Source organism: Bolinopsis microptera, chromosome 2 (genome assembly GCF_026151205.1).
Source record: "Bolinopsis microptera isolate Bmic1 chromosome 2, MBARI_Bmic_1.0, whole genome shotgun sequence".
Classification (NCBI taxonomy): Eukaryota; Metazoa; Ctenophora; class Tentaculata; order Lobata; family Bolinopsidae; genus Bolinopsis; species Bolinopsis microptera.
In genome coordinates, this window is record NC_087073.1 from 6,833,351 (window position 1) to 6,893,537 (window position 60,187).

Here is a 60,187-nt window from a genome sequence, read left to right on the forward strand (position 1 = left end):
TTTCCATATTAAATAAGACTTTAGAGCAGCGTCCCCATTAAAGCTGTTTTGTCTGCACCGTCTGGGCTGCAGGTGTCAAACAAAGAAACAGAGACACGTGACAGTGCGATAGTAACCAATACCAACCAATCAGCACCACGTGCTGCGTAGCAACAGCCAATCAGTTTCCCGCATTGCTCCAGCATTGCAGCACCACCACTCCACCATGATAGTCAGCACGTGCTAAGGCTTTCAGCCAATAAAACTAATTCTGTGTGATCAGTTGACCAATAAGGAGCAAGCTAAATAAAGGCTCGGACGAGATAGTCCCTAGTAGGTTGTGAACATATGGTCACTGTGCAGCTCGCACCATGACTACAAGTATTCCTCCGCGTTTAATTCATACATCAGCCGCGAATTACGAAATAGTTAATTCAACCTGAAAGTTTACTGAGTTTTCTCCCTTTTTGGAATCGGGCCACAACTTATTTGTACTGTTGTTTTCCTTGGCGTTTTGCATTGCAGATAATGAATTTGAATAGCAGTCAGTTAAAATATCAGTCATCAATTTAGTTAAAATTGTAGTTAAAATTTCGACAACAAAGATAATGAAATTCTGTTAGCCTGCCATAATATGTAGCTCCAAGACTCCTCTCTCCCAATCCCACACCACCATCTGTTCCTTTAAATCCAATAATCCGATTGGATAAGCGAGGAAAATTGAGCTCTCTGATTGGCTAAATCCGATCATGTGACGTAGACAGGTGAGGAAGGTGTGATATTGGTTGTGACTTGTGTTGAAAGCTGCGCAGCATAGATCCGTTAGAACTGGAGTCAACATTGAACTGTGCTGTATCTGGCACTTGCTAGGCAGCTATTAGCTGCTTCATGTCTGTTTCATGTCTGTTTCATGGTTCATATTTCACTTGTTTCATCTCTCTTATATCGCACTTTTATAATTTATCACACTTTTATAATTTTCGCCTGACGAATTTGTTCATTTATCGAATCTCAACTTTTGCTCATGCTCATTTTTGCTCATGCTCAGCCCTCACGACCCACACCTGTCTTTGTTCTTCAGCTCCTACCACTCAGTAACGATAAAGAACAATAATAAAAACAAAAGCTCTTTGTTTGCTAAATAATAATGATACATTTCCTTACAAAGGGAAGTACACGGTGCCATGCTATGAGGTTCTCTTCTGACGTCACCATGGTCCTCAATATTTAACAGATATCTCGTTATACTTACTGCACGTTACTTCGTACCTCTTTTTCAGCCTATCGGTTTTTGTTTGAAGATATTTCTCGCTTCTTGGCTTTCGTCCATAATCCATTAACATGAACTTTTAACCGAAATTAACTGAGTGTCATTCTAGCTGTTAAACACAACAGCTCTAAGTTTGTCGTTGTTTGTTAGAAAACATAGTTTTCTAATTCGGCTTCGGTTCCTGGTAGTTAATGGCATGTTGTTAACTTGTAAAGGCTTCAATGTCGAGGTTTTACTGAAGCCTACAACTTGACAGGAATCCATGATCGGTCCTGTATATGTCATCTCAAATATCGCATCGGGGATTCCGCTTTTCTTGAATAAAGTCCAATCGTTTTCCCTTCTAAGGCATACATTTTAGAATCTTCAACTATTTTGTTACTTAATTTGTTTTATCAGTGAATTAGTCGATATATGTACCCAATTTTCTTAATCTAACCCGCTATCAATATCCTGACAGGTTTACTGCTATATCAGTATGGTTTTACAAGGCTGTGTCCGCATATTTCTCTTCCTGATCAACACGCTGACGGTCATATTTGGTTTCGCTATCACCGCTATTGGTATTTACTGCGTCTCCAAATCCAAGACAGAACCTTTCAATGACATGGAGACAGGCAGTCTGGTCGGATTCATAGTCTTCACCCTATTTATCGGAATCTTTGTCCTGACTCTGGGACTACTGGGACTGTTTGGCTCCATCACCCAGTCTCCCAGCATGATGATTGTGTACGGAGGTCTGATAGTGGTGGTCCTGATCCTGGAGTTGGCACTGCTGGTGGGGAGTCTGTGCAGTAAGAATAAGATTGTGGAGACAGCTCGGGAAGGGTTCCGGGACTATGTGACCAGGTACTACGAGGACGGGATAGATGACAACGTGAAGCAGGCTGTGGATGCGATACAGTTTAATTTGAAGTGCTGTGGGTACGGGGGACAGGATGATTTTAGACCTGATCACCCGCCCCCCGCATCCTGCTGTAGTGATGATACTGTCACAAGTTTCGATGAGTGCCCCACGGACGATAGGTTTGATGAAGGTTGCAAAATGAAATTCCCCAAATTCATTGGCGATGTTTTGAATTTGTTTGCTGTTGTGATCGGGTTTGCAGTTATTTTGGATGTCATCAGTATGATGGGAGCGTGTTATGTTAGGCAGAATTCTCCCAAATATAACCACATCGCTTAGAGATGGACAATTGTGACGCATAAACACGCTGATTGTGATTTGTGGGTGTTTGATAATTAGAAGTTCTAGGATCATTATTGTTGATCGATATTTGATTCAAGTTAAATGATGTGTATTAGATTTTATTCAAAATAGGTGATCGTGACAATCATATGCCATATTTGAGTATCTGTTTAGTATTCAATGAATTGAATTTGAATGTCCCTTAATGACAGGAGATTTATGACTTTATGATTACTATAAATGACGTAAAACTGACGTACTAGATTTTAATAATAGGGCAGCTTCGATGATGGAACCGCAAATATTTACCGTGCGAATAGCTGACGTAAAGATCGTGTCTACATAGTAGATCATAGTTTCACTTTTGGTCTTGGATTGGCTGTTTATAAAATATGAACATCACCGTTTCTTATTATGTGGAAGTTGAAATAAAATATTTTACTAACGTTACAGTATATAATACAATATTTGATTCGATTATATTAAACTTTGATAAACTTAAGAGTCGATTTATCAGTAATTTCGTATTGTTTGGGTGATGACTGTGTGAGTTAAAAGGAACATGTTTAATAATTATGATGAATAAATGGGATGATAGCCAGGTCTCGGAGTTACAGGTATCCACTGGCTTACACCTAAATCGTAATTCTAGACCAGTCCACTTGACAACTTTCTCTCTTTGTACAGATCTAGTAACCACGGGTTCCAACAGATCCACAGCATCATATTCGCGTAGGTTACTGACGTCTAATTAGCCTAATGTTTGTGAGCCTATATTCTGAGGTAAAGTAAAATTGTATGATTATAAAGTGACAACAACAACTCCGGGCATTTGCAATGATCCGACTGCTGACGTTTCTTATTTGTCAGGTCAGAATTTTGTTGGGATTTTTTCTTGTCAGAACAAACATCTTTGCAGATTGGACCTATTAATAACCTATTGTGAGTTACAGTTATTTGCTGTCGGCCGGTAAATATGATGACGCACGTATGAAATAAACATTGTTTAAGAGAATGTTTAATATGATTTTAATTATTTTAAACTCTCCGGACGTCACTGGACCATAAGTGTTGATCTCTAAACGAGCACAATTCGATGATCTATCCTTTTCTGTTGAACTCCTTTACGTTAAATTTGTCGTCTATTAATAAATATAATTTTCGTTATATAAATAATATGAGCAATACGACTTGAATGTCACTTAAATTAATACATTTATATTTATTTCTTGTTGCGTTATTAAACGAAGTCTGAACAGTTCCCGTTTTGTTTAAAATTATCATTGATCTAAGTTTTTTAAACGTTTATGAGGCATAATTGACGTACATTTTGGACGTAGAATGTGGCACAATGAAAGGGTATATTAGGTTTTAAAGATCATTTATTATACAGCTATATGAGCTATGATAGCTCCATATTTAAAAAATTAGTTTATCAATTTAGTAGGGACACTTTAGTGAACAGTTTAGCGGATAGTTGCTGATTGTAGTCTGTAGGATATAAATAAGCTTTATATTAAATATTCCTCGGTCATGCACAGAAAATGCTGGATTATTGAGCGGATCATTAGAATTGCTTGCTGCTAACTGTTAAGCTTTTAAGATGTAGAGAAGAGAAGAGAACGTATACTTGAAGTAACGTACAGGGCCCTGCTCTGATACTGCTCAGCTCACTTATAGCGCTTATATTTTATAATCGCTAGTTTCTTTTATTGGCGGTTTTATTTGACTTAACTTTTGTTGTTTCCATGATTTAACACAGCTTATATGCATAAGATTTTATTCGTTGATTGTGGCAATAAAACGTATAATAATGCTTGTTTATTAATAATTGTGTTTGATTACTATGATAGTGTCATAGCTTTAATCCATGTTTATTTGAAAATGAAATTACTAATTCTTAAATCATGATTTTTATTGTTTAAACAGTTTACTATTTTCGTCAATACAAGTTGTTGTCCATCGAATGAAGCAACTCACAAGTCATCAACTTTGCTAAATTTATAAGTTGCTGCAAGTTAATTGTTGTGACATGTGACCATGTAAAAGTTTGATATGGATAGTGGCACGTGGCACATTTATAAAGTGCTTACTGTTGATTAAATTACTTCACCACGTGTCAAACTTGTGTCACCTCCCGGAGACTAGGGTTCTATCAATGGAGCAACACAGTGGATCAACTTATTAATTATTAAATATTAAACTACTCCAACTCTCAAATATAATAAACATGCGGTATTTAGTTTAACTTCATAACTACAGGTAAAAGTATACAATAAAATTTAGTTTACCCTAAAACTAAAAGGTCTACTCTGCACATAAAATCTAAGATCCAGAATCCTGATGATATTCGAGAATAGTAGAATGACAGACCTAATTTATTCATAATAGGATAAAAATGACCTGGTAATTACCAGTACCACACAGAAACGTTCGCGCTAATTTATGAGGCTTCTCGCCTGAGAACGTTAGGCTTTGTTGTTACTAACTAGGTTATTACACAAGATCCGGCAGAGGAAGAGAAGGTGTCTCCCGTCACTAATTCTCACCACTTACAGTCACAATATGGTAGCTTTAAGTTTTATTTATTGAACAACGGGCCATGGTCGTAAACAGAGTTTGTACATTTATTTTGGCACGTAAAACGCTCACGATTAAAACTGCATGGTCGATTATAGTATATAGTTATACTCCAACTCACGAACTGCCGTTTGTTATGATTAAACTTTATAGTTCCAAAAAGTACTGTAAAATGTACAATGTTATTGTTAATTAATAATTATAATATTTCGTGTTGAAAGTTAGCTCTGACCCGATTGTTTTAAAAGAATCCGATCGACCTGTACAAACCTCTTGGGTCCTCTTTCATTTGAAAAATGTTAATTTAAAACTTTTAATAAAACAACTCACGTGCACGTTAAGTTATGGAGGGCAGTGTCGTCAAACAATTGTTTATCAGAAAAGCAAAAGTCATTCGATACTTGTTACATTTTCTATATGCTCTAGCCTCACTGTTTTTACAAAGCCGTTATAATGTTATGTCATATGAGTAATGACTAGTTTTAGTTACATTCTGTTTCCATAGGACTTGTGTGTTCTTTTCCTTGATTATGACCTTTCTAAACTTTATTTCCCATTTTATTTAATTTTAAATCGGCATTTGAATCTCGTAAATTTCAATTTGACGACATTTAATCCATAACTGACATTACATTTCCTTCCCACAATATTTCATATCCCTAAAATTTTATCTGACCATCATAATCTCAACAATTCAACATTCCTATCTGAACTGAAAATCTAACTCTGAGATTATTTGATTATTTCTCTCCTCACCCTTTCCAATTCCACGTGTCATAAGATTCACATTGAGTGATAATAACTCGTTTGTTTCCCTAAATAGCGTCTCAGCTTATAGCTTCTCGGTTCACGCTGATACTAAATTTCATTCCGACCGAGGTGATGATATTTCTAACTGACTGGCGGCCAGCTCAGATATCGGGTCTGATTCCAAATTAACTTGGAGATATCCGATTTCAGGACACGTGTAAATTTCAACAATGATGACAGGTATCCAAAATAACAAGGATAACTGGACGATCGGTATTTTGATCCTGTGCTCAAAAATATTTGTGAAATTGGATCATGTTTTCTTCATCAGTTAACGATGTGGTTTTATTATAAATGCAGTTTCTTGCAACTGATTTGATATCAATAACTGTAAATGTTTATCGTTCTCTGACATTATTTACTCTTTGACGCATTCGCAGCAGATTCATGGAGTAGTTCCAATCCTTTTTATTGTTTCTGAATGCTTCAGACCCCGGTTTAAATTCTAATCTCTCAGCTGTTGCCTGATGCTGTTGTCTAAACTATTACTGCTGCTCTTAATTATGCCCACTTTTACGTCATCATGGTAAATCTCAGCTGGTAAGGATAATCCTTACCAGCTGAGTAATAATATGAGTATCCTCATTCTTCAGTCGACCGACCCTGCCCCCTCCCAAGACTTCAGCCACCGCACATGTTCTAACTCTATCTCTCCATCAATAGGTGGTGCTTGCCAAAGAGACTGCGTGCTTGCTGACTTGACCGGCATTGCTTATCAACAACATACATTACACAGGGACTATTATATATACGTTTCTCGGATAACTTCTCGCTCTTTCTCGCTCATAAAGAGCCTTTCTTTTCTGCAGCTATTGTACTTACTTACTTATAAAGGAGTTAAAATATTTCTTAAGTCCGGGGCTAACGATCTTGAGGTGGGCCGGCCCCTTGACAAGTATGAAACTGCCCCCAACGCCCTTAACGCACGTGACATGTGCATAACGAGTACTATAAAGTGCATGCTGAGAGGTGGAAAACATTGTATGTCTTTTAAAAGATCGTGTGATGCTTGTCATATAACATGGGAAACGGTTGGTTCTGTTCTGTATCGAGATATGTTGTGAGCTGAATGTTCTTTTGCAAAGTACCGGTTCAGTAATCAGTTAAACTGTTTGTAATTGTAGTACGCTGGAAACTGTAGCTTGTTTTGCTTTCCAAACTTCTAGTGCTGCAGTGGTAGTGGAGAAGTATGAGCAGTAATACAATGGTATATTGTTAGTGTTACAAAGGTTCTTAGATCACCTCCGACTTCATGATAATTATCATTGAGTCATATTTGCTGTGCGTTTTAACTCATCTGTTCATCTCTAATATGCTATCAATTTACAGTTCATAATTCAAAATCTTAGAGATCAGAAAGGGAGCTGGGGAGCACCTGTTAATGTTATTATTTTCTTTATTAGTCCACTCTTTTTCTCCAGTATCTCCAGTGCTCTTATTCTTAGTGGTTAGTAAGAATCTTCTGTAACTCAGTAAGCATAAGTCATGATTCTTCTCGCGTTCTAAGGTGGCGTTTCTCTTGTTTCTAATATCCAGGGTGTTCATGAAATTTTGGTACGGTAGGTTAATTTATGAAGGAGCAATTAATTTGCGCTCATCTTCTTTAGATTTGCATATCGGCTTCGATTTGTTTTTGGAATTTCATAGTTAAATAACGCGGGTCATTACTATACTATTGCCATTGTTTCTATTCAAATTCAACTACTGAATGTGTTATTTATTGACATGGACAATGTCCATGTCAATAAATTTAAATAACACGAGCAAAATAGCAATTAACCAAGCTTTTGCTAATATTCAAGCTTTTGTAGCTTAATCATAATTAACAAATTATTGATGATTCATTTGTCAGCTTGGGATGAATAAATTTGATTGTTGAAACCACGCAACAATCAACAATGTTCATTTCATCGGACTGTCAGTTGTTACTAATAAGCCCTACAAGTTATACTTATAGGGCTTAATAATAACAACTAACAGTAACAGGTTGCATGTCCATCGGATCGTACATCTGCATGGAGTTCTTACATGTTTTCTTGTGAAAATCGTATGCTAAAGGATCTAGAATACTAAATTTTATAATGTCAAATATGTTGTCAAATTCTTTATTCAAAAATTCAAGATCAGCCTATTAAAAGTTAACGAAAACGCCTTCTTATCATCGTTTTTAGTTACCTACCGCACGGAAGAACAGGTTAAGAATTAAAAAACCTACCTGCACAAGTTACAGAGGTTAATACCAGCCCCTTCTACTTGGATACCAACCAGTTAGAGCTACAGATAACCAGGGTCAACGTGTTGTCAGCTCCAGCTCAAGTTGGTTACTAACAGCACGGTGTTAGTGAGAGCACGTTGTTACTAAGTTAAAGTATGCAGAACCAATAATACTAATAGTCAGATACCCTCCCCAGAATTTTACCGAGCTGATGACAGCTGTTGACAGGTATTCCCTTACTCGCTAGGGAGTCCGAGTAGGAAAATAACATTTACAAAGTGCAGGGCTCGGTCGATTATAACTATATTTCAAAAAGCTCCTGTTATGAGCTTAATTGTGTGTCCTCAAGCTCACTGCGCGGCGAGTTATAGTTTACCTGGTGTAAGTCAGCTGAACTTTGGGTGAATTTCTGTTCCCTAGTAGTAATTGGATTCGAGAATATTTGACAGTTTAAAGCGCAAGTTGCCGCCCGGACGTGCTCCCTTTTTAGCTCCTTAATACAATATACTTCTTTCTGATCTTGGATCTTGCAGATCACTTACAAAAGTAAGTGAACGTTTTCTTTCGCATTCCAGGAGGACAATGTCCTTAATTTCATTGCATATGTCAAGTTAAAAGGATACCTTCAGCACGCCTAAGGCAGCTAGGAATAAGATGTTCAGGTTGCAGGCGGTCGTGTGATTCTACATTAAGCTACAGTACCCAACCCTGCAGTTACTGTTAGGGAACATCAGAACCACACTTTGACATGATCAAGGTACACATTATGTTAGGATTGTCACTAGTCACTTTCGCATTCGGTATATTTGTGCAGCAGCAGGTGTCTATTATACAAATTGCAGCAAAACCAACCTTTTGTTTGCAAAACATATTCCTAAATTGTACCAATGCCATGCACTCCTTTATTATAGCCGGCCAGACCTCAATACTCTATTGTTGCTAACATTAGTATACTGATAACTTGCCTGTAGTTTAAAGTGAACACTGAATTGTACGATAAGTTTAGCACGACATCCTGGTGTAAGAACCACAAATACCCAATCCTGGTCATTGGTTCTCATGCTCATATCTGCTATTGTTCCAATATTCCTTTGTCATTTCAGCCCTGAAGAATAGACATGGAGGAGCTACAAATAGCCACTTGAAGTGATGCTAGTCCACTGGTGATATTTTCAGACACTTCTTATGTAACGGGCACTAATTTCATTGTTTTGCCTTCCAATATTCAGTGCAGTTACAGTTATCCGGCTATAACATTCCATTGGAACCTTCATACACACTTATACAGTACACAGGGTCAGGATACATATCACATATCCCATAATTTATCATATCTAACCAAAATCGAATCAACCATAGCCGAAATAGTGCAGGGTTTAGGTATCGTACGTGATGGTCGATGGACCATGGTATATGTTTGCTTTGACTCTTATAATTTCCGAGGACTGTACGTATACACCCTGGCCAGATAAGTTGCTGTAATCATGAGTTGGATGAAGCATACTGGTAGTTATAGTAGTCACGTGACTCAGCTCACGTCACATGTGGGACAGTATCTCTGTCACATGTGGGACAATATCTCTGTCACATGTGGGACAGTATCTCTGTCACATGTGGGACAATATCTCTGTCACATGTGGGACAGTATCTCTGTCACATGTGGGACAATATCTCTGTCACATGTGGGACAATATCTCTGTCACATGTGGGACAATATCTCTGTCACATGTGGGACAGTATCTCTGTCACATGTGGGACAGTATCTCTGTCACATGTGGGACAGTATCTCTGTCACATGTGGGACAATATCTCTGTCACATGTGGGACAGTATCTCTGTCACATGTGGGACAGTATCTCGGTCACATGTGGGACAGTATCTCTGTCACATGTGGGACAGTATCTCGGTCACATGTGGGACAGTATCTCTGTCACATGTGGGACAGTATCTCTGACACATGTGGGACAGTATCTCTGTCACATGTGGGACAATATCTCTGTCACATGTGGGACAATATCTCTGTCACATGTGGGACAATATCTCTGTCACATGTGGGACAATATCTCTGTCACATGTGGGACAATATCTCTGTCACATGTGGGACAATATCTCTGTCACATGTGGGACAATATCTCTGTCACATGTGGGACAATATCTCTGTCACATGTGGGACAATATCTCTGTCACATGTGGGACAATATCTCTGTCACATGTGGGACAATATCTCTGTCACATGTGGGACAGTCAGTATATCGGTCACATGTGGGACAATATCCCGGTCAAAGCTGAAAGTAAAAGTAGCTACAGACTAAAGCAGTCACTGCAAGTTGCACTTACACAATATCATGTAGTTCCGAGTTCGAATACATAATTTTAAGAATATAATGTAGTTCGACTGCAGCCTTGCCTACTTCTACTTTTGTTTTGTATTGGTCATGAGTAAATTTGTAACCTGTAAATGACATAAAAGCAACACTATTTTCAGTTCTGTTATTTTTTTACATTGTTTAAAGTTATTTTTATTGTGATCTAGTTTCAATTACGATAACCAACAATTTTCCTAGTTTTACAGCCATCCCTATTCCCTACATCTTTAACTTTATTTATTATGTATATATCAGATCGGAAAAATTCTCGACATTATCAGTATCAATATCTGCACATATCACGTAGAGTCCGATAAGGTACATAATAAATGTAATAATTGTATAATAATTATATAAAGTTGCAAATGCACCAAGGAGTGACTGAGCATATTACCATAATGGTCTTACTCTAGCTTACTGTTAGTTCACTTGTCCGATGTAATTGCTGTGGCCCGGCCGGCACCCCATCACTTCTGTGCCACAGCTCACAGCTCACAGGAGTGACACGGCAGTGAGCAGCGACATCAGCCAAGTAATCTATAAATTAGCATAATATTTTGGCAAATTGCCAAACACGCACATTCACCATAATATAAGAAACTAAATACTTTTTACGGCAGTCGGCAGATCCAGATGGAATTGCTTAGCTACGATTTTGTGTAATTCTGGACGTGTTTTAGTTTTATTATTTATAGTTATCTCTTTTTCAATAACGAGAGAGTTACTGTTATAGTGTTAATTTTCCAGGCCAAAGGAACGGAAACATTGCACATTTCCATGAATACGTAGTGTATTTTTTAATGTTTATTTTGGGTTACAATTACATTGGATCGTCCAAAAGCGAAAGTGCATATCGCTTCCTCTCGCATGTTATAGTTGTTGCAGTATTAATAAATTAGTGGTTGTCCGGCTTATTTTCTCGTGTTTGAGTTGCTCAGGGTACCCTGTGATCACGATACATCGAAATGGTTATTGGTTTCAAACATCTGTATTACTACTACTAGTAGTAGTTACTACATCTGTATATATTAATTCAACCAGCTATAGTTTGCGCTCATTTTCTTCGTTGATTGATTAAAATTATGTAACAACCAGTCCAGATATCAAAAATTTTACACAATTCTCAAAATTTCAAATATTGTGCTGCAACAATCAACATCCTGATATGAGTGATAACTATGGAGAATGTTTCTGCCAGAACTGGTTTGGAAATTGGCTCCCAAATGTTTTGTTGAGCCTTGATCTAAAATCTTATCACCCTTATCAATAGTGCAAAGACAATTAAATACGATTCTATATTGACTCTGAAAATTTCATACAAAATATTAAGGAATGGAAAAGTAATTACGAATTGAACGAATTTTGTTATAGATATTTAAGACCGTTTCAATGTTTCGTGAACACCCTGATCTGTACTTGTAGTACCTGTATAGTACAGTGTACAGTGTACTTGTAGTACTAGCAAATTACTTTTCGAGTAATCTATACAATTCGTGGATCACGCCGGTCAGGTCACAAGTTAACCTCTAAGGAAATATACGCTAGATTTTTTAATAGCGATAGATTTGTTTAATAGCGATGCCGATACTGATAATAAGCACTTGTCTTAATCGAAAATATTAATTTGATATCTTCTTATAGCATGTTACAGGTGGCTTGAATTTATTAATATTGACGATAGAACATTTTAATCAAGACGATAGATGATTCTTTTTTTTCTAAATATACAACTATATTTCTAGCTCAAGAAATTCAGAAATCCGAGATGAAAGATACAAAAAGTATGATCTATCCCAGTTCAATGGTAAGATTGATATTTTCTAATATTTGCTTTGTTTATTCTAACAATCGTTATGAAGTTCTTTATTATTTCCCGCACTTGCTAATGCTTAATAACAAAAACAACAAAATCACATGATCGTACTGACCCCCATATTCCGACAGCTGTGTTTTGCACCAAAAGAAGCGAAGAGGAAAAAGAAAGCAGGTCCAGCCCATCTGCAGTGTATTAACGTGAGGTATGATGGTTACGGGCCCGACAGAACTCACGTGCCTCTCCAGAGGATATCCTGGATAAAATCCTTCCCTAGATACATGCCTAGCCAGGTACGTAAGAAACGTGTTTAACAGTAGTAGATCATTCAAAACATTCTCCTCAGCTCAGACACCCAGGACTCTTTAAAATAATTAATTTCTAACGACTGCTACCCCCTCAGTACACATCAGAAGACGTCTTATCAAAGCCTCAGTGGGCTGATCCCCCGATGGACTCCCCTAAAGTACGTGTCCCAGCTTATAACCAATTAGATGGCCCTGTGGATAGGAGGTCTCACCATGGAAACTATAAACTAGACGAGGGTGTACCTAGAAACCCTAGAGGAAGAACCGGCATGATAGGTAAACTCTTATTTTATAGCTCTGCGAAAAGTGAATCTATCGTTATAAATATAATGACACAATATTATCTGTTGATTTGATGAAGGCGCGTATTCTATTTCTATATTCCAACCTGACACCATCACTCTACAGGTAGAGGAGTGTTAGGAAGATGGGGACCAAACCACACAGCCACCCCAATAATCACCAGATGGGCCCGGGACAAGACTGGTGCCCTGAGAGAAGTGGAGGGGAAGAGGGTTCTGGAGACAGTTGCCGTCAGATCACGGACTGGCTGGGCTCTGCCTTGTGAACTTGTAGTTCCTGAAGACAAGTCAGTGTTTTCTCTGTAAATATTCCAATAAATATATCGAGTAATTCCCTTTCTAAAGACACCTAGTCTGGTTTTCTCTCACTAATGATCTTACACAATTAAAGGATGAGCACATATTATGGACCGAAAGTGCTCACTTTCGGTTAAGACTGCAGATTTGCAGTATTTCTCGGTTATAATTATATCACAGTAGAGTCACTAATACCAGAGAAGATGAATAGGAAAATAATGTACAGATAATTCTTAGTTTACCAAATAATACAGATTAGGGCGGACCACTTAAACTTTTGGTATTTCAGATTGGGTTTCGGTACAAGGAGAGCGTTTTTAACGGAACTTGTCCGGAACAAGACAAGAACAGCTGCTGAGGATGCTAGCAAGTCACTGTCACAGTTGTTTGCGGAGGGAACTGTCATTTACAGGGTCAGTACACTTTCAATGCAGTTTTAGAGATAATTAGTGGATTATGGCACATGATTATATTGTGGTATTTAATAACTTAACAATATAATCAATGATAATGTTACGTGATTATACAAGAGAAATGTAAATATAAGACTATACATAGCATTTCCCACAAATAATTAACGCTTTCACCACAGGGTTATGTTGACGACGCCAAAAACACGGACAATGCCTGGCTAGAGACAGTTTCAGTCAACTTCCACGACAACTCCGGAACAAAGTTCGGCTCCTTCAGACTGGCGGAGGACTTCACCTGGGTGGAAGCTCACTTCTCTCTGAATGTGTTCGCTCAACACAAAGAATGGTTGAGGGAGGTTGTGGAGTTACACCGGGCTCACTGGTGAGATACCACTTCTGGCTCACTGCCAAGAGATGTATAGCACTAGATAATATCTAGTATATACATCTTGGCAGTGAGCCAAGTAATAGTATCTAGTATATACCCCTTCTAACTGTGATGAAACGAACTGCGGAGATACCGATACTCGACAACATTCCTGTTGTGTTGCTAGTAAAAGTGTGATCATTACTACACGAGGTTAACTCTCAAGTCTGAGCAGCAATTTTGCTTTTGACTGCAGGGACTAGAAATTATGACTTAATCTATTTCTGGGGCGGAGTTTAAGGACGAGTGTTAACTGCCGGATCACTATGGAACTCAAAAGAATAGCTGCATTGCCCACTTTTGCCTGAGCATTCGATGTAAATGAAAAATGTCATGTGCCATTTAGGCTGAAGGATGTTATTATTTTGTTGGCAGAGAGAAAGCACCGAACAATGCGAGTAATCAGCGTTCAGCCGGTTCAGCGATGGATAATTTACATCCTGAGCATTCCACAAATCATAGCAGCTCATAACTTATTTGACGAACTGAGTAGCAATTAGAGTCCAAAAGAAGCCCTCATAGATATCAAGTTAAACTTAATGTAGTACTGAATATGAACTGGACACTAACTGTACATGTCAGATACCCATTCATTTGACGAACCCAGTAGCGATCTATATCATGTATACTTCATGGTAATAAACATGCAAACACCTTAACAGTTAACATGCTAAACATTATTTATTATGTTTCATTTAAAGTTATATTAGGTTTAACTAGTTTTTGATTTCGATAATATGTTGTTTGTTAATAAATACTGTTTATTTTCTATTCTACAAAGTTTTGATACGAACTAAATGATAAATAATACAGGAAATTCAAAAGCTTGCAATCGAAAGTTGTTGTTTTTCTTTTAATCATGGATCAAAGTAAAACGTAAATAATTTAGATGCTACTATGATAAACCGACAGTTTATCCGCAGAATTACCAGGAGTGTATAACATAAAACTTCATCACATACATGATCACAAAATAAAAATCACCCGGTAAATCAAATTTCACTGGACGTGTCACATATTATCATTCACTCTCTTGCATGGAGTAGATTTAATGAATGAAAAATATTTAAAAAAATCAAATAACAACCTAGACCATCAAATAAAGTTTGTTAAAACATCTGCTATTTCAATCAGTGACAAACTTATCATCAAAGATCCCTGAGATGACAGAATAAATATAAAACTGATCTCAGCGAGGAGGTGGGGGTCTCATGTGACCAGTGATCTTGGTTGCCATAGCGATCATCTGTTGGATGTTACCTTGAATAGGTTTAGCTCCTGGTATCATTGGAGGGGTAGAGGCGCTAGATCGGGGTAAAGGTGGTCTGGCTGGTTGATAAGGTTGCGGTGGGCCACCTAGTCGAGGCGGGGGCGGGCCACCCATTCGAGGTGGGGGAGGGCCACCCATTCGAGGTGGGGGAGGGCCACCCATTCGAGGTGGGGGAGGGCCACCCATTCGAGGTGGGGGAGGGCCACCCATTCGAGGTGGAGGAGGGCCGCCTAGTCGAGGCGGGGGAGGGCCACTCATTCGAGGAGGAGGGCCGCCTAGTCGAGACGGCGGGCCACCCATTCGAGGTGGGGCTGGAGGTGAACCTCGGGGTCGGGATGGAGAAGGGCCCCCAAACCGAGATGGAGGTGGACCTCTAGGTCGAGGTTGTCTGATAGGAAGTCTGTGTTCTGAAACTGCCATTAGAGGCTCTCTCCGGACAGGAGGTCTGTTTGACAAGTTCTCAGCAGCTATCCTCTGAGAGGAGATGAGACTAGCAATGGATGCCTGATGTGAGGTCCCTGTATTAGAACAAGGTGTTTGTTGAGGTCTGTGGTGAGCGGCCCCCCCATGTTGGGCGGGTGGTCTGAGGTGAGGTATCCCCGGGGGCAAGCTTGGTCGAGCAGCAGCATGTTGAACTGCATTTTCCTGAGCCAAGGCGGCCGATACGTTCTGAAATTATAATTTATATCATTTTAAAGGTATCCAATCACCTTGAGAGGCTACTATATTACAGCAATTTTTTGTATCATAAATTTAAAAATCATTAAAATATCTACAACTAATAAATCTCTCCTTAACCTTGACATCGATATAAACTTTGTTTGGGTCGTTGAAGTTGGCGTTGTACTTGGCGTTCTGACCAGGGGTGGTGGTCTTGAAGAGGATGGACATGACAGTTGATGTGGGAGCTTCCTCTGGACACGTCTGATTGTACTTGTCCGCTTCTATCGCTAAAATCTGCGAAGTTGTTACAAAATAATTAGACTTGCAGTCAAAATTATGCTGCCGAAATGATACAGCCGGTGGCTCTCCGTTCCCTTATATAGCCCTTCAGCATAATCTTTATCAATTATACTTTATCTATCGTGATATATGCCAGAACGAAGTGAACATCTGATAGTCCTCAGGTAAATTGTGATTGCGAGTGGTCTGCATTATTCAACAAAAAACAACAAACCGCACCTTTTTTAAAGCCCATAGAGCAGCTCTTCCTTTAGATTCCTTCTTGCTTGGTGCCACGGAAGGAGGAATGAACTGACCCCAGGCTGTTTTAGCAGTTATCTGGTGGACTCCAGTGGAGGGGTGGTCTATGTACTCCGGACAAGGTCTCCCTATGTGCTGGTGTATCTCCCCTAGTCCAGATACTGCATGCTTACCTGTCACGTGGTGGGCTCAGTTATGTGCGTTGTAAAGATACTTCTTATGCTTTACTTTGAACCACTTAAAGATTGGAGATACTTTATACGTAGTTCATGACTGATCTTGTTAGAGAGAAACAGAAAGAGAAAGGGGTATCGAGACTTACCATTCACAATCTTGAGCACCCAGTTACAGCCCACAACATTCGCTCCTCTTTCTGCTGCTGGGTTTTTCTTTATAACCTCTTGTCCCGTCATCAATCCTGGGAAACGTAAAATTACTACGACGTATTTTAGAGTAGTCTTACTTAAATGAGAAATAAGATATGTCAAACAAATTCGATGAAAGTTACGATATTTAACTTTATTTATAATAAATATAATATGCTAATATAATACCAGTCAAACAGTGTGTCAGTGTCAAAGGAACACATTTCTGCCGCCAATATAAAATACTTACTGTCCTCGGCATTGCAATTGGGAAGCTTCTTTACACCTCATCGACTTGGAGCACGAACAGCTGGCCACAACTGATACCTTTTGATAACTGATATCATTCGTCATAATTTTCGACAAAATTTGGCACAAAAAACCAAATTTTGTCGAAAATTCGGAATGTAAAAATTGTGTTTCGATGGAAGATCATGATAATATGATACCAACTTATTAGGGGTGAGTTATCAGAAGGTATGAGTTACGGTCAGTGTTTAACTTACAATGAAGGGAGTCGGGATTCATGTTGCTTACATGAGGAGTCTATGTTATACCTACTAAAATTAACCAAATAACCAATTTAGAATTAGCAGCTGAGATTGGACACTTTTTATTGCAATCTTAGCTGCTAATCGTAATTCCTTCTTTAAATTTTATATGTTTTTAGCCCTTATGGAAGATGTACTTTCCCCATTTGCATCCTAACCGTAGATCGATAATCGATATGTATTGGATAATCTAAAATTCTTTAAGTATAGTCGAACTGTGAATATGTCTGTAATAAGGGTTTGAGCAACCCTTTAGCTTTGCAGTTTGCATACAATCGAAATTGGTAAACTCTATACAGGCGTTTCAATTATCATTGAATTTGTCAGTGCTCGGAAAGGGCCTAATCGAAGTGACCGGTTTTAAAACCTTTTTTTTACTGACTAATCTAAAACGCCAATCTTTAAAAACTCAGGAAAAAATATTGTACTGTAGTAATGGGGGTGGGTGGGCGAGGCTGAAGCTGAGCCGCCAACATCAGGTACCTGAACAAGTTAAAGAAGTTAAGGTTGATTGACCTCAGCATTGTTGGAGCCAAATAAACTTGCTGCACCAACAAATTGAGATCAATCAACATCAACCTTTTGGAAAATGTAAAACATTCAAAGGGAGATAATATAATTACAGAAACCTTTGCGGTCGGTTTTCACAGCCAGTTGAAGAGGGTTCACATCACCGGTACCCTCTTTTCCCAGACCCTGTCCCGAACTCCAGCCCATCTTCATCATCATCGCAATCCCCGGACTCTCTGTTAACGGAGCAAGGTTCATGAACATGTCCTGGAATTTGAAGTATTTCTAACTTACCCGGAATTTGGTCGAACTGTTAAGTTTCGATTGTACCAAAATTTAGATTTTAAACGAATTCTTCAGAGATTTGCAATAGCTATTTTTTCGATGAAAATGAAGTATAAGATTTTTAGTTATAAACCTTTCTAGCCCAGGTGAGAGGGTGATGAAGTATAAGTTATAAACCTTTCTAGCCCAAGTGAGAGGGTGATGAAGTATAAGTTATAAACCTTTCTAGCCCAGGTGAGAGGGTGATGAAGTTTAAGTTATTAAGTTATAAACCTTTCTAGCCCAGGTGAGAGGGTGATGAAGTTTAAGTTATTAAGTTACAAACCTTTCTATCCCAGGTGAGAGGGTGATGAAGTTTAAGTTATTAAGTTATAAACCTTTCTAGCCCAGGTGAGAGGGTGATGAAGTATAAGTTATTAACCTTTCTAGCCCAGGTGAGAGGGTGATGAAGTATAAGTTATAAACCTTTCTAGCCCAGGTGAGAGGGTGATGAAGTTTAAGTTATTAAGTTATAAACCTTTCTATCCCAGGTGAGAGGGTGATGAAGTTTAAGTTATTAAGTTATAAACCTTTCTAGCCCAGGTGAGAGGGTGATGAAGTATAAGTTATTAAGTTATAAACCTTTCTATCCCAGGTGAGAGGGTGATGAAGTTTAAGTTATTAACCTTTCTAGCCCAGGTGAGAGGGTGATGAAGTTTAAGTTATTAAGTTATAAACCTTTCTATCCCAGGTGAGAGGGTGATGAAGTTTAAGTTATTAAGTTATAAACCTTTCTATCCCAGGTGAGAGGGTGATGAAGTTTAAGTTATTAAGTTATAAACCTTTCTATCCCAGGTGAGAGGGTGATGAAGTATAAGTTATAAACCTTTCTAGCCCAGGTGAGAGGGTGATGAAGTTTAAGTTATTAAGTTATAAACCTTTCTATCCCAGGTGAGAGGGTGATGAAGTTTAAGTTATTAAGTTATAAACCTTTCTATCCCAGGTGAGAGGGTGATGAAGTTTAAGTTATTAAGTTATAAACCTTTCTAGCCCAGGTGAGAGGGTGATGAAGTTTAAGTTATTAAGTTATAAACCTTTCTAGCCCAGGTGAGAGGGTGATGAAGTTTAAGTTATTAAGTTATAAACCTTTCTAGCCCAGGTGAGAGGGTGATGGCTGTCAAGCAGCTCTTTTGGTAGAGGTGTGGTCAGTGGGGCGCCAGTGTAACGTCCTCCAGCATTTCGGACAGTAGAAGACTGCCACTGATTCATCTGATCGTGAGAAAATGAAAGGGTAAATAATTTTCTGAAGTTCTTTTAGAAAATCAGGACCAAATCTAAATGAGTTTTTCTCCTATCTGTCCAATATATGGCCCATTTTTTATAAGATCGGCTTGTGCATGGTGCAAAAGACCCTGCCCAGTTTAAATTATATCATTGTGTTTGGAGCGATAAAGACATACGGTATTTAATAGTTTGACAGCATGTTTGAAAATTATTTTTGAGTAGCATTATGGCTCATCAGATTCCTTAATGCAGGAAACATTTTGACTTACTAATATCTGAGCTTCGTGCAATATCTTTTTCGCAGCTAAGTCATGTGGGTCTTTAAGCAGGAGTTTGTTCGCTTCAATTCTCATTTGCATTATTTCTGACAGCGATGGCTGAGGAGATGATCTATTGTTACAAATACAAACTTATCATGAAATAAATATAAATTTGGTATGATCCCATGAAAGTGTGCTCCAGCTCCATATAATAGCTTCTCGGTCATTTAATAAGAAAATGTTAACAATATCTAAAGAAGAAATTCTTTATATCTCCCTTACCGGAGGTTTCAGTTCACCCTCCTCCTTTTCCTCCTCCGCCTTCCCTTTCTCCTTAGGACCCTCAATTGCCAACACAGAGGCTGCTGCTTTCTCGGACTCCTCAGTCTTGTGGTCGGACCCACAAGAGACGGGGAACAACTGTTGAGCTAGAACGGGGGGTAACCTCACCCTATCCAATGTAGGAGCCGCTAGAGAGGGGGTTGCTGATGGGTACAGGGTAACTAAAGCTTTGTCCATCTCAGGTCCCTCTATGGCGAGGTAAGAGCTGGAGGAAGGGAGTCCGCGAGGAGGACGTTCCACGCTGGAGGAGCTGGATCTGTGTCGGGATCTGCTCCGGGACCGTCTGCGTTTCCTCCGGTCTACAGGCCTGGACACTGGCAAGTCAGGACCATCCTGTATTGACTTACATTTCCTCACGTAGTCATCTTTATCTGAAATAAGTACGGTTAACCGACGGGATGATTTATTTGAATCAATTGGAAGTTTGTTCAGCTATCATTTAAAGTTGTTGGTATTCTAACAATTTAGGATTTTATCAAGGAACGTTAAAGGAGAAAATAATAGTTACCTCTTGAATCCGATCTCGATCTCGATTTGGACTTGCTTTCCCACAATTTTTTGCGGTGTCTACGTGATCTTCCTCGACTCCGAGAACGACTTCGTCTTCTTCGTCGATTATGGGATCGGTGTCCACTATCCCGATTCCTACTTCGGGATCTCCTTTTACTTTTGTTCCGGGACCGACTGTTGGAGCGAGAACTTTTACGTGGCCTTGAGGACCTCTTTGGGCTCTTAGACTTGCTGCGTTTTGACTTTTTCGGACTTTTGCTTTTAGATTTCGATTTGATGCGTTTCAATGGCTTGGGACTTTTGGACTTGGACTTGATTTTTTTTGCCAGTTTTGGGGACTTTGACCGAGATTTACTGTTGGTTTTCTTTTCTCTGTATTGACGATCCTTTTTGCTGCTCGGTGATTTAGATCTAGACTTGTTCTTTTTCTTTTTCTTTTTCTTCAACTTGTCTTTTAACTTTTCGATAGAATTTTCTCGTTCTTCAACCTAACAATTGAATGGGTTACAAATATACAGGGTCGTCTTTTAACATTTTTCTAAACTTGCCCCGTTGAGTTTTGCTATAATTTTTATCGGTATCACTATTTAGTGATAAATATCATGATTTTGAACACTGGAACGTGATTTTACCACTTAATACCCTCCTCAATAATGAAGCTCACATCCCCTACATAATATTACAACCCTTGTGTTCGGACTGCTTTTTAACAATTATAAACAGAAGTCACAATATCATGAATCACACTCAAACCCCGTCTAAAATCTATAGATTTGAAAACAAATCCACACGAACAGCTAACCTCCTTTGCATCCTCCTTCAGTTTCCTCCTCTTGTAAATAATTTTCGCGAGTTCGATAGCAGGAAGAGCCTCATTGAGGGGAGCCCCCTTTGAGCCCTCTTGTGTGGCTACATGAAGTCTGTAGCTCCTGTGATTGAATTGTGAAATAAAAATGGGAATTTTGATCAGCACGTGGTGGTGGAGTTAACCAAGAATCATTCTAAAATATTCGAAACACGCAGTTGTAAACTGTACAGTATGCCTGTACAGATTACCTATGTAGCAAATCTATAAACCCATTTATTCAGCTTACAGAACCAATTCCGCCTGTTGCAACAGTGGAGGCAGTAACGAATGACTCTGTAAAAACTTACTTTAAATCTTCCTCGGTTATGAGATTTGTTTCGATGTAGTCGCCGTTATCCTCGAATATCACCTCACTTTCGGACGATCCTCCCGCATCTGAGTCATTGCTGGGCATGCTAGAAGTTACCTTCTAAGCCTCTTTTTAGACCATCATCAGTATATCAGTTCTTGATACATGTCTTAAACTATAGAAAAGTGTTTAGAACTTTATTATGAATGAATAGTATTAAGAATAGTTTCACGGCGTGATATCCTTAGTTGGCTGTGCGCTTAACTTAATGTTCAAGTTTGCTTGCTAAATCTTATGAATAAGATTTACAAAACGGTAAAACTTAAAAGCAAAGTTATCGAGTTTGGAGAAGCAACGATAGAAGGAGCCCGTATTCCCCGTAACCAATGATATATACCTACCACGGAGGAATGATTCGGTATTTTCTTTAAATTTTCTCTCAAACAGTTTTAAGTTAAAGTCTTAACACGCATTAGTCGCTGTTGATGGAAGCAAGCCAGATAATTGTAATCAATAAACGATGTGATATATATATATATATATTATATATCATGTATATAATATTAACGATGATGTGATATATAATAGTGGAGTACACGATATGCATGCAGCGCAGTGTTGTGTGCGCCGCGCGCCGCGCCGGGTCACGCGCAGCCTTTATGCTGCTGGCTTTCCTTTCACTATATCAATGTCGCTGCGTTTTCCAGTATCTGTATAATTTCACTGTGACAACTTATCGAATGTTGCCACATATCAAAATTTAGTGCATACTGCATGCCACACCTGATTTCCAAGAACGAAAATCATGCCTAAGGTATTTTCAAAGCTCTGAAATTCATGGTAAATGGTGTTACAGTAGATGGACCAAAGCTGACTTTAAAACTAGCAACAAAAGGTCGATTAGTTGCATCTTATCTGTTATCACTGCCCAGGTAGCAGATTCTATTAATATAGACAGGACACTGGTGTTCGTCATAATATTAGAAAATTGGAAACTTACTGAACCATTCTGTCGAGGTGTTTCGCTGTAAAAAATCCCAAAACATGTCATGGGTAAATATTTCTACCCACAATGTGTCCTGTGGGTACTCTCGAATGAACATTGCACATGCCTATGGAAAAATACTGTTAAAATTCAGACTATCGTAGTATGTAAATAGATAGACTGATTTTAAATTGCCAACAAAATCATAAAACACAGATATAATACCAAGTTACTGATTAGTTATAATCCCACTAAATGTAGCAGCCTAGCCTGTCAATACCAATTTGGAGACACATTTTGTTTCATGCAATATTAGCTCATAATATTTACAGAGGATTTGATGAGGATTTCATTCTTCAATGAGGCTTACATCGTACTCATGTCGTATTTCTGAGTCTGAAACTATGTAAGGAAATAGCAACTCGCTTAGCATTCCCAAATTAGATCAAATGATAGAAATATAACGAGAAAATTAGAAAAACACATTTGAAAGTCAATCAGCATTACTTGAGCTGTGTGTAAACAAATACATTCAGTCGAATAAAAACAAACCGGTACACGTGAGAAAAACTCAATTTAATGAAACAACTACTACTTAATCGTCACGCTCACTCTTCGCACTTTAAGTACACAACATGTGTCATCATATATAGAAATTTATCAAATAAAAATTGCGAATTAAAAAGTTAATGAAGTTAAAATTCAGAGCTGCTGTGCTCTTGACTTGATGTTCAATAAATATGATTGCAACGAGCTCATAGTTCACAATTTAATCGCAACAAATACCATGTTCCAACGAAGGACTATCTGCGTATTTTATATTCTGACGATATCTTATATATCTCGTATCTCAGTACAGGGTTAAATGTTATGCATGTAAAACCATGCTCTGACTTCGCTAAACCTCAACATGTGCACTGAGCCGCTCGATTACTTTCCTATACTCCAGTTCCACGTCTCGGTACGACTTCTCAAGGAACTCGTGCTGGTTGTCCACTGATTTAGATTGCAGGACTGCCTCATACTCCTGAACAGAAATATGTAAAACATGTAAAGTTTTAACATAATATCAGGTTTTGAGATTACCTTTACTTACACGTAATTAAGTTATTCAAGAAACAAGATAATGAACACGACAAATCAGCTATCTCGCTAACCTGGGGCTGCAGGAATTTTTCCAACTTCTGAAGAGACTTCTTTTCTTTTTGGAATGGAATATTAAGTCTCCTCTTCACTTCTAATCTGTATTTTTTGTATTCCTCAGCTTTAGATACATCTGTAGCTCGTAGTCTCAATAACTCGTAGATTTTCCTAACTTGAACCGCTGTTATCTTGTACTTTACACCTGCTTCTGCCACCATTTCCTGAAAATAAGGGAAAAAATAAAGAAAGGAAAAAAATTTTCAGAAAGGAATTGCCACCTCTTAAGATAAAACACCAAATGAATTTGATGGAAAGTAAATGGTATTACGTTGAACAGAGGACAGCTCACCTCTGAAAAGCCATCTTTAAGCTTGTCTGGCTGAAAAGAGGGCAGTGAACTGCACTTTAGAGCATCCACAAAATTCCTAAGCCGAGTAAAATTCTCAGAGGGATCCTCAACAGTGATATCACAGACGAGCGGGTCCGCACAAGAGTGTTCGTACATGGCAGTAAGAAGCTTGGCACCATGCCCACACTTCTGATACGGCGGCAGAACTAGAACTTGACTTATCCGGGGTCTCTTTTTGTTTGGGTAGCAGTAGTAGTTGTAGCAGGAGAGGAACCCTATACTTTTGTACCTGAAATAGTAATTAGTAGGGGACCGGGAGGGTATGAGATGAGGGGGGGGGGGGGCCGGGGGGGGGGGGGGTAAGTAATAAGTATGTGGATACTAGGATTAAATAATATGAAATAGTAGGGGGAGGGTCTAAAGTAGAAGGGTAACTGTGTTGAAACTAGGATTACATAACATGAAATAGTAGGGGGAGGGTCTAAGGTAGAAGGGTAACTGTGTTGAAACTAGGATTACATAATATGAAATAGTAGAGGGAGGGTCTAAGGTAGAAGGGTAACTGTGTTGAAACTAGGATTACATAATATGAAATAGTAGAGGGAGGGTCTAAAGTAGAAGGGTAACTGTGTTGAAACTAGGATTACATAACATGAAATAGTAGAGGGAGGGTCTAAAGTAGAAGGGTAACTGTGTTGAAACTAGGATTACATAATATGAAATATTAGGGGGAGGGTCTAAAGTAGAAGGGTAACTGTGTTGAAACTAGGATTACATAATATGAAATATTAGGGGGAGGGTCTAAAGTAGAAGGGTAACTGTGTTGAAACTAGGATTACATAATATGAAATAGTAGAGGGAGGGTCTAAAGTAGAAGGGTAACTGTGTTGAAACTAGGATTACATAATATGAAATAGTAGGGGGAGGGTCTAAGGTAGAAGGGTAACTGTGTTGAAACTAGGATTACATAATATGAAATAGTAGGGGGAGGGTCTAAAGTAGAAGGGTAACTGTGTTGAAACTAGGATTAAATAATATGAAATAGTAGGGGGAGGGTCTAAAGTAGAAGGGTAACTGTGTTGAAACTAGGATTAAATAATATGAAATAGTAGGGGAGGGTCTAAAGTAGAAGAGACATTCAGACCAATTCAAAAGTTTCAAAATAAAACAAATGATGATTGATATCAATGTTAATATTTTAAAATTAAATTAATTATTTCAGTTTATCCTACATGAATTGAGATTTCTTAATTAGATCACTCCGCAGTAGGGCAGCACAATGAACATTGAACATGAAAGATTCTTTTTACTGAATATTTCAGGATATTCAACATGAAATGTTGGGATTTTGACTCATTCTCACTGCATAATTTGAATATGTAATATGAGTCATTCCGACTGTCGCGTCGTGACACTGAATGTCTTTTGTAAGTATTTTTTCTTTATATCGCAAATACGTCATAAGGTTGTGGAATTTCTATATATTTCTTTTTATTCCTTCTTTTTTATTCATTTTTATTTCCAAGTCATTGTTGAAGTAATAAAAAGTAATTCTATTCTATTTTCAGCTGTTGTACTTGACGACAAATCTGTCACAACTGCAACCGATCAAAATTTGGTGTGCACGATCAGTGGATTATCACAGAACTCCCCTGTTACTTGGATTGGACCTGACAACAACGAGATATCAGACTCTGAGACCAACAACTATGTTGTTGATCAAGGCACATACCGACAGTCGGGCAATTCAATATTATAACTTTATAAATGTACTTTAATTTAATTTTGTGACGTCCAGTTTTTATCTGACCACGACAGTAACCATGGTAACCATATTTCTTGTTTCCTACCCTAATTATTATTAACTTAACAACACTGTACCACACTACCACAGTTATGGCTTCAAGTTCTAAACCGAAAGGAAAACAAAAAGAAACCCCAGGTGACTTTATAATTCTATATTAGGCAACGCTTAAGATTTTAGTTAACATCAAAGTCATACATCCAAAAGTTTTCAGTTGTTTCCTGTCACCTACCCTAATTATTATTAACTTAACATGTTTGTAGGAGGACAGAAGTGTCGTGCGCCTCGCTGCAAAACATGCCCCCTTTCATTTACGGAGTCGAAGATCAAGGTCAACGGCATGAATCTGAAGCTGGACCAAACGTTAACATGTAAGGACGATAATGTTATTTATGTTGCCCAGTGCCAGCTATGTCACAAAAGAAAGAAGGGAGAAAACCCAAATTGCGGCAACTACGCTTATTTCGGAAAGACAGAAACACCATTCCACATCCGTGTTAATGGCCACCGTAGTCACTTTAATGACAAAAGTTATAATGATTCTACATTATCTCATCACTGGTATAAAAAGCACAACAAAACTGTTACAGAAATTGAAATGTTCAAATTTGGGATCGTGGAGAAAACAACACCGAAGTCATTAAGCAGTCGAGAAAGTTTCTTTTGTAAACAATTTAAATCAGAGAGCTGTTTGTTAAATAGAATCAAACCCCCAAGTGGCTAAAATATAAAAAGTGGCTAAGAATCTGTTTTGGTCGGAAAAAGTGGCAATACATGTTTCGGCCATATGTTTGGTTTAAATTTTGCGTTTCGGCTGAGTTTTTAAGGACTCACACGTTTGTAGCCTTGGGTCCGCTTTTTGAGTACGTTTAACTGACCAAGTTTTGAGTATCTAGATTTATCCCGAGGTTATATTTTAGTTTTTACGGCACTAACTTAATTTCACAAAATTATTGAGACAACCTTTTTCTATTCTATTCGTGAACATTTTAAGAAAAAACAGTTCTGAATGTTGTATAAAACACACTTCTGATACAACCAAATTGTATATAGAGACACACTTCTCTCCTTTTCTGTTCCTGATATCTATATCGGGACAATGGACACACTTCTCGTTCAGTTTTAGTTAGTCTAGACTTCTGTTATAGTTAGTGTTTATCGTCACTTCTTAAACAAGAATTTTTAGCGTTATCAATTTTCAGTAATATGGGATTAGTAATATGGGATTAGTAATATGGGATTAGACCGATTAGTGTATTATTGTACCCAAGAAAGGGTGCAACATTAAATTACTTTGAAAATTTTACAGAAAAAACAACAAAAAAAACAAAAAAACAAAAAAACAAAAATATAAGATAGACTTGAGCCATTAGCTCACTTGATTTTTAACATTCCTATTAAATCTTGTTTTTGGTTAAATAATTATGGTGCATTATTTGACACTGTTAATTTTACTATTAGTATTAACTACATATTTTTGAAAAAAAGCCTATTTTTTATTACAAGTTTAAAAGATTAAATTACCTTGTTTCACCGCACGAAGTTACCCTCTCGAACAAAGTATAAAGGTTCCAGTTGTGGTCCTCATCATCAATATAACTAGCGGCGTCAATGTACCATATAATGAAGGTCTGCAGTCTGCTGTGATAATCCTGGAACTTTGGATTTGCGAATGTGGCGTGGAATATCTCGAACGTTTTTTCGTCCTGCAAAATAGACTCGGGTTATTTTTGCCTTATTTTACCTTCAAATATGAAGCTAAAAGATTACAAGTGACAAAGGTAATAACACAACTTAAACGTTTAGCTGTAACTTGATCTGAACTATTTAAAATATTATATATTTGAATATTCAAAATATTCAAAATATTCGAAATATTTAAAATCTGAACCTGTTTATAGGATGTTATGAGGTCACCAGGAGGCCTGAAACTCTTATCTTTGTTCATGTCCATGATAAACTCATTGTAGTTAGTGGTGAATCCAGCGGGGGTCTGTTCGCTTATCAAGTGAAGCACGTTGTCGGGCTCCACCGTGCTATTCACTGGTACCTGATACAGACACATTAAGTAGGATATTAAACTGGTACCTGATACAGACACATTAAGCTATTAAGTAGGATATTAAACAAGTCTGCAGCTGTGATTATAGAATAATCGCTTTATTCTCTTCCTTTTTGATAGGGTGAAAGTAATGGAAAATAGTTGAGTTAAACTTGTGATAAGTGGGCTAACAAATAGTTGATGTTAGCATTCCTTTAAATCTCAGTTCTATGATTTCTAACAACCCAAACAAGCTATAAACATAACGGCCACTATCACCACATAAATACAAAAGAACAATTACCGTTTCCGAGTGTTGAACCTTGACATACTGTTTGAGGGACCCAACAGTGTAGTAGATGTTGATCTTCAGACCCTTGTAACCGAATATCACTTCCTGGTCTCCAAATACCTACATCATGGTGTTGATATTATTAATAAATAGATAATAAATTAAAACATTTAGTACGCTAATGATAAGATAGTACTAATACTATATTAGATTGAAATTAGCTACTTTCGTTAATTGAGTCATTATTTAATACAAATTACACAGTTAAGTGATAAAACTAAATGGCAGTGAAAAGTGTGACTACACTACACAGCTCAGTATTACGTTGTAAAACATGATATTAAAACTCCGGTTTGAAATAAAGGTGAACCCACAAGTTTTATGGTCAAGAACCTAGTGTAATATAAACTCTGGTTTGGAAGTGAATCTGTGAAAGAGAAACTACACATACTATATCACCTGATGTGTGAACTCTAGCTTAAAAGTGAAAGAGAAACTGCACGTGCTATAATTACCTGATGGATGAACTCTGGTTTAAGTGAAAGAGACACTACACGTGCTATACATTACCTGATGGATGAACTCTGGTTTGAAGTGAAAGAGAAACTGCACGTGCTATAATTACCTGATGTGTGAACTCTGGTTTGAAGTGAAAGAGACACTACACGTGCTATACATTACCTGATGGATGAACTCTGGTTTGAAGTGAAAGAGAAACTGCACGTGCTATAATTACCTGATGGATGAACTCTGGTTTGAAGTGAAAGAGACACTACACGTGCTATACATTACCTGATGTGTGAACTCTGGTTTGAAGTGAAAGAGAAACTGCACGTGCTATAATTACCTGATGTGTGAACTCTGGTTTGAAGTGAAAGAGACTACACGTACGTCGTACCGTGCTATAATTACCTGATGTGTGAACTCTGGTTTGAAGTGAAAGAGACACTACACGTGCTATACATTACCTGATGTGTGAACTCTGGTTTGAAAGTGGCTGCCGTATCGTCAGGAGCCTGTACGTCAGCCTCGCACTCACAGAACTTGAAGAATATAACGTCCTCAGCTTCACACACGAACTTCTCTCTGTTACCGCGCTCTATCGGAGCACATAACCCATCTAGTACATTCATTCCTGCAGTAGTTCACATTAAATATTATCTACTGCACGTTAATTAATCACGCGTTTTGTGTTTTCAGTAGAATTACTTTTTAAGTCTATACAAAATTAAAGTTACGAAAAATGTGAGGTATCTCACATCATCAAAAATGGTCAGTAATCAGTATTTATCTTATGAACACAATCCTAAAACTGGTCGAATTGTTGTTTTAATTGTTGTGTATATACAGTGATTAAAATGGAGACAAATGAAGCTCAGCAAGTTGGGACAATTTCCAATGAAAATAGAAAAATAATTTAAAACTTAGTATCAGTAACTAGCAATATATCATATTATATCCATTCCAAACAATGTTAGGAGCTCTAGATCACCTAGAACTTGCATAAAACAATTGAGTTAAAGACTGTGTTAAAGCAATCTAAACATATTTTAATAATACGAGAGCTTAATCCGGGAGAAATGCCTACTTTACAGTTTTATACTTTAGCAAATTCAATCGTCATGTACGGAGGATTTCTATAATCGCTTTAGCTTTTTAGATACAATTTTTTTGTTAAAACAACGTATTTTTATGTCACAAACACACATCATAATTTACACTGAACAAAATTGGAGTATTTTCATCTCATGGCACAATATCAGAATATATGAATTTAAAATATCCAACAATTTAAAATATCCAACGATGCAAGTGCTAGTACTTTTAAATTTATAACTTCATCATTTAATTATAAATAGTTATCAATGAAAAGTACTGACCAATAAGCGTAAATTCTAAATTTCTAAATACCGAGTTGCCTAGTAGAAAAGATGTTTCTAATCTCAATCGTTGTGATAGTGCCAGCACAAACTCACATTAAAAATCATGCCAAAATCCTCAAATCGCATTAAAAATTGCAATTCGGAAATGTCGATCATAAATTCATAATTCATAACACAAAAATTACCCATCAAAAGAATAAAGCAATATACCATACCCATAACCTAAACATTCAGAACTGAAATCATTGGGAATCATTAAACAACTACCTTGTGCCGATATCATGGAATATATCATCGCTATCACCGACAAACTCCAAGTAACCGACAGAATCGATGAAGTGCGACAGTTCAGCGCCCACAATTCCATGCCTCTTGGGGTTAGACCCACAGTTCATGAGTCCATGTTTGGTGAGTTGTTCCTCAAAGTGCTTCCTAAACAAACAGAACACCCCCCTAAACACCAGCTGTATTTCAGAAGGCTGGAGCAGCGAAGCCAGGGCCTCGTGGAGTTTAATGGTTTGCCTGGTTACCACGGTGATGGCTGGGGATGGGGTCGGTGGTTTGGGTTGCCAGTTCCGTAAACTTCCAAGATACACATCACCCATGATGTTGATAAGTTTGCTGAAGATCTGGTTCATGTGATCCTGGATATCAGTTTCTAAATTATTGATCTGATCCAGGAGGAGGTGCTGAGTTTTAGGGAGGTGCACTATAAAGATGCTCCTGACCCAGGGTAGTAATAGCAGGACTACTGATAATGACTGGGAGGCGATCCCTAAATGTTTTGCTGTGATTGTTTTCAGTCCAATGTTCTTGATAGCTCCTGCTTTTAAAACCAAATGACATGTTCCCTCGTTAAAATGTTTCAAATTTTCCACTGTTTTCGTAAGAATGTCTTTAGACATAACAGGAATATCAACTACACACTGGCAGTACTCCACAACAATCTTAATAACAAGGAGGAGGGTGCTGGTGACGATGTATTGTTTGCCACTGAACAGCAGTGAGGTGGTGGGAGGGTTGTTGGTGTGGCTGGTGGGTCTGGCTACCACCTCGCTAGGCGAGCAGTTCTTCACAATGTTGTCCACCATCCTCTGGAAATCTGCCGGAACGTCAGCAGCAACCCAGCGCTCAGTTTCTAGCAGGAGTTTTATGTTTGTGAGGCGCTCCTGGTGGAACTGTTTGACCAGTTCTCTGCTTTGTCCGACCAGGGAGGCTCGGATCGGGTGGGAGGACCTGTTAGTAAGCTTCTCACAGGTCACTGCAAACGACTCCACTAGCCTGGATAGCTTTATGTGGTTATTTTGGTCTAATCTCTCGTGTACCGCGTTGTTTCTCTGTTGTCGTAGAGTTAGAATCTTGATACATTGTGATTGTGCTATCTCACATGAGGTTACCACAACGTCGTTACTTTCTGCCATCATCTAGTAAAATCAGAATCAGATAACAGGGAACACACTTCAGGATCTTTCTGAGAATTGAGAGTAGCTTTTGCATGATCCGAGAAACTTTCAAGCAATTCCTCTGGTACAGGCTTATTGGCAGCTGAAGTTATCACACATTTAATCAACTTGTTTGTGATACCCATTTTTGTTAAAAGTTTAGTGATTCCCTCGAACACCTTCTCTATTAACCTGACAGCTGTGACTGGTGGTAATGATCGGATCTGCTCGTCCAACTTCAGATCACCATCAAAGTTAACATCGTACAGCTGTTCAGCTATGATTTGTTTGATCTTTGCTTTCATCATCGTGTTGGATTCAGATTTGTATGTCTGTAGAAAGTTGAGGTTTTTCTTCCTTAACAACCCAAAAAGTACACATATGATTCTATCGGTATCGTCCTCTATCTCGGAAAACGTCTTGTCATCGATAGTAAGAGTGGACAGGGTGAACTTAACAAAATCAGCCTCAATCATGTTGTAGATCATTCTCTCCATTTCACAGAGCTGCACATCTAAATGTCTGAAGCTTTTAATACCGTTTAGATCATCATGGAGGACCTCCTGAGTTGTGGTGATGAGATCTAGAGCTCCAACAAAGTCAGATTGGCTCAGTAGGAGTTGGATTGTTGGTTGTGCTTGTTTCACAGTTGACATAAGGACAAGCTTCTCGTGGCATTGCTTGTAACGATCTCGGAGCCGATGAAGATGCAAAATCTGCAGGGACTTCTTGTTCAGACCAGTATCCACTGCTGATAGTTGACCTCTCAAATTCTGGATGTCGCTCCTGATGAACTTTGCATCTTCACTCAGTCGTTCTTGGCTATGGATTGTCTCAAAAAACTTGTGCGACTTGATATCAACTTGTTCGCCCAGTTTCATTTCTACCTTGTCGAGGCTGTGAGACAATTTTTCTTGCAGCAACTTTGTTGATCTTTGAGGTAGACCAGCATTTCCCACGAATGTTTTCCTGTCTTTCTGAACTTGAATTTGACCTTCAAATTGAGACTGTGGCAGAACATATTCAAAAGTATCTGGGTCGGAAAGACGGAAGTCGGTTTTCAGAAAGATCGGATCTATATCAACATTCTCACCGGACTTTTTTCTAGCTCGAGCAATCGCAGCCATTTCTTTTTCCTTAGCCCTGACATTTTTGTAAGGGCCAAGCAGGTACTTCAAATATGGAATAAAATGCTCAGGACGAATATCACCGGGAAGATGCTTGCTAGGCACCACAGGAGTAGGCACAAAATACGAACCCCACGTTCTGGTAAACAAATCAGCATCGTAATTCTTAGATCTCCTGGTTGGGTCATTTAGAATGGAAGTCATGTTGGACTGGTGACGCTCACGTTGCAGTTCAGGAACTGGTGACTCGGGCCGGGAGTTCTCAGCACGCAAACTTTCAGCTCGTGAACTCTCAGCGATACTACTGGTATAAAGAGAGCTGTCCAGAGAAGAGACTGATTGTCTACCATTGTCTACATACAGTCCACTGTCCACACTGTGTACCTTCCTTAGATCACTCAGGTTCCTAGTGGGGGAGGTAACTGGGGTACTTGATACACTGTCAACAGATAACCTGTGGTTCGAGGAGATGCTCGTAAGTGTTGGGGTTGTTTTCTGTACTGTCAGGCTCTCCACAGAGCTGGAGTCAGATTGAAACATTGGTACATTTCTAGGCAAGCTGCTCACCGAACCAAATGGGTTGAGAGAGTTCAAGGAGCCGAGGTTCTGGGAGCTGGCAGATTTTGAAGAAGATCCAAAGGGGTTGTGTGAACTGCTGGAAGTAGTGGAGCCGAAAGGGTTTTGTCCACCACCAGAAGCAGCTCTGTAGTGTCCTCTAGCAGGGAGTCTGGGAGAGGAGGGGGTCGAGGAGGAGGAGGAGTTGAAGGGGTTCCTCGAGTCTCCCTCTGAGGACTCGTCGAAAGGGTTGTTAGATGTCACATTTAGCTTGTTTTTCTGATTTGCAGTGGAGTAGTGGTGGGAAGTGTAGGAGAGTCTGTTGCTCATTGACAACACCTCATCCCGACACCTGGTGTCCTTGTTGTTTTTACATTCCTGAGATTGCACGTGGTTAATAAGTCAGGAAGTTAATTAATGGACAGCAAATCCATACTGGAAATTCAAGTTGGAATGTTCAAAGCAGTTGATTGTGCGGAGATTCAAGTTACGTATGTAAAGATGTAAAACAGCTTATAATAATGATTTTCTGTAACTCGTAATGAGAATCAATGTACAATCTAAGCGGACACAATGAAGACACACTCATATATTGTGGAAATGAACAACATTCAGTCAGATGTGGTTTACCTCGATTGTCAGAAAAATTACACCAAGATCTCAATTTTCAGGTCAGCTTTGCTACCTTATTAACGACACGCAGTGAGGTTATAGTAAACCGAGCTAAATAATATATAAGTTACTACTTATTAAAAGCAATGGTATGCAGCTGTAAAAATAAAGTTTACAATATCCTTCTAAATAAAATGAACTCAATTAGCTTAAATAAAATATCGATGAAATTAGGTCAACACTTGCTAAAAATTCTGTAGACCTAGACCATCATCTATAAATTAAAACAAAAATACATTATTTTAAAGTGAGTCAGTTTAATTTAACTTTAAAAACGATATAGTTTAACAAGTCGATACGAATTGTGACATTTGAATAAAAATATTTAGCGGTGATTAAGATTACTACAGTTGTGAAAATAGAGAATTTCATGAAAGTGATGATCTATGTAAATAATTAAATTTAACTATCCTATTGTTAACTAAATCTAACACTTAATTCAGAGCTGTAAATCAAAATGTATCCTGGGTCACATGATAATTTGAATGAATTATAACAGTCCGCTGGTTATCCTAGATTAAAAAACTGTTGACCTACACAAAACAGGTCAACAACTTCTCCTGTAACTGAGCAACTGAGACAGGTAAAGAGAATCGAGGAGTAAGTTTCACTTCCGAGCGAGGGGTTATTTTCACTTCCGAGGGGTAAGTTTCACTTCTCCCAGCACGTCGTCAAAAGGTGTACAAGTCCTTCCATAACATACAAGGGTGACCTAGATGATCAGATGATGGTGACTAATCGTAGAGATTGGTAGTTGAGTGAGAGCTACTGGTGGGGCGGCATCTACTTGCCGGGACAGAGGTTGTTGGGGAAGAGAAGATAGTTTCCTTCTCTGTACTGGTGCTCTTTGTTCTCACAATACTCGTACCTGTCCAGGTGGTGCGTTAACTCTGCTAACAGAATCAGAAGCTAGATGTTAAGCATAGTAGTCAGATAGAAATATGTATATCAGGAGGAATAACTTCAGACAGGGCCACTAAAAGCCCAAAATTAAAATATAAATCATAGGGGGCAACTCACCTCCATCCCATGTAAGCTTTACACTTAATACAGGACAAATATCTGACAATATTAGTGTCATCCTCAACCGCAGCCATTATTCGTTCAGACACGTGACTTTCCTTGACATTAAAGCCGGCACTAAAGAGGAAGCCTTGACCATCCACAAGGGTCTTACACCGGTCAATAAAGTCCTTCTTTGCAGCTATGGGCGTTTTGCACTCCTTGCAGCAGTAGATGTGGTTACCGCCGGGATGGACTATAAAGAGCTTGCCCATTTTTGCTGAGAACTTTGACCCCCTAGATTGAGAAGTGCATGGTTAATGTTAGTTTCGGTAAGTTGGATTGATTTTATTAGGGCCGGGTGCATTCGTTATAACGTAATTTCTGACGAAGAAGGGGTTTCTGAATTATGACCCTTTAGGCCTTTATTATTAGATTAATTGTTCGTGAAAATTTTTACGGAAGGGTATAAATTGTCAAGAAGTGATATCGTAATTATAATCCCCGTAAATATTTACGTGAACGGCCCTTTATTTTAAAATCCAAATATACATCGAATCGGAATGTTAACACTGATGTTTTCTCGTAAATTTGATTAATTTTATTTTATTCTTGAATTTAGTCACGATGTTGCAATGTAATTAATTAGTAATGGAACACGAGGTCAAAACATTTAAACGCAGGAGTTTGTTTTGGTAGAATAAATCTGTTTATCAAAATCTATAAAAACTATAAAACTATTTACAATAAAAGAATTGGTAAGAAAATATTTAGGTTTAGTATTATATACAATACGTTCCACATGCTTACATATTGTAATATTATATTAAAGACATAATATGTTTTAGGAATTAACATATTACATTTAAATTAACTTCACATGCTATTACCAGCTATAAATTACAAATTCGCGACATAAAAATGCTTAAAAATCTAATTTTAAGTAAATTATTGTAAGTATTTAGCAAAATTACACACGAAAATATTTTTAAGGTTTATAAATTCGTTAAAGCTACTTGGATTACCAAACAATTTAAAGAAACACGATAATATTGATGAATTTAGCCAAATCACCTACTCAACTCATCTACTCAACTTATCTGAATAATAAATTAGAATAAAAACCTGTTTTATAAATCGTTAGATTGAAATTAATGTATAAAAGAAATTCAAGCTCAAATTATTAAGTCCCTCCTTAATTTCAACAGTCCGTTACGATTACCGTAACCTATATCTCAAGTCAAGCTTTCTTTGCAGAGCTAACACTTGACGATTTCCTTTGTTATTCTGCCTAAAGAGAGAATCTCATTCATGGTTTCCTTGCACGGATAGGAGTAGAGCTCACAGTCTTCCTTGAAGAACTGGTTGTACAGAGCCTGAAGATCATGTCTGGGGATGGTCTGGTAGTACCTGTGGAGACACTCATCTGTCTTACCGTGCACATTGAGAGACATCCTGAAATCCAGGTTTAGATAAGACCGCTCTATCACACTAAACAGGTAGCCACTCTCTTCGTTCAACTTCTCCAACCGGAGAATGTTATAATCGATGGAACACGGCGCACAGCTCTGATAGTACGGCATTATGTGGGGATCCATCCCTCCGTTCACAGCCCATTTGACAAACTCTCTAAAAGTAGGACCAGGTGGGTTTAAATAAGGGTTGTTATGTACGTCTTCTGGTAGGAGATTCATTTGTTGGTGATCTTGTATCACTTTCCTAGCAGCCATTAGCAAGGCTTCCTTCTCAACATCAGTTACCTGGTGGCTGACACTCCTGTACTTCTTTACTATCTCCTCTCCTTGTCTCTTCCTGTAGAAAGGATACCACACACCCAATTCCCACTTGTCTCTGTACGCACTTAGGAATCTAGCTAGGGGATTTCTTACCGTCATAAAGGGTAATCCCAGCTCTTCCTTCATTACCTTGTTATAGTGAAACTCATCAGGCTCCGCTGAGAGGTATCGTGTAGTGGGGTTGTTCTTTCTCATTGTTGATATGTCACAATCCTCATAGATGTGGTGGTTGAAGTTTGCTTTGCAGAAGAGGTCCAACCAGTTGGAACTTCCTGCTTTGAAAGTCGGACACCACAACAACCCGATGGACGGAACATCAAACAGTTCCTGCGGTTTGGTAACCGTTGCTGCTTGATTTTCCGGAACATCACAAATCCTCCTGACGTTGTCAGATCTCTTTTCAAACCTCAGTTGTATAACGTGCTCGACATGGTTAGCTGCAGTAGCAGTAGGAATGACAGTAGCAGTGGGTTCCTCTGTTGACGCCTCAACAGCATTACCTGCCATTAGGTCGGAGGGAAACCTGATGTTTCCGTTAAATATGGCCATGTTGACAACAATCAGAGCGGCTAGGGCAAGTATCTTTAGTGCTACCATGATTTGGTGTCTTGTGATGCAAGACATCGTAGTGGGTGGCCCTGTCTACATAAGAAATCCTTAAACCTGAATAGAGAATAATCATGATATTATCATCTTACGCTTGAATTGATAAAGTTATAACTTCTGATGAAATTTCAATCACGATACTTTCCCCAGTAAGGTTATCATCACAATGAGCATTTAAATCAATTATCCTTCGAGAGTCAAGAAATTACCAAATTACATAAACTTTTAAAGTAAAACCATAACTATTTTTGTGAAACTGAAACATCATAAAATTTGACAAAGAACTGTAAGTGAACAACAAACAAATTCAAAGTAAAATCTACTCTAAATGAAAATACATAGATCTTCAACAATCCCACTTAGCAATATCATACAACTTAAATAATCTCAATGTGTTACTGATATTATGCATTAGTAACTTTTAACATGCATAGCTGTATGAAATGCTTTTAAGACTATTACTTCTTGGCAGAAATAACTCATAACTGCAACGTAAACTAAGATACACTATGTACATTATAAATCTTTCTTTTCAAACTACAATTCAAAGGATACTTATATCTGTTTTTAAGTTGTTCTAATTGTTCAAACATGACCAAAAAGTTGCGGTAAAATCGTCAAAACCAGCAAGTCAATTATGATTATAGATACTTTTTCAAACATTTTACTTTGATAACATACTGAATAATGTACATGTCTTATTCAAAACCCCAGAAATATAAACTTAGATGGTTAATTCGGTCCTTGGTAAGCGTCGTATCCAAAGACCTGGTCATATTCGACGATGAGCGCACGCTCCAAAATGAACTTCCCTTCTTTATATCTCTGTGTGTCTTCGTCCGCGTATTCATAAGTCCACCCTAACTTCGTCTGAAACATAGTGGTGTGAAAAGTAATAGAAACTAGTGTGTGTTTGGAGCAATAATTTAATCGAACTATGAGCAGTGCAGGATTAGTCGTTCAGTATGAAACATGTCCGGTCGGGTGTAGTCCCGGGGAGCACAGCGAATTTAATCTTTGGTTGTTTTGCAATAGTAGATTGTCTTCTTTAAATCTTGTCTTCTTATCTTGTCTAAGGTAGTCGGTTCCGTAATGTCGCTATCTTGATAGTCTGAATTGTGGTCGTGTCTGTTAACCAACCAGTTTAATCTGACGGAGGTGGTTGTCTCACGGCTGTCAAATCTCCTCAATTCCGTTTATTTCAGCGATAAGAGCCCTCTCCAGTATCACTTTCCCTTCTTTGTACCTCTGTTGCTCTTCTGTTGCATACTCATACATCCACCCAACACGACTCTAAATTAGTGTTACTTTTCTCATCATCATTCCTGAACCACTGTTTCAAAAAGAGAATCTCTGCAAAAATGGCACAAAAAAGAACGCAATGTAAACCCTGTCAACAAAAATTCGATTAAACAACTCACCTTGCACTTTTTGCAGGACACATCTCTAACAATATGTCTTCCAGTGAGCATAACTCTGTCCTGTTTCTCGCTCATAGCCAAGTTAACCACCTTCTTAAACAGGAATGCTCGCCCAGTTGAACCAGTGAACCTGGTTGAGAGGAGATTAGCTCTGTTTGTGAGGACGGTGCTGCATTTAGCACACGAGTACAACCGCGTACCACCTGGGTGTTCCAGGAACATCTTACCCATTGTCAGGCTGGAGTAGTTGCAGTTTGTTAGTTTAGTTTAACTATATAAACTTAGTTAAGTTTGATTATAAGTTGTTATTTACTTTAATTAATATGGCTATAGAACTGGTGTACTAGTGTCCCAGACTGTCCCGTATAGTGCACAAATTTTAATGATTCACGAAGATTATTAGCTACGTAACATTCAACAATTATATATCACGTTCAATTATTGAATAAGGAATGCTTTTAAAATATTCTGAAGAGGTAATCATTCAACTAATCAACATTCAAGATAGCAATTCTGCACAATATCACCAATTAATATATATACAACAGCTCAAAACAACAACATTCGACAAACCATAATCTTTAATAATCAACGATGTCACAGTTCAAAATAAAATAAATTATCCCAGCGAAACACACAGTCGGGAAATTAATCATAATTTAATACTCGTAATAATTTTCTTTTTTATTCTTTAAAAAAACTTAGCTTAAAGATTGATTATGAAAAATGGTAATGAGTCCTAGTTGCCATGACATTTCAAACTATGTTAACATTATCAATTCAAAGTTATCGTAATATTATCAGAAGAGCATCATCATAAGAAATAGCTTAGTTAATGCAATATTTCAATCAGTAATCACTTAAATTAACACTTACCACGGAAAAATATTATTGTAATATGTGAACGATATTTATACAGCGATCAATTTATTGATACAAAATATATAAGTTAACCGAAAAATTGCATGAAAACTGTCGGTCAATGTTTAAACTAATTCTAATACTTGTAGTGCCTACCTAACATGACATGGTGCTTATTATAGGAATAAGAAAGAAAATATAAAGAATAATAATACTTGACAAAGGGCAAACAATCATAAGGCTCTAAATCCAACAGCATAATTTATATATTAAAGTAACAATAACGGTATTATATCCCTTTTAACTAAACTATCAAACAACAGCAAAATAGCTTTTCCTTACGTGGAAATCTCCCAATATTTATTTTGATTCATACAATTTTTATCAAAAATAAACAATTCACTAGGAAACTTTCACAGTAAATTGCTTGCAAACTACCCAAAAATGTCATTTAAATCTAGAGCAGCCTGATTGGTATTGGCTTTATTGGTTGGAACGATCGGCACTTTGATAGGAACAGCTTGGGGCTTTGACATCTGATTCAAGGATGGCTGAGAGGGTTTTGCTCCAAACAGACTGTCCAAGCTATTTGATGCATTGGACTGATTTCCCCGGTTACTGGGAGCCATCATACTAAGTTGTGTAGAAAAACCAGATGACATATTATGAGCTGATGAAAATGCAGGTGCCATGCTGGGACCTGTATTCATAGCCAAGTTACCAAAGGAATGAGGGTTCATTGCTGGCATTCCAGAACCAAAATCTGACGAATTGTTATAATTGGTGTTAGCAAAATTGTTTCCAAAGGTCGTATTCATACCAGTCATCTGGTTGCCAAAATTGTTACCAACTGGAGCACTAAACTGTGATGTAGTATTTGCCATGGGCTGGCTAGGCATAGCTGTCATCATTCCCGAAGAAGAATTAGTAGCGTTGGAACTCAGGGACAACTTGGGGAAATCTGCAAAAGTATTTGACTTTGGAGGCTGTTTTAAAATTGGAGGATTCTGCACAGCACTCCCTGGTCTACTACCAGACTTCATCATGTTGGCATCAAAACTAGATGCATTGCTAGAAGTAGAACTCTTTCTTGAAATGTTGCCCATCATCACATCTGGAGCGAGTTTATCAAAGTTCGAAGATTTTGGTGCAGCAGGTTTTGAAGACACCAGGGAGGGACTGTAAGAAGCAGGTGCTGCAGTGGGTTTGGGTACATCAGCCACTATGTTCTTAACTTGCTGAGAACCAGTGTTATTACCAAACATTTGATCCATTTTTGTCACCAATTCCCCAACTTGTTTGTTTTCCACAACTTCTTTGGAAAAATTTAAACTTTGTGCCTGTTCTACTTTATTTTGTTGTAATTGCTTGAGTTTGCTGAGTTGCTCACTTTCCACTTTACTAATCATGCTTTTAATGATGGTCATACAAGTTCCAAACTGCTGCACATTAAGCGAAGGAGACACCAACATCGGAAATAAAATAGGGATGCACCTGTTTGCTAGAGTATCTCTGTCAAGCAGATTTGAAGAGTGTTTCAAAAGTTTTTGGTAGATCCCAACGATACTCATGAGAACTGCAGGCTCCCTGGAAGGCACCTGTTCCAATAGAGGCAATATAATGTCACCAGTCAATGTCCTATCCACCAAATTACTATCCAGAACTTTAGCAACACATATCAGACTTCCAACTCTGATTTTCAGAAACCTAGTCTCAAGGCAGCATGTCTTGATTTTAGGCAACAGCTGATGACGCAATGTAGAGTAGTCCAATAGATCCACGATTTCAGGTAAAAGTTTGAGAACAGTCTCTTGCAATTCCACCATGGGATTCTCTAGGCTTCTAAATAAAACAGGCATCACAAATAGCTTGGCATCTTCAAGTTTAGACTTACTTATCAACAGATGAAGGTTCTGAATTACAATCAGAGATATTTGGGGCGGATCATTAATTGTAAAGATTGGCTTCAGTCCAGGAAAAATAAAACTCTGGAAATCTTGGCTTTCCAAATCAGTGCCGATGTGGAAAATGTTTGGCAAAATGAAAGGAATTAGATCAACTTCTTTACAGCACTCAAACAGCTGGGTAAGAATCCTCTTTTTGCGAACCACAAGAGGCAAGCGAGGAAGAATACCTGGAAGCTCTTTAAAAAAAGCTATCTTTTGAGTCCTGTTTTTAAGCATCAAATGATCAAGAAACTGCAAACTTACAGCACCAATATCACTGAGAAAGTTGGATTGTTGAAAGGTGCCAACTTGTTGCCGTGCAGAGGGACCGTTGGACACCAATTGTTTTAAGTCACTAGCAGCCTCTTCTGGAATGCCACTAAGTGAAGATAATGGCATCTGGGCAATATCTTCAGACCTTCTCAGAGCACCTCGCAATGAGTCTGCTTTTCTCAGAGACGTTCCACGGTTAAACAGAGCATAGATAAGACACCCTACACTATACATATCAGCTGAGGTACCACCAAATTTAGTTGATAGAAGCTCTGGAGCAATGTAATCAATGTTAGGCTGACTAAAACCAGGCTCGTTGTCATAAAACATAAACTCTGGACTAGGAGGTTCAGGACTTTCTTCAGATACAGCACTGAATTCCAAGCCAAAGATTTTCCATAATCCTTGACCATTCATAACTATTGTGTCCAAACATAAATTCCTATGACACCTTTTCAAATCATTGTGTAAAAATGCTATCCCATCTAACAATTGTAATATTCCGTATCTGATTTCAACATCAGTGATAGAATTGCATTTGATAAGATTGGACAAAGCATTACTGCATGGTTCAGTAGCAAATGCTAGGCTTTCTCTACTTTCTTCAAGGGGGTGCTGTACAGTAAGAAACTTTGGATGGCGGACTTTAGTAAGAAGCTTGACACCATTTTTATATTTTTCCAAAGCAAAGTCTTTGTTGCTTCTAGACATTTTATCAAAAATCTTTTTTGATAATACAAACACAGAAACTTGTTCTCTTGTTGATCTTTTAACAGCATTATGAATAACCCAGGGTCCAGCTTGAGTAACAACTTCTAATATCTCAAAGTCTTTGATGAGAGGATTTGTAACCACCACATTGGCAATTTTGTTCAGAAAATCCATCCTGAATAGGGTGAAATATTACACTGATGTCAAGTCAATAGTCGACAAAGTTAAAATCATTCAATTTTGTTGCCTTAAACGTTTTAAAAGGCATGCCTTTAATATTTGTATAAAATGCTTGATTGCATAGTAATTAGTAATTGGTTAAATTATTATTAACTCATTGATTCAAAGAATGATTTTTAAATCGATGCTAAATATGCTCCGATAACTGAACATTTAAACTTGAACCATGAAAACTGAGATGATAAATTTTTATTCATATTAAATATTTTATGTACAAGTTTTGATATCAAAAAACAAAACTATTGAGATTCAGTTGATACCCAAACGGAATGGATTCCTAAGTCGCCAATGTGATTTATCGACTATAGTTCTTCTTGGTATTGCACATTGAGGATAAGTAACAATGTCTTTGTAAATCATCTCTGCACTGGGATTCTCGTTGACATTATCGAAATCAACTGGGTCCCTTTCCTCAATATCAATGGATTCAGCTGTACTAATAACATCTTCACCAAGTTTTGAAAACACCTCTGAATGAACATCTAGCAAATCATCTGATTTAATACCATAGATTGACAATTTAACCAGATGACCTTGATCTTTTTTACCCTTTACTGTATATTCAAACTTTTTCTCCTTTGCCATAGGGCGAATGAATTGTTCAACTGCTTCGACCGTTTTCACTGAATTTTCTGGAAACAAGATGTTATATCTTTGGTTATGTGATAGCTCAGCAGTAACATAGTGTCTTTGTAAATTCTTTAATGAGCTCAATGATGGTCTGAATATCTGTCTTTGCATTCCTAAAAAGAAAAATGATTTAAAGTACTGTCAAGAGTACTCTACAAAAATATATTAAACTGATCATAACATGATCTTAAGCCATACCCAATCCCAGGCTGTTAGAAATATAGTTAATAGTTAATAGTTAATAGTAAATATAGTTAATATAGCACTATGTTTACAGTATGCACTGAATGGGTATCCTAGGAAGTTTCTTGAACTTTTAACAGGTACCCCTCCTCATTTAAGTACGGATCCATCGGATCTAAAACTACTCCCTAGCCTATACTAGCTGATAATAAGAACTAACTGTTAATAATTAACAAATTTTAGCATTCAATCGCGGATTTTCAAATTCAATATAAAAATTCAATAAAAATCTTGGAAAAATTTCATAAAAACCCTTTGTAGTTATAGTGAAAGTAGCCAATTCAATTTGTTGGCTCTAAATTAATATCTAAATCTGATATTTTAACTATACTACCACTACCACTTTTTATCCCTCTTTCTCGATTGCAAGACTCTTCAAAAAAACACAGAAAACTGGATTACTGATCACTAATTCAGTTATATTGAAGAGTAGTGTACTGCCATAGACAAAACGATAGGGTGACTAAGTTAAGTTGAATAGGATATCCTTATTCAGTATTAAATTATGAAATATGAATTGTTAACTCAAAACTTTTAAAGAATTTCGTCAGCCTCTATTTATATGCAGATCTTTGATAGGGTTGTCGTACATTGCCTCAAGATCAGATAACAGGGAAGCTTGCCAGGCCTTATCGTAGTTGATTGGGTATGAGGTCACATGTCACATGATTATGAGGTCACATGACCTGCAGCTTGGCTTTCCGCTCATTGTGAAAGCATGCTTGTGAATGTAGGTATGTAGTGTACTAACAGTGTCTCTCATGACACCTAGGTAACAGAGCTACAGACAAAAACCCGGTTTGTGATATTTTAAGATATGGAGTTGGGATTATTACAGTGTATTGAATTTTACAGGTCTGTAAAAATTAAGTTAGTGATACTATAACGTGGAGTTAAACATAATTCTGAGTTTGAACTGCCACAAAGTTCGAACTGCCTAACTCGGAATTTAAAACCCCATGCTGGGTACTTGCATGTATTATGATACGAGAAGACCAATACTTTATATGACTTTAAACAATACTTTGTACATAGGGATTGAAATATAAAAGAATCCAGCTCAAAAATAACAACAAATTGTAATTTTAAATATAGTTAAGGTTCAATTGATCAAACGTATTATAAACATTCAACCAAAGTGTTGCAATTGGCAAAGCACAATACACAATTAACAAAAATACTCCATTGTATTGGTACGAATATTATTTAAAATATGCGCGTGCCGCACTTTATGCTATATCACCAAAAACACATTTAATTTGGTACGTATAATTGGTTTATAATTTTTATATTTGAAACTAAGTTGAAATGTGACATGACAACGAAATTGAATAGGAAATCGTTCCAAATCATTTTTGAAGCACCTTAATAAAAAGTATTTGTTGATTTAATTTATTGTGTACATACAACATACTATTTAACAAATTTTCTTGAACTGAAAGCTATGATCAAGCTTAACGCGCGCTATGTTTATAGTTTTTATCGAAAGCACATCCAATTTTATATGTATTGTGTATGAAATATGTTTACAATTTGCTTGAATCTACACTAAGTTGGCCTGTCTCGACCAATGTCAGACAAGGAATCGTTTAAGCATTGCTTGTAGTCAGTTTCGAGGCACCTCATGCAACAAATGCTATTACTACTAACGTTACTGGGCGGCGCTCAGTCTGTCATTCCACCAAATTTCACTTAGCCATGTGTCTACGCGTACTGCGTGACGCACTTGTTTGCGAAAGGGCTATGGTTAAAGCAACCGCCGAATCTTTATTTGGGCTGAGTGAATTACGAGCTCCATCGCCCTGAAAAAAAGTGCGAATGCTTATTGGATGTTAGAGCGCACGTGACTCGCATTCACGTGATCGTTCAGAACCAATTACAGCCGCGCAAAAGATCACGTGTACGCCAACTACCAATAAAAAAGAAGTGACGTATGCGCTACAAGAGCCGCGCACTGAGTTAGATTGTAAAATCTGATTATTTGATTGTCAAATCGCATAAACGCGCCTATTTGCGCGTTTTAGAGGGTTCAATTACACCAGGCTATGTTTATGAACATAATAGCCTGGGGTCCTCAGGTAAATACTAACGCTATTGTGCTTTTTATGGAGAAATTAGACAATAGCATTTTCAATAATCAATGATAATGTTATTCTTTTTCAAAAGTATTCGAATAGTGATTTATATAAATGCATAAATTGATTTTCTCCGTTATTGGCATTGCAGTGTTCAAGATCAACGACTTGTACTGCGCCATCCGAAGGACAAAAATTATTTTGATTGACGATGTCAATCCGTCGAGATCGTTGCTTTGCGTCGATGCGAAGCAAGAATGCTAGTTTGCGCGGCTTACTGGGCCGCGCTCAGCCTGTCATTCCGCCAAATCTTTATGTTAATGAACATAATAGCCTGGGGTCCTCAGGTAATGCGCGGCGCGTCGAAGCGGCGAAGTCCTCCAAAAATTATTAAACCTTAAAATTATTTTGCTTCTGAAATAATTTAAGGCTCTAGTAATTAATAAATGTAATTGTAAAATAACAATTAAATAAACCCTGCGCGCGGCGCTTTCAGCAGCACTGCACCTAATAAGGATTTCTTTGTAGCGCGATGCACTACTGGGTCGCGCGCGCATCAAATAATGCTTCTCGCAACCACGTATGCAGATCGGCGAGATGCGAAGGATTGACATCGTGAATCAAAGGATTTCTTAACAATGTGTGGCTGTGTGCAGCGGGCCGTATATATGCATGGAATTGAAATTCCATACGTATTCGCGCGCCGTTTGCAGCAGTTAGTAGCAGTTTGTGGCATTTTCTTTGCACTTAATTGCCTCTTTTGTGAATATGTATTGATTGTGTTGTGATAAATAAAATTTTTTTTTTTTTCAAAATTTTTGTTTTTTGTTGAACAAATTTAATGTTACAAAAGATTTAATTTTGCAATTCATAAAGTTTAAACGAAATTACTGTAATACACGCAATTTGGGGAGTGTGCTTTCCATGGAAATATTTGCCTCGCGTTCGCGTTGTAAGCCCATGGCTTTCGCTCCAATATTGGTGAAATACTAAGCTATTAAGTGAAATGACAATGCCTGGGGTCACGACGTTACAAAAATAAAATGACTTGCACTTTTACGCCATTTTGCATTTCACAGCAAACTTAAAACTAGTAAAAACAACAGTGCGCGCCTTTCAGAACCTGCAAAGATTTAACTTGTGTTCAGTCTTAAACTTCATAATTAATCGTTGATTATACGCACATTTATAAATTTATAATTTACCACAACGCGCGTCGTATTTGACTTATCGACGGTCTTGCATCGATTGTAATATTCGAAGCAAATATTTTAAAAGCATCACCTGTTCAATGCAAAGTCCTTCTTGAAAGATTAAATTTAAAACCAAAACAGTGAGCAGCAGTGAGCAGCATTGAGCAGCAGTGAGCAGCAGTGAGCAGCAGTGAGCAGCAGTGAGCAGAAGTGAGCAGCAGTGAGCAGCAGTGAGCAGCAGTGAGCAGCAGTGAGCAGCTGCAGTGAGTAGCAGTGAGTAGCAGTTAGCAGCAGCTACTTTGCACTATAGTCCTCCTGTGTACAATTCATGCAAAACAAATATATTTTCAGATTGATAATTTTTTAAAATTTTTGCTTTATTTACTTTGATAATTCACTTTATACATATTATTGATAACAATATTGTTTTAAACGCAGTAAATTGTCCAGAAACAAGTTTAGCCAGGAATACTGTCATGATTGTCAAAAATTAGGCCTTTTTTATATCAGTTTTAGCAAAGTTGACCCTGATAAACCACTCTTAATTACTTTAAACCACTTTAAATCGATTCAGAGGTCGAACACACGTCAAAATAGATGGGTCTGATTTTGGGATATAGAGCAGAAAATTCCCGCAACATGACAGCATCTACTTATTGACGAATTTAAATCTGATAAATTTCCCCCACCACACACCAGAATCTAAATCTATCATTTAAAAAAACTTTTATTAAATACAACATTTTCATCTACTTGGTATGTCTTTTTTGCTTCCCGAACTTGTTGACAAGAGCAACACCTACTACAAAACACTTAACTGTGATCGGTCATCCAATGAAGAGCAGATATTAACAGAATACAAACAACTGGCCAAGATATACCACCCAGACTGTGAAACTGGCAGTAAAGAGAAGTTTCAGGTTAGAAGAAGAGTTTGATATTTATTTAGTAGACTGCGAATAATCTACAATAGAGCCTATTTACTGTTTACCGGGTACCTGTAATACATACCAGGCATCTAAGTTGTGATACATTAGTCAACACATTACTTTGCTTTGCCAGTCCCATGAAAATGAGAAAAAACGGTGTTACAATGCAAGGGTCCTGGAAGTAGAGAAAGGAAGCCGTTAGTTTTCTCATTGTCTGGTGGAATGGGTGGTGAAGCTGAAAGACTAGTAAAGAAGCTGGCTAGTAAGATGGAATACCACACAGGGCAGAGGTACTCAGATGCTGTGGGATACATTAGGAAGCGCCTTCGTTTAGAAATCTTAAGAACGACGGTAATTTCTCTCCGGGGAGACAGAGGGGCGAGAAAGAACTTTGTCAATATAGACAATTTAGATTTGAACTTGGAGCCGCAAGGCCAAGGGTGATTTTCAAAATATTGAATTTTTGAAGGGTTATTTTTATATAGGGTCATTGTGACATTATGTGTATACTGTTTGAAACAATTTATTTACTTTGCTTTGCTTTAATACAGGATTTTACACATGATTTACACAGGATTAGATAAAATTGTAAGCCTGATATAAAAATAACTATCATGAGTATACCATAATTGCACAATGTGATTTGTGCTTTCTGAGTTGCATATTGTCATCTCATATCTCTTTTTAATCAGTTAATAAACTATAAAACAACCATAAAATATCTATGCATAAATTAATTAAATTTCAGGACATAGAAGAAGCCAAACGGATTTTGATTTGTCCCTCTCTGAAGAAAAGTTATGATAGTTGGCTTGACAGCGGATTATCCGTATCTTTCGAGACATGGAAAGAAAAGTCCACTACTAATATGCATTGGGCCAAATCAGAAAGTAATACATACAGGTATACCATGTTATTTCAATGAAACAATAAGTTTAGCTGTACTATTCAATCAAATAGCTTCTTCAATCTTCAACTTAATTACTCCAGTGGCTTCTTCGTGGTTAGGTGATGATAGCATGAAACATATATACCTACAATTTAGTTGCAATTAATGTTTGAATCTTGTACAGGTTGATGAATCATTCACAAGGTGAAAACAGTTCTAAATCAGCAGACCTTAGATGGGAAAGTCACTCAGATGAATCCATCAAATTATTTCGTAAAGGCAAACTTTGATATTTTTCTTACTGCTAGCTTACATTTGCTTTTAATTAAACTATTTTTGATGTATGAAACAACATTAATTTGGTGTTTTGAGTTGTCACAAAATTGTGTGAGTATTTTGCAAAACGTTTTTCAGCTGTTTGTTGCAATCATTTTATTTCATCATGTACTTAAATGTGCTTTGAATTGTGTTATAACAATATGTGATAATGAGAATGATATTTATTTATTTTCAATGCTATTTATTTGTTATATTCAAGTATTATAGATTTGGTTTGCTGTATATCGTGTATTACACTGTATATTTTACCATTTGGACCTCTCTTTTCTCCAGAATCAATTTCGTTTGTGACAGTTAAATTCGCTCTGATGATAAGTCGACTGTTGAATTACAGTTGACCAAATCCAATTACTTTATTAGCCAATGTATTGTACATGTAAGTTGTAAAGATCTCTATTGGAGCCATGGACTCAAGCAGGTCACAAAAAGAGAAAATGGATAAGGCCAAGGAGGTTATATCAAACATACTAGATGAGGAAAAAGAATACAAACTCCGTGAGCTTGACATGATTAATGAAAAACTGCAGCAGACTGAAGAACAGCTTGACAAATTAAGGTACATTTATTTTGTTTTTATATTTTATTAATATACTGATAAACCTTAAACAATTCAACGATTGTAATTTACTGGTAGTATTGCTATATCCATTGTGGTTTACAAGTACCGAAACTTAAAACTGCCCCATCTGCAGGTCATATTTATTAGGCTGCTTGTATACTGACCAACCTGAAGACACCAAAGTTACTGTCCCGAAAAGATATCCAATCTTCGAGGTAACAATAGTGTGTTTCGCCTGTGTACCATTTGTTTCTATTTATTCAAATAAATGCATGTAATATAAAACCTTAAATGGAATTATTGAATCAAATTTCAATAAGGTCTAAACCAGAGATCAGGAAATTGCTTTTGTAGAGAATACACCTATGGATTGTTTCGATTAAAATTGATTGCTATGATGCAGGATGAGGTTGGAGTTAGAACTAGGAGAATTATCATCGGCAATGTCAGTAAATATATCCCTGCTGATCAGCGAGACAAAATGAGTGACCAGTAAGTTGGGGTAGACTTCAAAGTTCAACATCTTAAAAAATTATCATCTTTCAATTTACGCAGAATATATTGATAGGTAGAGCTGTACTGTATGCCTTTTAAAACTTTGACATATTTTCATTAGATGAATTAAGCAACTAAATGTGGAAATCAATTATTAATCTTGTGTAATCCCCAGGTTCACCTACAAGTGGTTACTGTATGTACGAACGCCACCAGGGCAGCCCGCTATTGAAACCTTTGTATCAAGAGTGGTCTTCAAACTAGATCCTTCTTATATTCCTAATGATATTGTGGAGTTGACTGAGGTTTCTAACTTAACAACTTATATTTGTTACTTTAATGACGATTCTAATAATTGATATAGACTGTGGTGTGAAATAATCTAGCCAGAAAGTCCTAAACAAAAAATAATTCAATCCTGGAATATTCTGTAGAAAATATTAGCTCATATTCGTATTAATTAAGTGAGCTGAACTTCTCTCGTATTGAAGTTCAAATTTGGCTTTCTCTTTGTCGGCTCATAAACACCTTTTATGTATGTCTATTGTCTTCACTAGGCTCCGTTTGAAGTAAGAAGAAGAGGTTGGGGAGAGTTTCCAGTACAAGTAAAGATCTTCTTCGCAAACGAAGACAAGGAGATTGACATTACTCATCAGCTCAACCTTGACACAACCTTCTCAGGGGTGCAGACTCCTGGAGCTGAAACGGTTAGATACATTTTGATTTGTACTCTATAGCTCCATTTACTATTAATTATATAAATCAAATAATTGTTTGTAGTGTAAAGAATAGTGCTTTTTAAATGTAAATGTATAATATATATGTATATATAATATTCACGTTAACGTTTAACTGTGCAGGTGGTTGACGTCGAATTTGGTTGTTATGCTGACGAAATGTCAAGGAATCGCATAAAGGGAATCAAGCGAAGCAATGGTCGAACTCAACCTCAATTGATTACGTAGCTGTTATTATTGACTATTGTTAGGGTGAGCTTAAGTACGCTGTTTTAAAATTAAATTATTAATCTAACATCAGACAGTTTTATGATGTTTTTTAGTGATATAACCAACGAATCATTATAAATAAATAAATGTGTGGTCATGTAAACAAATGTTTTTTAAAGATACGTATTTAAATCTTCATGAAGTTTGGTTGAATATTTTGTGTACCACAATAATGTAAACTGCAAAGATTATGAACTGAGATGTCCTTATCAGAATTGGTGAGGTGCAGTTATACTAAAAGCCAACTCTTGGGTTGCATATTTATGAAGAAATTCTGTCAGCATGAGATATCTGAGTACTTTTACTGCAGATGCAATATTTCTGTAGGTACGAATATTTTACTCATCGATCTTGATTATTCTTTAGCTTGAATAATAATGTGTTGTAGAAGTATAAAGATACTATCTGGGCTTCCATGTAATTAAAGGTGTCAAATGATCGAATTATTGCAGCTAAATTTGAAAAATAAACGAAATGTTTCTGATCTTTGAATGGTTCATGCTAGTTATAATATTATGTAACCTAAGCCATTAAAATTCACGTAATTTGAATGTATTGAACTCTAAAAGGTCACCGAGGATAACCAGGGAATTAGGGATAAAACAATTATATTTTCTGGGTCAATTTGATATCTTAATAAGTACAAGCTTCTTAAATTTATATAATTCGGTATTGTTAAATAAAACCTTTACAGCCATGTCAGGAAAGTTGAGTCTTGACAGAGATTTCACACGGTTTCTCAACGACCCAAAATTTCCCTACAAAGCGACAGTTTGCATTGGAAATGAACGTATTTTGTGTTCAGGAGCATTGCTTGCTCAACAAAGTTCAGTTCTCGAGAGAAAAATGAGAGAGGATGATGGTGTGCTGATGTTTGAAGAGATGTTGGACGTGGAAAATAGCAATAAAGTTATAAGCGATTGTATCAACTACTTGCATGGTGCTGATCTTTTATTCACACTCAAAAATATTGAGGCTGTTTTAAAGTTTGCTAGTTGGTACAAAGTTAATGATTTGTTTGGAAAATGCTTATTTTGGCTCGAAGCTTACTTAGCCAAGTCAAGATCAGCGAATATTGCGATGGATTACCTCAAAGTTTCCAGCCACTTGGGCTCCAATGAGTCTACTGGCTTAAAATCAGTTATTAGCAAATTTATCAGGTCCGATCGTGATATTGTTGGGATGGATATTGAGGAACTTTTGGACAGTTCGTTTTCAGGATCTGACATTGCGCTGATAGTTGCCGAGATTCCAGCAAACAGTGGTGAAATCTTGAAGCAATGGGCATCACTTTCGGATGAAAATAGAGCATTCATAATTGAAAATCATTCTCTATTTGATTTCACGAAGATATTCGATAATGCAGATGAATTTTCATCGTTTGTTTCCCACATTTCAACTGGTTCTTCGTCAGTCGAATCCATGAAATGTCTGTTAGACATACAGAAGGATTACTTCTCTTACCAGAAAGTAAGAGGTAATCAAGAATCTGTACCTAATAAAGGTACCTCTAATAATATGTCCATTAATCGTAGTCTTACACCCCCGAAGCCAAAGAACTTTTGCTTTATAGAAAGCAATGCGCTCAGTGTCATAATCTATAATGTGCCCAGCAGTGCAACAGAGCCTCGACTACTTGGCTTATTCAAATCAGTGGGTAGAATTGAAAAAATAAAACGGCAAAAATCTGACAAGACTGCAATCATGACATTTCAAGATTCAGCCTCAGTCTCTAGACTAGTGAATAGTCAGTGCAACTACAGAATGGATGGTTGCCACCTTCACATCAACCCCTACGATGCAAGAAAGAGTCTGGATTACAACTTAACCTATGTCTATGTCGGTAATTTACCTGATTCAGCATCAAAAAGACAGATAACGCAACTGTTTAAATTCGCTGGAAGAATTGTCAGCATCGACCAGCTGAACCGTGAATCTGCTATATTGAAATTTGAGGACACTTCTTCCGCCAGACGGCTGCTGAATTGTGGGAGGGGGTTCATGCTAGATGGTCATGAGCTGGAGCTTGAGGAATGTGAAGAAAGTGATGATGATGATGATGATGATGAGGGTGACGAAGATGATGAAGAGACGGTTGTGTATGTGGGAAATGTCCCAGAAACTACTTCACAAGACGACTTGAAACACTTTTTCTCTGGATTTGGGAGAGTGGTTAATGTTACTATTAAGAAGAGGTCAAATGCGTACCGATATGCTTTTATTAAATTTGAAAAGACTGACTCTGCAATTGCTCTAGTTACAAGCAGTCAGTCAAAGCGGTACGAACTGAAAGGGAATGTCTTGAAAATTGCCAAATCTAATCGTTAGAGCAAGTACCTAGTACGTCTTATTATATCTTTTTTCTGTGCAATTCTATGTAACTTGAACATAGGAAATAGTCGTATGAACCATAGCTTTGCAGTGGTTCAATGATGTCGTATGTTATGAACTAATTCTGCCGAAGATTTGAAAACTGTTTACATGTTTGGTAATATGAGTAGTGCTTAGATTAGAAGTATCTACTTCCTGTTCAGCGCTGTACAGTGTGCATGCTTTGTTAACACAAAATGAAATGTGCTTGCATTACCTTTGTTGATTGTTAATGTAGTTGTTTCTTATGATATTTTCGATGCTATTAAGCAAATTAATATGTTTGTGAATTTTTATTGAAGTGGAATACAGTTTAAGTAGTTTTAATTTTATAGTTTATCAGTTCTGTAAATTTTATATTTGTACATAATGTTATTAGTTTCATTTAAAGTGTTTAAAACATAGATTTTAATTTATATTTTGAATATTTTGTACAGTATTTAATTTTTATTTTGCAATTACTGAGTTTACTTAATTCAGGGCCATTCGACATTTTTTTTTTTTTTTTTTTAATTTCAAAATTCAAATAAACTTTAAATCAATGTATTACAGTTATATTCAATAAAAAGACCACAATATCTCCTGTGAAGCAAAAACATGGAAAAAGAGAGCTAGAAAAATATTCATGATACTCAACACTACCAGACTCAGCTGGAGTGAGAAACAATATGTAAAAACATCAAGGTAAAATTTATTTCGGCTGAACCAAAACACGGTGGTAAGACCATAATTACATTGGTGCCGACCCTACATAAAATCATTAATAAATAATCAAGAGAACAAATTTAAATGTATACGATACCTTCTTGCTACTACTCCACAAACTTACACGACATAACAACAAAATAACATAATTAAATAATATTATAATAAAACAATCTATAATCTAGCCACTCACGTACTGCGTGACGCGCTTGTTTTGGGTTGTTTCATAAGAGAAAAACGGCGCGTTCTACTGCAGGTGCGAGGGGCAAATTATAGAGAGTATGACATTCATAAAGTAAAATATATATATAACAATATTCCATGATGGGCCGTCTAATCAGGCCTGCATACGTCAGAAGACCAGAGAAATTCAGTTAGCTTTGTTTTGAAAATAGAAATTTTCTCAGTCTGTCTAACATAGGCTGGCAGTGCATTCCACAGAAGCATTGTTCTATAAAAGAAGCTGTTTCTGAAACTATCGCAGTTTGGTACAATAGAGCAGGTATATGTGCTGGTGTCAAGTCCTTCAATGACTGATGCCGTGCTCCTTGTGTACCTCATTGTTCCAGCTTCCAAAATAAATTGTAATGTGCTGGCAGTATCAATATTTGATATATTGAAACATTCCGTAGAAATGCGAAATTCTTCAACCTGGTTTTAAAAAGCCCAGATAAAGTTGATCACAGCATAACTTTCGTAACAATTTTATCCCATCAGAGTATTACCATGTCAACGCAGTTGAGCCTTGATAGAGATTTCACACGGTTTCTCAACGACCCAACATTTCCCTACAAAGTGACAGTTTGCATCGGAAATGAACGTATTTTGTGTTCAGGAGCATTGCTCGCTCAGCAAAGTTCAGTTCTTGAGAGGAAAATGAGAGAGGATGATGGTGTGCTGATGTTTGAAGAAATGTTGGACGTGGAAAATAAAAATAACGGTCTTCATGCGTGCATTCGTTTCCTTCATGGAGCAGATGTGAATTTCGTGTTTGAAGATCTTACTGTCATTCTGAAGTTTGCTAGCTTCTACGAAGTTAAAGGTTTGTTCGAGGAAGCGTTGAAATGGCTGAGGCATCATCTTAAAACCTCAAGATCAGTCAGAGATGCCATACAATATTTGAAATTATCTAATTGTTTTCACAATTCTGATAACACCAAGAAGTTAAAATCGGAGATTCAATTTTTTATCAGATCAAACAAGGACATTTTCTGCGCACAAGTTATTGAAAACTTAGATTCGGAGATCGCAGGGTTCGATATCATCAATATTATCAATGAAGATATTGTCAACAGTGTTCAAATATTGAAGAAATGGGCTTCATTCTCTATCGAAAACAGGACCTATGTCATCAAAAATCATTCCAGCCTCGATCTAATTAATTTGTTTCCAAATGAAGATGAATTTTCATCCTTTATCAGTTTTATTTCTGAGGGTAATTCTTCTGCAGAAAGCTTTAAAGCATTATTGGATCTTCAGAAAGCATTCCTTACCTTAAAGCTTAGCAAGGGTCCAGAGCCTAACATTGGAAAGCCAGAATCTAAAGATAATGTCGGATCAAGTGGCTTGGGACTCAATTCTAATCCTGCTAGTTCCGTTCCCTTGTTTTCCCAGAATGAGTCTTCATCAAATATGCCTCCAACTGATCAACCATCTGATCAAATTGGTTTCACATGGAATGAATTAGAAGGTAGTTTTGTGCCCTGCCCGATTTCTGCCAGATTTCCTACAAACCCAGCTGAATTAAGTAAGAAGCCACTTCACAATGAAGATGTTTTTGTCCGGGATCTCCCTCACGGAATATCTAAAAGAAGGTTGCAACGCCTGTTTACATTCTTTGCTGGTAGAATCAAGTCATTGATTATGTTTCCTGGTGAATCAAGTGCTATTGTTAGCTTTGAAGATGTAGCCTCTGCCCATACACTACTGAAGCATGATTATGATAATGGAATCATCATAGATGATTGTAGAATAAGACTGTACCCGCAATTTAATGATTTTGTATGGGGTCACTCTATGATGCATTCAGAGGAACAAGTCTTGATCTGGAATATAACGCCTTCAACATCTAAAACGAAATTAAGAAAACTTTTCTCTTTTGCTGGGCAAATAGCGTCTATTGACATTCACCCTGAGAATTTTCATGCTGTGATAACATATCATACTGTAAGCTCTGCAAAAACAGTACGTGCTTCCGATAGGTCCTTCAATATTGATGGTGTTTTGTTAAGCGTAGAATGAAGAACCGTTTGGTTACATCTTCTTCTTCGGAATCAAGAGAGGAGACAAGTGATGATGAATTCAATGAAACCAGGCTGTACATAGGAAACATTCCTGTTAATGCGGATGAAGAACAACTTAAGCGTACATTTTGCGGGTATGGACGGATTGCTGAACTAGATATTGTAAGACGGGGTAACAGGGGTGTTTATTATGGTTTTATTACATTATAATATGTCCGATCTGTATGAAACTTTTCATACGAAGGATATTGTCTTAGAATTGAGAGTCAAGAGTAATTGATTGCTTGGTTGTGTGTTCATCGCCATTATTATTAAGGATTGTTGAGGGTCACATAAGTTCACATAATAGTCTGAAATATATGCACAAAAATAATGATTACTTTAAACTGATAAGGCTTACTCTATAAGAACACTAGTACTAGAATGGCCAGTTTTTATTCTGAAATGGCTAATAATTTCCAGCAACTATTGGTTATTGTTATAAATTATAACATTATGTTAATTAGTTTACTTGTGGCATCGTTATGACTGGTTTTTGACGAATCACAAATTTTAATTTTTTGATTTCGTTATTCAACGTTCCGACAGTTTAATTCGTGGAATTCATGATAATATGACAATGTCATAATATAACAATGTCATTAGTTCAGAGTTGAAATTGAAAATCAATGTTTTTAATCATGGTCTTAATGATACTGTTTATTTCAGTTTAATATGATTTAATATTGTACTGCTATAATAGCAGTGTGATTGTTTTATATTTTAATTACAATGTTGAACTTTTTATAAATTTGGGTAACTGCACAATTTATTGTAGTTTTGTCTTTATGTTAATCATAACTGAAAAAATGTCATTGCATTATAATATAATATTTCAATGGCATGTTTTCGTTTTATTATCATGACCACTGATGAGTAATTTTGATATCCGGGGTGCTTGATCCTTACTTTGTAGATTTTAGAATTTATTGCTGTTTAAAGTTTGAAATGATAAAACGAGTGTCTATTGTAATGAACAAAATAAGCGTGACAGTTGGCTCCAAAGCTAAGGTCAGTTGGCTCCATCTATAATAGACCTTCTTCTAGAAGTTCTTCATCCTATCAGAAATTATACAATTGTTAAACTCAGCAGTCAAAATCAATTGAAAATGAATCACAGATGACAGTAAACAAAAAATCAATTACAAAGCATAATTTTATTATTAGTATTAAATAGAGTTATAAAGGGTGATCTTCACGTAGCTGCTCTGTTGTCGTTCTATTGCAGCAGTGATTTCTTTGTTGGATCCACGATAATTCCCTACTTGCAGTTCATCTGCAAAGAAGCTATCTGCCCTATTTTAAATTGTAGATTGCAATGGAATGGAAGCTGGCTGGAATCAAGTTCCGCACGTCATGTGGTCTTACTGTTATACTCTGTATGAGACTTTCTCGAACAGTAAAGATTTGCTTTGCCATTATGCCATATTACGTAAACTAGTTATAAAGAATATTTCATTTTACACACTATTCAGCAACTAACTTCATATTATTGTATTGAAACATCACTCTGATCCTATAGTGCTAGATGGAGCTGGAGACGGATGTAAGCAAACTGATCAGGTACAGCGAGAAGTATTGTGACAGTCAGTATGAGTACAGACATGTTACTCTACCAGAGGCTATCAGCAAAAAAGTAAGTATTTCGTATTTTTTTAAATGTTGTGTGTTTATTGTTATAACATGTTTTGACGCTTTGTAGCAATTTTTGCATAACATCCTGGCCGTAATGTTGCATATCAATCTGACCGTAATTAGGCTATTTGTCGAACATCCAACACCGATTAAGAATACAAGGAGCTGCTTTAGAACCGCTTTCTAGCCAGCACAGTCAAGAGATGTTTACGCTTTTTAAAGCTTTAAAGAGTCTAGGGCCAGTTAAAAACCATAAAAGTCCTTTCTACTTCAAATTAGAGCGGATGGTACCTGGCATATCGAATTTCTTCGATTGATTTAGGACAGCCAATTATAGCATAAGTTATATTATATTCATCATGCACTTATCTCAAAAAGTCAGCAGCTGCCCACTATAATACACTATACAGATCAGGGTTTATTAGAGTAGTGATACACTCCTGGCGAAGGATATCTCACAAGAGTGCTGTTGTATTATAGTATTACCGGTTTCGGTCCAATAACTTTTAACTGTTAGCTGATATCCTACCTTTATCGTCTTAATAATGATAATAATAACGTTAACTAACAATGATTATTTATTATAACTATTGACATCAACACCTGTTTCATGAGGTATCACAGTTTTGTGTCGGGCAATAACTTAACTATTCAGCCATTTTGTCATGCCGTTATTAAATACACCCATTACCAACCTTTGTTCGGTATAGAATTGTAAGGATTTAAATAATCTAAAACTATTAATTTAAACAACTGTCCCACTCTGCAGATACCGTCGACACACCTACTCACAGAGTCAGAGTGGAGGAACCTGGGTGTCCAGCAGAGTCCAGGGTGGGTCCACTACATGATCCACCCTCCAGAGAAGCACATCCTCCTCTTCCGTCGTGCTATCTCCACCACTTCCAGAGCTACCCAGGCAGCACCTGTACCTCCTCAAGAGCTGCAAGTTGCTGGTGCTTGATGCCTGGAGTAGTGGAGTCAGGCTTGCCTGGAGTCAAATACCTCAAGTTTGACTGAGACTCCCGATTAAATAGACTCAAGCTGATCTAAACTCTGGAACAGATCATGGTACAACACCTCTTTGACTAAGAAGCCTGACTAAGCTGGCTAACAAGAATCAAGCTCTTACTTCTATGCGATGTGTTTTGTAGACTGTCTAATGTCTCATTAACGATGTACTTGTAGAGATGTGTATATATCAAAGGACACTAGTTGACTTCTGTATCTAGTGAGAGACATTTTGAGAAATATATTCTATTTATTTTGTCTAAACATAGCTTGCTAGTTTGTGGACGAGCACAGCGATGTTGTGTTCATCTACAATGTTATCGTCTTCAAATTTAATTACGGTAATATTATATTGCATAATATGTTTGAGTAAAGTAATGATCTGTAACCTTTCAGTCAGTTCTGCTGGTACTTTTTATGAAGGTAAAGGATCTCACCCCACTAAAATTGTGAAATCCACCTCAAAATTGCCGCATTATTCTAAGAAATTCACCGCATATTTTTGGAATTCTTGCCGAATTATTGCCGTACCTTTACCGAATTACACCCTTATTAGACGCATGCGTTACCGGATTAAAACCTAAATTTGACCCCTCCTCATGAAAAGATGAAATATGATGCCTAAAGCTCTGTCATGTACTCACATCGTCGTTAAAAAGACAATTTGTAACTAGCTGATTTATCATCATGTCACTAAATTGCATCGATCACGAAAGTTCATACTGCGAAATTGAATGACAGCGCAGAATATTATAACTATTTAGCGATAAATATTATACGACTATTTATGTTTGTGCACAGCTTTTACTTCCCAGTAGTTGATGTTTTGTTGGATGGTATTATCAAACTCCGTGTGTACTGGCTATAATAGTCTATACATATAATATAATCTCTGAAATGTTTGTGCGATTCTGACATGAATCAGATCACGTGAGTTATTAAAGGTTTTGCGTGTGGGTAATTACTTCTGCGCCATCCTGTATATTAAGAGG

At 37.3% G+C, this 60,187-nt stretch overlaps 12 protein-coding genes across 13 annotated transcripts; 6 read left to right on the forward strand and 6 right to left on the reverse strand.

Annotated features, from left to right (window-relative positions):
• The first annotated feature begins 1,713 nt into the window (after positions 1–1,713).
• Positions 1,714–3,572, forward strand: LOC134826647 (23 kDa integral membrane protein-like). The gene has a single exon (XM_063839106.1). The coding sequence runs from the start codon at positions 1,728–1,730 to the stop codon at positions 2,433–2,435; it is 708 nt and encodes a 235-aa protein (XP_063695176.1). The 5' UTR covers positions 1,714–1,727; the 3' UTR covers positions 2,436–3,572.
• An 8,564-nt stretch (positions 3,573–12,136) lies between these two features.
• LOC134826448 (ADP-ribose pyrophosphatase, mitochondrial-like) lies at positions 12,137–14,803 on the forward strand. 2 transcript variants are annotated; one of them, XM_063838824.1, is made up of 6 exons: positions 12,137–12,212; positions 12,353–12,514; positions 12,625–12,805; positions 12,938–13,118; positions 13,418–13,541; positions 13,721–14,803. In XM_063838824.1, exons 1-6 carry the CDS (start codon positions 12,174–12,176, stop codon positions 13,925–13,927), a joined length of 894 nt encoding a protein of 297 aa, XP_063694894.1. In that variant the 5' UTR covers positions 12,137–12,173; the 3' UTR covers positions 13,928–14,803. The 2 variants fall into 2 exon arrangements, with proteins under 2 accessions (XP_063694894.1, XP_063694893.1); XM_063838823.1 differs by having other exon boundaries at positions 12,147–12,212; positions 12,938–13,133; positions 13,721–13,997.
• Positions 14,786–21,861, reverse strand: LOC134826447 (serine/arginine repetitive matrix protein 2-like). The gene is made up of 11 exons (XM_063838822.1): positions 21,683–21,861; positions 21,330–21,456; positions 20,526–21,015; positions 19,958–20,388; positions 19,685–19,792; positions 19,278–19,400; positions 17,987–18,134; positions 16,764–16,859; positions 16,421–16,614; positions 16,037–16,195; positions 14,786–15,907 (listed from the first exon to the last, which is right to left on the reverse strand). Exons 1-11 carry the CDS (start codon positions 21,787–21,789, stop codon positions 15,158–15,160), a joined length of 2,733 nt encoding a protein of 910 aa, XP_063694892.1. The 5' UTR covers positions 21,790–21,861; the 3' UTR covers positions 14,786–15,157.
• LOC134826449 (histone acetyltransferase type B catalytic subunit-like) lies at positions 21,683–29,431 on the reverse strand. The gene is made up of 7 exons (XM_063838826.1): positions 29,267–29,431; positions 28,311–28,418; positions 27,857–28,015; positions 27,490–27,671; positions 24,162–24,450; positions 23,827–24,033; positions 21,683–23,696 (listed from the first exon to the last, which is right to left on the reverse strand). The coding sequence occupies exons 1-7, from the start codon at positions 29,429–29,431 to the stop codon at positions 23,568–23,570; spliced, it is 1,239 nt and encodes a 412-aa protein (XP_063694896.1). The 3' UTR covers positions 21,683–23,567.
• Positions 29,432–29,681: 250 nt separating this feature from the next.
• LOC134811681 (vacuolar protein sorting-associated protein 54-like) lies at positions 29,682–33,685 on the reverse strand. The gene is given in 2 exon segments (XM_063818705.1): positions 29,682–31,604; positions 31,607–33,685. Coding segments are annotated over 2 exon segments (3,189 nt in total). The 5' UTR covers positions 33,636–33,685; the 3' UTR covers positions 29,682–30,444.
• A 208-nt stretch (positions 33,686–33,893) lies between these two features.
• Positions 33,894–37,445, reverse strand: LOC134811682 (carbohydrate sulfotransferase 14-like). Its single transcript, XM_063818706.1, has 2 exons — positions 34,998–37,445; positions 33,894–34,845 (listed from the first exon to the last, which is right to left on the reverse strand). Exon 1 carries the CDS (start codon positions 37,397–37,399, stop codon positions 36,239–36,241), a length of 1,161 nt encoding a protein of 386 aa, XP_063674776.1. The 5' UTR covers positions 37,400–37,445; the 3' UTR covers positions 33,894–34,845; positions 34,998–36,238.
• LOC134826730 (protein yippee-like 5) lies at positions 34,761–35,254 on the reverse strand. Its single transcript, XM_063839220.1, has 2 exons — positions 34,998–35,254; positions 34,761–34,845 (listed from the first exon to the last, which is right to left on the reverse strand). Exons 1-2 carry the CDS (start codon positions 35,252–35,254, stop codon positions 34,761–34,763), a joined length of 342 nt encoding a protein of 113 aa, XP_063695290.1.
• Positions 37,446–39,214: 1,769 nt separating the features above from the next.
• On the reverse strand, positions 39,215–42,769 carry LOC134826629 (SCY1-like protein 2). The gene has a single exon (XM_063839083.1). The coding sequence runs from the start codon at positions 42,765–42,767 to the stop codon at positions 40,098–40,100; it is 2,670 nt and encodes an 889-aa protein (XP_063695153.1). The 5' UTR covers positions 42,768–42,769; the 3' UTR covers positions 39,215–40,097.
• Positions 42,770–47,639: 4,870 nt separating this feature from the next.
• On the forward strand, positions 47,640–49,174 carry LOC134811068 (J domain-containing protein-like). Its single transcript, XM_063817781.1, has 3 exons — positions 47,640–47,894; positions 48,652–48,806; positions 48,977–49,174. The coding sequence occupies exons 1-3, from the start codon at positions 47,733–47,735 to the stop codon at positions 49,080–49,082; spliced, it is 423 nt and encodes a 140-aa protein (XP_063673851.1). The 5' UTR covers positions 47,640–47,732; the 3' UTR covers positions 49,083–49,174.
• Positions 49,175–49,489: 315 nt separating this feature from the next.
• Positions 49,490–51,689, forward strand: LOC134811067 (YEATS domain-containing protein 2-like). Its single transcript, XM_063817780.1, has 6 exons — positions 49,490–49,687; positions 49,824–49,905; positions 50,094–50,182; positions 50,361–50,490; positions 50,743–50,892; positions 51,046–51,689. The coding sequence occupies exons 1-6, from the start codon at positions 49,536–49,538 to the stop codon at positions 51,148–51,150; spliced, it is 708 nt and encodes a 235-aa protein (XP_063673850.1). The 5' UTR covers positions 49,490–49,535; the 3' UTR covers positions 51,151–51,689.
• A 1,267-nt stretch (positions 51,690–52,956) lies between these two features.
• LOC134826731 (polyadenylate-binding protein 1-like) lies at positions 52,957–53,520 on the forward strand. Its single transcript, XM_063839221.1, has one exon. It carries the CDS (start codon positions 52,957–52,959, stop codon positions 53,518–53,520), a length of 564 nt encoding a protein of 187 aa, XP_063695291.1.
• A 4,555-nt stretch (positions 53,521–58,075) lies between these two features.
• LOC134811078 (cyclin-dependent kinases regulatory subunit-like) lies at positions 58,076–59,972 on the forward strand. Its single transcript, XM_063817788.1, has 2 exons — positions 58,076–58,185; positions 58,954–59,972. The coding sequence occupies exons 1-2, from the start codon at positions 58,078–58,080 to the stop codon at positions 59,146–59,148; spliced, it is 303 nt and encodes a 100-aa protein (XP_063673858.1). The 5' UTR covers positions 58,076–58,077; the 3' UTR covers positions 59,149–59,972.
• The last annotated feature ends 215 nt before the right edge of the window (positions 59,973–60,187 follow it).

Excerpts from the sequence above, each read along its gene's own strand:
- LOC134811078 (XM_063817788.1), top strand. The coding sequence starts at position 58,078 with ATGGAGCTGGAGACGGATGTAAGCAAACTGATCAGGTACAGCGAGAAG. Across the intron at positions 58,186-58,953 it reads CAGAGGCTATCAGCAAAAAA|ATACCGTCGACACACCTACT; the intron begins GTAAGTATTTCG and ends CCCACTCTGCAG.
- LOC134826731 (XM_063839221.1), top strand. The coding sequence starts at position 52,957 with ATGGATGGTTGCCACCTTCACATCAACCCCTACGATGCAAGAAAGAGT.
- LOC134826448 (XM_063838823.1), top strand. The coding sequence starts at position 12,174 with ATGAAAGATACAAAAAGTATGATCTATCCCAGTTCAATG. Across the intron at positions 13,134-13,417 it reads GACAAGTCAGTGTTTTCTCT|ATTGGGTTTCGGTACAAGGA; the intron begins GTAAATATTCCA and ends TTGGTATTTCAG. Across the intron at positions 13,542-13,720 it reads AGGGAACTGTCATTTACAGG|GGTTATGTTGACGACGCCAA; the intron begins GTCAGTACACTT and ends CTTTCACCACAG.
- LOC134826629 (XM_063839083.1), bottom strand. The coding sequence starts at position 42,767 with ATGGATTTTCTGAACAAAATTGCCAATGTGGTGGTTACAAATCCTCTC.
- LOC134826449 (XM_063838826.1), bottom strand. The coding sequence starts at position 29,431 with ATGAATGTACTAGATGGGTTATGTGCTCCGATAGAGCGCGGTAACAGA. Across the intron at positions 28,419-29,266 it reads AACCAGAGTTCACACATCAG|GTATTTGGAGACCAGGAAGT; the intron begins GTAATGTATAGC and ends ACCATGATGTAG. Across the intron at positions 27,672-27,856 it reads TCATAACATCCTATAAACAG|GACGAAAAAACGTTCGAGAT; the intron begins GTTCAGATTTTA and ends TCTATTTTGCAG.
- LOC134826730 (XM_063839220.1), bottom strand. The coding sequence starts at position 35,254 with ATGGGCAAGCTCTTTATAGTCCATCCCGGCGGTAACCACATCTACTGC. Across the intron at positions 34,846-34,997 it reads AAAGCTTACATGGGATGGAG|GTACGAGTATTGTGAGAACA; the intron begins GTGAGTTGCCCC and ends CCACCTGGACAG.
- LOC134811067 (XM_063817780.1), top strand. The coding sequence starts at position 49,536 with ATGGACTCAAGCAGGTCACAAAAAGAGAAAATGGATAAGGCCAAGGAG. Across the intron at positions 49,688-49,823 it reads GAACAGCTTGACAAATTAAG|GTCATATTTATTAGGCTGCT; the intron begins GTACATTTATTT and ends CCCCATCTGCAG. Across the intron at positions 49,906-50,093 it reads AAAGATATCCAATCTTCGAG|GATGAGGTTGGAGTTAGAAC; the intron begins GTAACAATAGTG and ends GCTATGATGCAG.
- LOC134811682 (XM_063818706.1), bottom strand. The coding sequence starts at position 37,399 with ATGTCTTGCATCACAAGACACCAAATCATGGTAGCACTAAAGATACTT.
- LOC134826447 (XM_063838822.1), bottom strand. The coding sequence starts at position 21,789 with ATGCCCAGCAATGACTCAGATGCGGGAGGATCGTCCGAAAGTGAGGTG. Across the intron at positions 21,457-21,682 it reads ATAACCGAGGAAGATTTAAA|GAGCTACAGACTTCATGTAG; the intron begins GTAAGTTTTTAC and ends ATTCAATCACAG. Across the intron at positions 20,389-20,525 it reads ATCGAGATCGGATTCAAGAG|ATAAAGATGACTACGTGAGG; the intron begins GTAACTATTATT and ends TACTTATTTCAG.
- LOC134811068 (XM_063817781.1), top strand. The coding sequence starts at position 47,733 with ATGTCTTTTTTGCTTCCCGAACTTGTTGACAAGAGCAACACCTACTAC. Across the intron at positions 47,895-48,651 it reads GCAGTAAAGAGAAGTTTCAG|GACATAGAAGAAGCCAAACG; the intron begins GTTAGAAGAAGA and ends ATTAAATTTCAG. Across the intron at positions 48,807-48,976 it reads TCAGAAAGTAATACATACAG|GTTGATGAATCATTCACAAG; the intron begins GTATACCATGTT and ends AATCTTGTACAG.
- LOC134826647 (XM_063839106.1), top strand. The coding sequence starts at position 1,728 with ATGGTTTTACAAGGCTGTGTCCGCATATTTCTCTTCCTGATCAACACG.